This window comes from Sinocyclocheilus grahami, unplaced genomic scaffold, assembly GCF_001515645.1.
Source record: "Sinocyclocheilus grahami isolate Dianchi unplaced genomic scaffold, SAMN03320097.WGS_v1.1 scaffold523.1, whole genome shotgun sequence".
Taxonomy (NCBI): domain Eukaryota; kingdom Metazoa; phylum Chordata; class Actinopteri; order Cypriniformes; family Cyprinidae; genus Sinocyclocheilus; species Sinocyclocheilus grahami.
In genome coordinates, this window is record NW_015505702.1 from 608,305 (window position 1) to 680,393 (window position 72,089).

The window sequence follows — 72,089 nt, forward strand, 5'->3', positions numbered from 1 at the left end:
ACAACCTCACTGCAATGACATGAAGATATTCCACAAATAATATTTATATATTACATGGTCAAAGTATGTAATGTTCTCTGTATTTTATTTGCATTTTAAGGCATATTTATTTCATTGAGAACATATAGCCCAGTGTAAGCCAAAATAAAGAAAAGCTAATTAACCAAGCAGCCCAGAAGACATGGAGTCAAAGCTTGTCTGGATTTATGTTCTCCAGCTGGGGACCCCTCACGACCACCTCTGACCCTCTGGTCCCACAATGACCAGGGCTGAAGTCTCAGTGAGGCTGTCCGTGTGTGGGAATTGCTTCCTGAGAGGGAGATGTTGAAAAAGAGAAGAACAAAGAACTCTTTGTTGTAATTCCCAAAACCGCATCATTTAATCTAATGTAGCAAGATACTGTTTCTCCAATGTCTAATGTGTTTTTTTTTTTCAGGGATAATGGTGTAGATTTTAGTTTAGGATGAGTGTTTCCTGACTCTTCCAAGCTTAGTCATTATTACAAGCGCTCCCTAATATAATAGGGACAGCGATATTACATAACCCTTTAAGTCCTTAAGTTGCTTTGCATTGCATTGCATTGAGTTTGAGTTCCTGTGACATTACCTGGCAGAATCTCCAACCTTCTTGATCGCTTCCACCCCCACCACCTCCCAGCTTTCATTAGGGTGAAGTTGTTCTTATTACTGACTAATAGTGTCTCAGCCATGAATCAACCTTTGTACAAGGAGTCTCTCTCTCTGTCTACTTTTCGCTCTTGTTGTTTTTGTAGTTGTACAAAGGATGTCTAATGTGTTTTTTTTTCAGGGATAATGGTGTAGATTTTAGTTTAGGATGAGTGTTTCCTGACTCTTCCAAGCTTAGTCTTTATTACGAGCGCTCCCTAATATAATAGGGACAGCGATATTACATAACCCTTTAAGTCCTTAAGTTGCTTTGCATTGCATTGCATTGAGTTTGAGTTCCTGTGACATTACCTGGCAGAATCTCCAACCTTCTTGATCGCTTCCACCCCCACCACCTCCCAGCTTTCATTAGGGTGAAGTTGTTCTTATTACTGACTAATAGTGTCTCAGCCATGAATCAACCTTTGTACAAGGAGTCTCTCTCTCTGTCTACTTTTCGCTCTTGTTGTTTTTGTAGTTGTACAAAGAAAGGCCATTCTACCTTGTAAGAAATGTACAAAATATCTTCATGGAATATGATCTTTACTTAATATCCTAATGATTTTTGGCATAAAAGAAAAATCGATCATTTTGACCCATACTTTGTATTTTTTTGGCTATTGCTACAAATATACCCAAGTGACTTAAGACTGGTTTTGTGGTCCAGGGTCACATATGTCCAACCAAGTTGTTTACACTCTGAATGGAAATATTCCTACTTATTTTCCAGTAAATGTTAGCAAGTTATTTAATCAATTCATTCACCATAATATTCATCAACCAATATTAGGTTCATTGGAATTTTATATATTTTCTATCTGAATAGATACGCTGTTAACCAATTGTACATTTTGAATCAATTGCATCTAAATCTTTAAAGCAGACAGATTAGTCACAATACTTGCATCAGTAATGAACCACTGACTCATGCTATTGATTTAGGAATGCTAGCAGCCTAGAGCTCTCACTATTTTCCACAGAATATGCTAAATAAATTTCAGAGTCATCAAAAAGTGTGGATGAATGGTCAGCATTTGACTAATGGCATTTAAGATGCCAAATGAATCACATTCCCACACAAAATTCTGTCACGGCTAAAGATAACAAATGATGAATCATTTGTTTATCTTTAAATGATGAAAAAATATATCCATTGGGGGAGAAAAAATGGTTGGAAAAGCCTTTAGAAATCCCAGCCCAGATATTTTTGAGCCAAATAGATTTTTCATTAAAAAAAAATTTAGATTGTACTTTTTAATTGAAGAGGGAATTAAAAGAAAATGTTGTTACATGATCACTTACTTAATTTAAGAATATGTATACTTTTTCCATTAAAAAAAATAATTTAATGATGGTAATATGTTTGAATCTTAACACACTGTAAGCTATACACCCTCAGAAAAAAGGTATAAAAGCTGTCATTGGGCATACCCTTTCAAAAGGTATACCTTTGTACCTTATTTACACCTTAAGGATGCATATTGGTACCTTACATATTAGAATCTAAAGTATCCATATTGGTTCCTAAATAGTACATATTAAAACCTAAATAATACATACCTTTTAAAAGAGAAGCACCACAGAGACAGCTTTTGTACCTTTTTTCTGAGAGTGTACGGATAAGACAGTGTGTCTTTAATAGTCTGAAACATAATCTTTGATGCAGAACAATGACATTGTTTTTCTTTGTGTAAAGAAACAACTGCAATCTGTACAGCTTGGAGCAGAAGAAACAACTGTTGAATGTAACCAACAAAACAGGGAAAACCACATAAGAGTCAATAGATCCATGTGAAGATGTAATCTGTGCTCATGGAAGCAAGATGGCATGACAGATGTTGACCACAGAAGATCTTTCCTGACAGAACAGCCACTAGAAGAATGGCAGAAGACTATATAGCAACTTTTTGTGGTGAAGAAAAGTGGAAACAGAAGCATGCAGTGTCATATTATAAAGTTATGAAAATCATATTGAGGAATCAAATAGGAATTTAAGTTTGACAGCACACAAAGATGTCCAAAAAAGACTTTCAGTCAGTTGAAAAACAAAGGAAATGTTAATTTCCAAGTCTGTCCAACCACATGCATTTAGTTTATAATACACAGAAGATGCTTGTCTTGTCTAATTCTAGTTTGTTGTACATAGACTAAGTGTTATCTGTAGCTTCAGAGGAAGTACAGAGTTTCACATTCAAAGCGTTCTTGTGAATAGTTTCCCCCACTGAAACCCTATGATTCTCTGAAGACAGCTGGAGTGTGACCAGATGGACCGGTTGCCATGTCAACCTCTTGATTCCCTCTCACTCTTGTGAAAGTGGGCTGCTCATAAACAAAGCTGCATGTCATTACGAGATCCTTCTGCCTCTCTCTCACATTTCAAGCTGAGGGGAATCATGTTGGTCAATATGAATAAATGCCACTCATGGATCAATCACCTGCATGGGCCACTTATTTGAAAACAGATTTTTTAAGAAGTCACTTATATACACAACCATTCAAATTTTTTTGAAAAAAGTATTATTTGTATTCTGCAAGGGTGAATTAAAATGATCAAGTAACAGTCAAGACATTCATATTGTTACAAAAGATTTCTGTTTCAAATAAATTCAAATACATTCTTTTGAACTTTCTGTTCATTAAAGAATCTTGAAAAAATGTGTCACTGTTTTTACAAGAATATTAAGCAGCACAATTTTTTAAACATTGTTAATAATAAGAAGAGCATATTAGTAAATATCATGATATTAGAATTATTTCAGAAGGATATGTGTAATGCTGCTGATAAATCAGCTTTTCAAAAAAAATAATTAAATTTTTACATAGAAAACAGTCATTTTGAATAATTTTGTATTTTATATATATTTTTTATTTTTATTCATAATATTTTTAATTTTATATTATGGTCATTTTGTAATTTCCGAATATTACTGTTTTACTCTATTAATTGAATAAATGCAGCCTTGGTTAGCATATGAGACTCATTTTAAAATAAAATAAAAAAAATTAGGGTTCATTTTTTAGGGATTTTTTTACCTGTGACAAACTTATGAACAGTAGTATGTTGATGTACATGCAACGTTTCAGCATCTTAGTAAATTTTGTGCCGGTTACGAAAAAAACTTTTTTTTTTGTCCTGTAGATGCGGAAATGCAAGGAATAGTGAGCCAGAAGCAGCTTTTAAAGGTGTGAGGAGGGGAATCATGTTGGTCAATATGAATAAATGCCACTCATGGATCAATCACCTGCATGGGCCACTTATTTGAAAACAGATTTTTTAAGAAGTCACTTATATACACAACCATTCAAATTTTTTTGAAAAAAGTATTATTTGTATTCTGCAAGGGTGAATTAAAATGATCAAGTAACAGTCAAGACATTCATATTGTTACAAAAGATTTCTGTTTCAAATAAATTCAAATACATTCTTTTGAACTTTCTGTTCATTAAAGAATCTTGAAAAAATGTGTCACTGTTTTTACAAGAATATTAAGCAGCACAATTTTTTAAACATTGTTAATAATAAGAAGAGCATATTAGTAAATATCATGATATTAGAATTATTTCAGAAGGATATGTGTAATGCTGCTGATAAATCAGCTTTTCAAAAAAAATAATTAAATTTTTACATAGAAAACAGTCATTTTGAATAATTTTGTATTTTATATATATTTTTTATTTTTATTCATAATATTTTTAATTTTATATTATGGTCATTTTGTAATTTCCGAATATTACTGTTTTACTCTATTAATTGAATAAATGCAGCCTTGGTTAGCATATGAGACTCATTTTAAAATAAAATAAAAAAAATTAGGGTTCATTTTTTAGGGATTTTTTTACCTGTGACAAACTTATGAACAGTAGTATGTTGATGTACATGCAACGTTTTTTTTTGTCCTGTAGATGCGGAAATGCAAGGAATAGTGAGCCAGAAGCAGCTTTTAAAGGTGTGAGTGCTGACTTCACACCTTCAAAGACACATATTGAGAAACGTTAGCACATCCTGTATCTGAAATAAGCTGATCTTTTATTTTTGGGTGGTTTTATTAAAACAAAGAGTTGAGACTTCTGTGAAGGATCCAATCTCCACACATACTTTGTGTTCTAGTGTTCTTAGACTGAGTGATTTTAAATATTTTATGCTGTGGATGAAGAAATCCCAGATCATCTTTATTACTTACAACATCTCTCCTCCCCTTTAAAACAATCAAAGGCTTCTGTATCAAAGTGTCTTGTCTTGAGCATTTGCACTGCTTTTCACTCAATTTGCACCACGCTGTGAGGTCATGTGGAAGAGTTTAGATGGAGATAATGAGGCAGACTGATCCAGCACAGTCATTAATCATGCATTTATAACTGATTTTGAGGAGGCGTGACACTTTATGTCACCAAACATATAGTTTACAGAGTCATGTTTAAGTTTTATAAGCAGAAGTGGTTATAAATTAGGCAACTGATTAAAAAAAAAAAATCCACCGGTTATGGTATATTATGGACCATGGTTGTAAAACAAGTCAGCTAATGCAATAATTGAAAAACTATTAACATTTGATTGACCTCTAATGTCGTTTTTAGAAGAAAAAAAACATTGATCTATTTATTAGGTGTTTGTTAACAGATTTTGAAAAGGGTGACAGAGCTGTGGGATTCTCAGAAGAACACTGTGCTCAGCAGTTCAGACCACACACTGTTACTAGTAAGTGTAACATGGAGAACCAGCAATGGCTATAATATTTTCTTTTTCTCTCCAGGGATAAATTCTGTCTTATCGTTTTTTAATAAATAGTCACACTGGGATCCCATCTATGGTATGGTAAGGTCAAATAATTGTTAGAAATTAAACATGGAGCCTATACATAAAAACAGTTTTTGACCTGCATTTTGACCAAGAGAAGGTTTTATGTTTCCCAAAAATGGTAGTTATTGAATTGGACTAAAACTTACTGACTTTGCTCAAATGGGGTATAACAATGTCCCCATTGGATAATTTTTGTCATTTTTTGGGATTTTTTCCCCCCAACCTTGTTACACTTGATTCTTTTTTCTTTCCGTTGAAAAAACAACAACAACAACATATTGTTTTGTACATATGTCTTGTATTTCTTACTATCTTACTATCAGTAAGTTTAGCTAGTCAAAACAATCTTTCTTTTATGTTTCAGCCACAGATGGCAATAGAGAGCCCAGAATTTGTCCTTTACTTTTAATAAACAGCAATCTTAAGTGACGTACTGAATGTCATTATTGAACTCTGGAAATGTACATATATGACATTTCCATTACAAAAACAGACCAAGAAAAATATACTATCTTTTATTCTGTCTTAAAATAAAATTGAATTAATTTCAAACCTTTAAACCACGTATTACACAATAAATGTAAATGAAAATCCTGATCGGCTCTTTGATGTTTCAAATTTGTCTCTGTCATTCCTTTTTTTGTATTTCTTTAAAGCTGGGGCTTTTTGAGTTTAACAAATGATTATATTTTTCCAGGATGTTGTGTCATGGCTTTGTCTTTCTCTCATGAATTAGTGTGACTTATGTGCTCAAAGCCGGTTTGTTTACTCAACCGTGCGTAGACTCGTAGAACTTTAACCTTTGACCTGTGACACTTTTCACAAAAAGTCTTCACCGAGCAAATAGTGCTGCTTGGCCTTCAACCCCCAAGTAAGTGGCATATTTGTGCAGATCTCTGTTCATCCCCAAACTCAACTCAAATCCAGACTTTATAGTCCCAAAAAGCTGAAAATGGGCATTGAGCGCTAACATTAGGCATGTAACTCTGAATGAATGCGATGAGCTGAGGGCAAGACAACCAGAATAGCCCGTTAATGAGAGGAACTGAAGATGATCATTATATGCATTGTGTTACATAACACGTTATACTGGTATACTCAAAATATTAAGCTGTATATACAGCTACTAGAGAAGAAAGACAGGTTTTCTGTGTGTGCGTGTTTTTTTTTTTAAAATATCTGAAAGAATCTTGTACACATCATGGAGATTTAACAGACAGGCTTGCATCACCCACCTAGACAACGGTGGTTTTGTTGAGAAATCGAACACACTGGTGTTTGCGAAATGGCATGGACCTCACACTAGGGCTTTTGACTGTCTGTCATATTGGGCATGTGCCAGAATAACTTAGAAATTAAGTTTCTTTCTTGGCATCTATGGTTCCATGAAGAAATTTTAACATCCACATAATGTTTCCATTCCGCTAAAGGTTCTTTAAATGTGACCCTGGACCACAAAACCAGTCTTAAGTAGCACGGGTATATTTTGTAGCAATAGCCAAAAATATTGTATGAGTCAAAATGATCGATTTTTCTTTTATGCCAAAACTCATTAGGATCATTAGGATATTAAGTAAAGATCATGTTCCATGAAGATATTTTGTAAATTTCCTACCACAAATATATCAAAATGTAATTTTTGATTAGTAATATGCATTGCTAAGGACTTCATTTGGACAACTTTAAAGGCGATTTTCTCAGTATTTTGATTTTTTTGCACCCTCAGAGTCCAGATTTTCAAGTAGTTGTATCTCAGCCAAATATTGTCCTATCCTAACAAACAATACATCAATGGAAATTTTATTTATTCAGCTTTCAGATGCTGTATAAACCTCAATTTTGAAAAATTGACACTTAAGACTGGTTTTGTGGCCCAGGGTCACAAATGTTCTTCACACTAAGAAAAAAGTGGTTCTTTTAAGAACTGTTTACTGAAAGGTTCTTTGGGGACCCCAAAATGGTTCTTCTAAATTTCATCATGGAAATTTTGCAGTTTCCTTTGCACTAAAATGGTCAGGAAACATACTTTCTCAGACAGAATGAATGAATTAGCAACATTACATGAGATTATGAATAATTTGTGACTAATGTTTAGCACTTTTTAAGCAAGCAAATTAAATATACGCTACTTTTCAAAAGGTTGGGGTCAGTAAGATTGTATTTTTTAAAGAAGTTAATACTTTTATTCAGGATACATTTATCAAATGATCAAAAGTGCAGTAAATGCTTTTAAATTGTTAAAAAAAATCTATTTAAAATACATGCTGTTCTTTTCATTTTCCATTCATCTAAGAATTCTAAAATAATATGTATCATGCTTGCCCAAAAATATTAAGCAGCACAACTGTTTTCAACATTTATAATAATAAGAAATGTTCTTGAGCAGCAAATCAGCATATATGAATAATTTCTGAAGGATCATGTGACACTGAAGACTGGAGTAATGGCTGCTGAAAATTCAGCTTTGCATTCACAGGAGTAAATTACATTTGAAACAGAAGAATATTTTAAATGGAAAATGTAAATGGCCATTTAGTGACACTTTATTAATATACAAGGCATTTGATCACTAAAATAATGCAGTTTTAGACTATTATGCCAAGGTAATCATCTAATAACAAGCAGGACCAGCACAACCTCTAGCTGGATTCGATTGGTTTGGTGCTTTCCACGTTCATTGTGTAATGAGTTTCTCTTAATGAATCAAAGAGGTAAAAGGAAGTTATTGTTAAACAATGGAACAATCAATTCAGGAACTTTAAGGGCATATATATATATACATCTGTACAGCCTAGAGTTGAAATACAGTGTGGGAAATGCTATTTTAGTGTCCAGCAAATGTGCTACACTACAAAATATTTACAGTGCTCTGCAAAGCAAAACATTGTGTTGCTGAGTTTGATTCAATAGAACAGGGGCACATGAGGAACAAGAATAGAAGAGAGTCAGATAGGGTGGGACAGAGAAAGAGAGAGAGGGAACAATAGAGAGCAGGGCAACAGAAAGTCACTCCATTTCCATCTGAAAGGAATTCCCCAGCTTGGGCTGTTGAGAATTGAAGGCAGAAATCATTTTCACTTCAGCGGCCGTCTCACGTTCTCAAGGAAGGTGGAGGTGGCATTGAAATGTCTGCTTATGAAGGAAAGCAGCAGTACAAAACAAGACACAAATTCATAGAAATTATCTATTAACGATCAGTCCATGAGATAAGATTTAAGGTGATGCTCTGCAATATTATCTGCTGAAACTGATATAGGCCTACAGCTTCTCTTGAATGAATATTCAATACATATTCAATACGTTAAGTTCAATCGACCTCATTTGTGGCAAATTGCTGATTACAACAAACTATATATTTTGACTAGCAAAAAAAATCTACGTTACTGTGAGGCACTTACAATGGAAGTAATTGTGAAGCTTATAATTTTATAAAAGTACTTACAGTAATCCTTTTTCTAAAACTGTATTGTTTGAGCTGAAAAGATGGGCTCATCATTTTTTTAGGTGATTTTAAGCTTTTAGGCATTAAGCCATGGTGACAAAATAGCAAAACTGGATAAAACTGCATACAGAAAAGGTTAGTAAGTGTGCTTTTTTCTGCTTAAATCCTGTTAACACGCATTGTTTATATCTTGTGGCTAAAAAGACAGTATTTTAATGTTCACAGATTGGCCCCTAACAGTATGCCAGAAGTAATGTTGATTTAGCTTAGGGCTGAAATATCCACTTTTTTCCAATATTCCCCTCTTTTTTATATTCCATGTTAACATGTACATTCAGCTTAATCACCTGATTCTATAGTGTCCCAAAGTTATAGTTCAACCTCATCTCACTAAGCACAAACAATTAAATTACTGTATAATGACCTAAAAACATAAAACATTAGAAGAGGTGGGTGTGGGATGTGACCCAGATTTCTCCTCACAACAAAAAGTCTGTTGGGTGTAGCTGCTGTTTCACACTTATCAAACATCCATTTGTGGTTTCTGTTACACTGGTACAAAGTCAAGACATAAGAGAAGGAAGCTTTTCAAAAGCCTTTTATGCCTGAAGCATGCACTTAAGCTAATATTTCATATATGCAGCTTTCTGAATAAAGAATAAAGTCATATATAATGGATGGTTTCTTCATTGCTCTGTTTTCCTGAGGGCCGTGTGGATCTCCAGCGGTTCAGTACTGCTCATGGGTCGCAGTGGTCTGCTGATGTTTGTTTATTCTGAGTCTGACAGGTGCCCTTTGTCATTAGATTAAAGACCCTAATTAATTTGTATCTTCGTGACTGCTGGTGCAATGTGATTTAGATTGTTTACACACTTTGTTTCTCATAGATTAATTATGCTGTATTTTGTGGTGTGGGGGCGGGGAGGAGTGTTCCAAAAGCCTCTCTCTGTGCTGCCAACAGTGAGCAGGAGAGCAACATGTTAATCAAGCCAAGTCAATTGAGGCGTCCTTGCTAAGCAAAAGTATTCATTTGAATTATTCTTAAAAATATATATTACTGACCCCAAATGCTTGAAATGTAGTAATAGCTTAAATGTTACACAACATATGTAATTTAAAGGCATTGTGCAGAGTAAGTGCAGAGTTTACTCAAGTTTTTTCACTTCAGCTAATCTGATAAATGTCTCTCTTACGCTATTGGATGATAAAGAAGCACTGTACAACCTATACACAGAATCAGACACAACCACCACCAAACAAAGTCTGCATGTGCAGCCAAGCAACCAAGGGAAAAGAGGGAAAAGAGGGTGACCTGACCCTAAATCCCATGGGAGACTCCCACCCGCAGTGCTTGAGAAGGTAATGGACAAAATAACTGGTTTGAAATCTGTTGTTGTTTTAGCATTGTTAATGCTTGTTCAGACTTTTTGATACTGCTTTCTGCAGCTCTACTGACACTGTACTGACATTCGGTTAAAACCATGATAAAACATGTCATTTAGAGACTGTTTGAGTGCTTTTGCACATACTTGCTTTTATAATGCTAAATGCCAATAACGCTTCTTGATACTTGAATTATGGTGATACAGGCCTGATGGTTGTGGCTCTCTTTCTGTACTACTCTCTCCCATGAGAGGGAGGACACAGGCATTGATTTGCAGGCATTTACTGAAGGGTTCTTCTGTCTGGTGCGCTATTCCCTTAAGGATCCTGGAGATTTCCACCCACAAACCCCTGTCCCCGGCACAGACACTCACCCATTATGTGTCTCTGTCCCCATCCCCATCCCCCTCTCTAGGGAAATGTAAACAGCTTTCCCCTCCTCCGTAGATATCTCACTCACATCTCACACTTTTCTTTCTTTCAGGCATCTCCAGTCTGAGTACAATTTACACATATAGGGGCAGACGTTTGGTTTGATTGACAGCTAAGATGGGCTGCTTAATATGCATTTTTATACACATACTAACCTGTGTGTGTGTGTGTATGTAATCAACCTTCAAAACAATAAGATCCAACAGAAGCTGCAGCTGAGAAAACAGACCATCAGCATGTTCCACATGTGGAGGAATAGCAATGTGAGAGTGTGTGGCAGCTTGTAGTACTGCAATGTGGAAACATTAAAATGTTTGTTGCAATATTTTAAGCTTTTCCTTCTGACTCAGCAGTTGCTTATTTTTCTCACCGTTTCAGCCTTTGCTAGAGGAAAGTCCTATACAGTTTAATCATGTGTGACCAAGACAGAATCTATTGAAAATACATCTCGGCTGAAACAGCTTCTGACAGAAGGTTGCGAGAGATCTGTTAACATAGTTTTTGCTGACCTGTTTCAGTCTTTATGAAGGTGTGTTTAATCTTAACGGACTTGAATGTATACATTGTATTTAAAATATTACACATTTCTGAGTCAGTATTCCTCACGTCCACATTATAGATTCAGCTAAATATGTCATATACTGGATACTGTTAATTCACTATGAACATATAACATGGTACTGAACTTTTACTGAGAAAGTTAGATGTTAGGAATGTCAGGTTAGTCTTTATTAGACAAGACGAATGTAAAGAGTGCTTTGATGACCTCATTATGGCATCATCTTCTGCTGTCCATTTGGAGGTACTCAGGGAATTGGCTTCTGTCTCCACAAAAGCCCCATGTGAAACCTGATCTTCATCAAAGTTTCATGTATAGTGAGGCTCTTATCATCTCACCTATCAAATCAAGACAAATGACTCTTACCAACTACCCCCTCTAATCAGGGATAAATGATCTTAAAAGATATTTTTCACAGTTTGTAACAAAAAGGCATCATTAAACTTGTATGTTTATTTAATGTGACTTTGGTTTGATAAATAAAGACCACATTCAAAACAACAACAATAACAACAACAAAAACACACACACACATAACATTAACCTATATAATTATTTCCTGGAAATTTAAAATGTAGTCAAATTCCAAATGTCAGGTAAGACCACAGCCTATTGCTATAATTGGGGCTGAACGTGATCAGACAGGTTTTTTTAAATGGGGGTTTTGTATAGACTGACCATCTCTTTCCTCTTGGGATGAAACCCTAGCACAGACAGAGATCTCGGCAGGTCCTGTTTATTAGCTATTACTAACAGCGGCGATCCTTGGTTTTCAGCGAATTTGGTGACTTTGTGCAGCTCCGTCTTGGCCTCCTCCAGTCGATCCACGTCTACAGAGTCCACCACATAAATAATGCCATCCGTGCACCTACTGTAAGATTTCCACAAGGGCCGGAGTTTCTCCTGCCCACCAACGTCCCAGAAATGACAGCTTATTCCTTTGGCCGTGCCATTACTCAGCTTGATTTTTTCCGTGTTGAATCCTATTGTAGGCACAGTGTTGACAAACTCGTTGAATTTCAGTCTGTAAAGGACCGTGGTTTTCCCTGCGGAGTCCAAGCCAAGCATCACGATATGGAGGGACTGAAACGCAGATATGTTGGAGAAACTGTTCCCCATTTTGATCTCCTCGTTAGTAGGGGTAAAACCAATGCAGACCCCGTCGGCACCAGCGATTCGACCAAATTCAGACTGGACGTGATGAAGCGATCATTGCAGTGCGCGTGAGATCTGCTCTGTAAACACTCCTCTATGAGCGGAGAGTCTCCGCAGTAACAGCTCACATCACCATTCCCACCACAAACTGCTGAAAATTCCTTCTGACGGCTCGGCGTTCAGTCTCCCCCGGCGCTCGTCCACATCAGCGATGAATGAATGTGATCAGAGATCTCTTTTAGGCATGAGTGCGCTTACTCACGCGGTGATGGACACAAGCGAGTGTATGGTTATGAATGAAGCCAGCGGTGACCCTGCAGCAGCTGCTCTTCACACTGGAGAAACTCCGCCCGCATTTCATGTGAAAACTGAAAAACAAACCCCTCTTATGGCAAGCCATGTATTCCTTAAACTAGCTTGTATACATTTTTGTTATCAGTACTTATTTTTTGAAAAGTTGTAAGTAGTCCCGGCTAGCTTTTTATTTTTCAATAATAAGACCAATTATTACTTAATAATTAGATATTTGTTTTGTGTATCCACCTTAAAAACCTTCACCATATAGTGAAACAAATATATGATCATATACTAAAATACTTATTGTTACTACTGCAAAGCTATGATTATAATGATTATAATTTTAAAATGAAAAATTAATGACAGTGCTTATTAAACAAAGTAAATTATAGTATTTATCAAAATAACCAAAAATACAAACAATATTAAGTATTAAAGTACTACTTTAGCTAAAATATTTTTTTTATCAATACTGCCTTTAGCCCTATGCTGGTTAGCCTTTTACCCTGAATATGGAGAAAAAGGGCAACCTGGCCACCTCATTCATTTGTAAGATTTTTAAACAAACAAACAAACAAAAAACTTTTATGGTTTATTTTCCCACAAAAATGTGTTGTTCCATCAATGTTCAATCAAACATATATATTTTCTACAATCATACACTGTGGGAGTAGTGAAAAGAATGTGCTCATTAAATATGTGTTCCCATTGTACCCTTGCTGTCTAGTGTAGTTGATCAATCATTCAGCATTAAACATTGTATCAACGTTGTTTCAACATTGAAACAACAACTGACTTTTCAACCGTATTTCAACATTGAAGGTCGGTCATATGCCGGCTGGGGATAGTTTTGAAATAATTACTAGTGGGCTATGCCTATAGTGATATTGAAAATGATACTGAAGTAATAAAAATAAGTTCTAGTAACTTAGCTTTAATAAAATAAGTTCTAGTCAAATAGTATAGTTTAACGGATTAAATGTAAAACTGGCTTTCCACACAACTCCCCTCAGCAGTCTGTGCACAGGTTACAGTGTTCTCCAATTTTCGTGGAAGATGGGAGGCATTCGTTCAGAAACTAGGGTGCGTCAACGAGATTGTACCTATTTGTCCTGTAACACGTTAGGAAAAAAAGCCAATTTTAGACACGCATTTTCACACCTCCCTGAAATAATTAAAATAAGCTGCTAATATTTCCACACCCAATCTGAAATCCTTAAAAAAGCCTATTAACTGCGTAGGCCTAGGCAGTTTGGAAAATCGTCTGGCTAAAATCTTTTCTCAAACATTATATTTCTCATTTAATTTCAGTCGTCTTTGACTTACTTTATGGCTATTTTATATATATATATCGCCACCTGGCGTCCATAGTACTCAATTTCGTTCTATATCCAGTTTCTATAATAGGAAAAGTCATTTTAAGTACTTTAGGTGAGCTTTTTTTTTGAGAAATCAATACGTGTAAGTATTGAAAACCAATGATCAGAGCTGTTACTATTAAGAAAAGGAATACTGAGGTCAACTATCATAGACTGAAAAGTTACAAGAATTTACTCAGCTATATTAATCAAAAACTCACGGACGTCTTATCATGACAATCGTTAATGTGAGGTTTATAGATATTATGCAATCACCATTTGCTAAGTTTGACAAAAATATGTTATATTGGGATGTTTAGAGGGACTGTCTTTACACTGAGTAAAACTTAGTCCTTTATATTAACTCTTTGTCCACTAGGTGGTAGATGTGTGATGGAAATGTTAGAGGAGAAATTACTGGGAATGATTATTGGCCTTATTTAGTTTCCCATTTATCTTTTTAGGCAGTAAAAAGGACTCTGAATGTAACATTCAGTCATTGACCGCTCTAATTTATAGACTATTTCAGAACACTATTCTTTTTTAGCATTAGCATGGAGAGAAAGAGAAATGAAGCAATATACTGAGGCAAGCCATTTGTCTTTGTCTTTTTCAAAAGGTCACTCACTGACCCGAGAAAGAACACAGTATATTTATGGCGTATCACAGCAAACACAGGCACATTGATAAACACACACTTGCTTGACTGTATCTTTGGAACACCAGTTAAAACTGTATAAAATCTTCATAGTTGACTGCACATGTTCATTATATTGTACACACACACTTGCATCTTTCAGATTTTTGTCAGTAGTCGAGGGATCCCCCCAGAGAGTGAGAGAGGGCACTGATGAAAGGCTTGTGATGTGAAATATGCCGTCTGCATGCCTGTGTCTAGAATAGGGTAAGATGTAAGCATATTTTTGTTAGACCCACAGTGATGACTGTTTACATTGGTCATAATTTTTGTTGGGAGAGCCTGTCAAGCAGTGAGAAAAATTATGCTGGAGTGATAAGACTGGAATTCGCACATAGCAAGTAGATTTGTAAAACTCTCAGTGGGCACAGCAAGAAAACAAACTTAACTTACAATAATGTTCAGTGTTGCACTTTGACTGCGACCAGATTAATATATTATATTGGAGTCAGTTTTGTCACACAAATTCATCCTATCAACGTATCAATGACATCTACACGCAGTGTAACATTAAACTAATGTTAAATTAACACTTACAAATGCAAATTGGATACAGAGACATGTAGGCTAGAAACAACAAAATGACAAAATTTGTAGTTTCCACAACGTATAGTTTCCACATAATACTTAAATATATGATTTATTACATTTAAAATTCAAATTCAATTTTAAATTCAATAATTTATTTATTTTAACTTTGAATGAACAAAGTGTTCAACTGATTCATTTGCATTGGATTAACATGGGCCATCACTTGCAACAACAAATTAAAAGTTATGATTATAATGTGCATTTTTTGGGGGATAAAACAAAACAAAAAGAAGAACAAACTAACAAACAAATAATAATACATAATAAAACGACTTGTTATACACCACGTGTGTGCTGTTTGGAATTATCATCACAGTCAAATGGACTTAAATTTTTTTACTTTGATCTTTAGTTACTAAAGTTCTGGAATGAAATCTTCGTATATTTGGCTCAAATTAATGCCACTGGGACATCAATGGGCCCAATGGTGAGTAAATATTTTAATTTCTGTAAGCTGAAGATTAGATGCTTTAGTTATAAGCCTACTTGTGCTGATGGAAGTATTTGAGTTTTATTTTTTATGTACAGGTGAACTAAAGTGATATCATTATACATTCCTTAATAATAATTCTGGTGTGTCTCTTTATTAAGACAATAAGGTTTTATTTTTCAATTTTACTTTTCATTCTAACATTTACTTTCACTTATAAAAACATTAGGCTACTTAAATGTGAACAACATAAACAACAGACACTTAGAGCAAAGTAAAACTGGCAGTTTAGCATACAGTGTAATTGGCATCACAAAACAAAACTTAAAACAAAAGAGAAAGGTTGTTACATTATTAGTGAAAAAACGTGTATCTTTTGTACAAAATGTACAAGTATAAAATCATGATGCTATGCAATGAATAAAAACATCTGAACAATCATATCTTATTCTACATTAGAATTTTACATGAGATGGAGACCTCTGCTTGTATTAAAACATCAGCAATACACTTTTCAGTAATTTACTATGCAACAACACCACCGCTAACAAATCGCTGATGTAAGCGCTTTAAATCAGGTGAAATCAGGTGTATCTGGGTCTTGTAAAAGTCAGGTGATGTAGGCAGTCTTTATATGGCACAGTCATCTTGAGAGCAGGGGCTGAAAGCAGTGCTCCGTAGGAGATCCAGACAGTTGACAAGCATGAGGGAGCCTGTGATGTGCCTCCAGCGCTTGGTAATGGGGTTCTTCATTTTGTCCAATCCAGTGTGAAGTTCCTGAATCACATCCCTGTAACTGTCCCCGATCTGGGCTGCCCATGTGACGAGGAAGTCAAAGGCAGGTTTCCACATGGCCTTTACAAAATAAAAAAAGTAGAGATTCATTTGAGTTTGACATGTAAACCTGCATGAATATGACATTTAGGTGCCCTGAATTTTGTTCCCTAAGAAGACTTTATACACAATTTGTATGCTCTCCTTCAGAGTGAATGTGTACAAATATCATAACCCAGTAAGTGCAAGAGGAAGCTCATAATCTCATCAATTATTGGTAGAACATTTAGGTTCCTCTTCTAAGCTGGACACAAACACTATAGACATGCCTTGTGGGTTTCCTGTAATTGGAGCTCAAAACCCAGTTTTAAATTTTACAAGGGTCAGTTACTGTCTCTCGCACCCATCTCACTTGGATATTGCTCTTTATCCATTTTTATAATTTAGAGGATTTAACATTTTATATCTATATAATCTATATTTTGCTTAACTTAATGTTTACCTACTCTGTGTTTTGTTTGCACAGTTGTCTGTACTGTCACTGCTCTACAATCTAAGCCAGGTCATAAGCATTTCAGTGTGCACTAAACGCTGTGTAAACAGAATTGACACTTCTTTTTCATCCCGATCTCATGAGAAAACATTAGTATTTTACAAGGTGGCATAAGTATTTTCATGTGAATTTGAATATGTGATTTGTACAGAGACGTGAAAAAAAAAACCATGAAGGTCCACCCCTGATGAGGGTGAGTAAATGATGACAAAAAACTCTGTGAACTATTTCCTTAATAGTTTAATAATGCTTTCAGTGTTTGTTTTACCTCACTTTCCAGTTGTCCCCTGCTGTCTCTGTGTGGAGCTTCATATGCTTCCATCTGCTGCCGGGACACTTTAGCGAGTCTCTCAGCAAGCTCCCTCCAGCGACCCGCCACCTCCACCGCTGTAGTTAACAGCACAAAGTCCATGACCAGCCGTGCCACCAGGCCCTGACAGTCCATCTTCAGAAGAGCCTGAATGACAGCTATACAGTTACACCACGAGTTTATGATCACCAAACCACTATGCAAAGATTATAACTCTGCTTTATGTCACTGTGTTTATAGTCAAAAATTTAATAATGCTACATGTTTGAATCCCCACATGCCAGTTTTGCAATGTAAAAAAAATATAGATAATGATTACTAATAATTCCTACTTAGAAGTATGACTTCAGGGAGAGGTCTAACCATGTGTAATACTGGTTATAGTTTGGGATGCACAAAATATGGGATTTTTTTATTGCTATTGGTAGATATTGGCTTATTATGGATATTTAATTGTGCATTCCTTTTATTTTACCCAAAAATGAAAATTCTTTCATTTACTCACCCTGATGTTTTTTCCAAACCTGTACTTTCTTAAAAGAAGATATTTTGAAGATGGTTTCAGCTTTTTTATCGATGCAATGAAAATCACTGGGGTCCAAAACCACATCTGGATCTCTCTGGATCTTCTTTTGAGTTCCACATAAAAAGAAATTCATACAGATTTGGAATGACATGAGGGTAAGTAAATGTTAACATAATTTTTATTTTTGGGTGAAATATCCCTAAATGTCTAAAATCTTAATTTTACAAGGAATGTTAATTTTGGCGGTTTGACCAAAAATCTGTATCACGATTTTTGTTTTGGTTTCCCTGACTGTGCCTTTATATGAATCAGAATGCACGAAACAGATTTAGAACCACTGCATTGTAATCACTCTCCAAACAAAGATGCTACATGTAGCATTAGCAGATTTGATTTAAATTAGATTGTATAATTTCACAATTTAAAGCAAAAACAGACTCATCTGACCTTAGCTTTGTGAAATTATGCTATATAAAACATAACTACACAAAACAAAAACAGCAGACAGGCTGCACGAGAATGCAAATTCACTCTGACAGCAGGTGGTGCTTATGGAACAGCAGCGATTCAGCGTTTCCTTGATTGTTTCAACGCAGTGACGAGATCCTGAAGCGTAGAAGTTTTGAAACACTAGGCTTGTTTGAGATGCACCTCGCCTGAAATGAAGGCGAGAGTAGGCGGCTGCAGTGAGGGGAGGAGTGGAATAAGCGCAGTCAAGACAGACAGTTCTGACCTCTCGAAGTGAACAGATACCAACGAGATCAAAGGTGGATATTGCACTCATGTGCTGTGCTGCTGATTAACATGATATAATTTCAGTTCTGTTGCTTTATATGAAAATAAATATGATGAACAAGACACTCAAAGTGTTTGCTATTTAATTCCATACGAAAGGCGTATTTATCATCCATTTGTACTTTAATACAAACATGTATTTTCGATTTTTATAGAAATATGACAACAATCACATATCTCACACCGAGATCACACTGTTATAGTGTTCGGGAATATTCATGCATAATTTAAACACATAATCACATGAAATCAGATAAAAAATAAAACATTTTAGAAGAGAACGTAACATCATGGTTGTCTGAAACAATGAGCATTAAGCTGTGTCATCAGCCAGTCGTTTCCCATCATGCTTTTGATCAGCGCAGTCGCGCTCAACTGCACAATCCGACACAGCCGCCTTGCCCTCGCCAGAGTTTTTTGGCACACGTCAGCATGACATCAGAGCAAGTCGGACGTAACTCTGACACTTTTCTAACCGGCATGTATCTCGCAGTGATCACCAGTGATTGGTTATAGACAAATCGAAAATGTAATCTAAGTTAGTCTATTATTAAGCGAAAATCTCCAGTCATTGCAATCGTGGATTTATACGAGTGCGCGGCAGTTTGCGCCGGCACGCCTAGGAAAAGCACACAAGCGAGTAATTTTGAAACATTATGACTTGAAACACATTACTTTCTTTACTGAGGTGAATATCTCTGTTCTGAGACAGTCAGACAGTATTATACAGCCTAGAATGTGCAAAAATAGCGCTCCCTCATATAATTAATCACTAAAAGCTGTCAGTTCATTGCGATCTCACGACGTTCCGTTAATAAGCTCTCTGCACAATAAATCTCTTATTTACATCGTATCTACACTTTGTTATAATGAGAGGATTCCCGACCTTGCAGAACTCAGCACTTGACAAAAACGTGGCATTTTGAGCAGTGAGTGGATTCTAACTTAAACACTTCTGGTCATTGCGTTCAAGAAATTAAACGATATGTCTGTGACTGGCCAGTGGCTACACTGCTCAATGCTGCAAATATGTTTCGCCAATAGGACTATCAGATGGGGCCCCCTGATTCCCCCGGGGCCCTAAGCGGCCACTTACCTTGCTTATTGGTTAAGTCCGCCCCTGCTCAAAACGGTGTAAATGCAACAAAAACTCATGTTAAAACATGCATAAAAACAGCTTTTACAAACCCAATGCAATTGTTTTTTTTCAGTTTAATATATTAAATGCAATTAAAAGTGTGGTGTTCTGTTAATGTGAAACAACAATAATCTGAGGCCGCCGGCGATCTTTGCAAGTTAAGTTAACAGCTAACTCTCAATTCACAACGCTGTCTACGTTGCTTAGGCACTTGTACCGGTAGCCGGTTAAAAAAAAAATCATTCCGGAAGCGAAATTCAAACCGGTTTACCATTTGAACCGGTATATCTCTCAGCACTAATTTTTCATAATGTAAGTTATAATGTTATCATACCTAAATTATCTTGTAACATTTAAAACGATTGGTTTTTAGTTTAAAGTGCTTTAGCCTAATTGAGAGAATTTGGAAGAATTTAAATATTGACCATTTGTTGGCTAGTAATATCATTATCAGCGATAACATAAAAATAGTTTAGCAGCATATCAGCCTCAGCTATAATTTTAATACACGTGCATCCCTAGTTACAATGCATTTACACCAGACATGCTTCAAATGCCCAAAAAATATGACATTGAAACTGTATGCAAACAGCCTTCAAATAAAATAATTTTTTCCCCTCAGTGCTTGCTAAGTAAAGCCTGTTCTACTTAGTAAACTTCAACAAGAATACACAACAACACAAACTACAAAACTGAGATAGTGTCAGTGGTTTTCTAAGCACCGCCTCAGAAAATGTATACAAGAGCTCAAGTCATCAAGCCGGGCGCTTTGATAAATGTGGCGATATGCAGGAAGCGACGTGCATACTCCTGTGAGCACAATATAATGAGAGTGACTCCGGGCCCCTTGGACAAGGGAAATGTTAGGGAGGAATATTCGGCCATTCTGTTGGCAAGAGTTCTGTCTTATTAATGTGACCTTCTTTTCTCCCGAGAGTTTGGCGTGACATTTAAAAAACTGAATAAGGATTTACGTTCACTGCGCCTTGTGAATATAAGACGTTCACAGATCTACAAAATGTCTGAAACTGTTATGTGATGATGCTAACATGTGACATTTACACTTGCTTGCTCTATACAAGAAAGAAATGAATCAATCTTTCTACACATGCCATTTAATTCAGTTTTCAAATATAAAATAATCAAAAATGCAGGTGTTCTTCATATGCTCAAATATGTTCAAGTGCACAACATCAGCAAGTGTTTAAAAGTTACACACCCTGAACCCACTAATCTCTGATTCCAGTTCCATAGCTTGGAATGTTTGGAATGACAGGAAGTCTGCTTAGAGGGGGAGGAACACGGCGCTGATGCCCCAGAAGACCTGTTAAAGGTCTGGCTCCAAACAGTGCAATGGGATAGCGGGAGTCTTGGATGGCTTCCCTCTTATCAAAGATTCTAGATCTACAAACAAACAGGAAGGTATGTCTTTGACTTGTACATTAGGCAGTGCTAAAGGAATCATGATCAGTAAGATTTTCACTCTTCTTCTGACCTGTACAAGCAGTGACTGTGCCACTCACTGTCTGGATGCAAGTGAAAAAGAGTCATATTGTGTGTGAATGTATCACACTGTGTACACATTGATTGTGTGCATTAGCCAAAGAAAGATAAGGCCTTTCATGTGCACCTGTTCCTGGGGTGTCTCACCTCTGACCCCTATCACAGTCAGGAACTTATTAAGTAAACCCTTCAGAGACATAGAAGTAACAGAAAGCCAAACAAAACCTAAACCCTGTCTGCTCAGACTTTTGACTATCACAGAATCTTGAACCAACTGTTAATGCCTCAAATGAAGTCTAGTGTGGCAAGCAGAACTACTGTAGAAGCTTTAAGTTAATATTTTAATGAAATTAGCAATAGTTTCATGTGAATTTGAATATGTGATTTTTACAGAGACGTGAAAAAAAAAAAAACATGAAGGTCCACCCCTGATGAGGGTGAGTAAATGATGACAAAAAACTCTGTGAACTATTTCCTTAATAGTTTAATAATGCTTTCAGTGTTTGTTTTACCTCACTTTCCAGTTGTCCCCTGCTGTCTCTGTGTGGAGCTTCATATGCTTCCATCTGCTGCCGGGACACTTTAGCGAGTCTCTCAGCAAGCTCCCTCCAGCGACCCGCCACCTCCACCGCTGTAGTTAACAGCACAAAGTCCATGACCAGCCGTGCCACCAGGTAGTAACATCAGTGTGCAGTCCATGAGTGTGACAGGCAGTGGTGTAGCGGACGGGAATGCAGGGCACGTACTGCAGGGGGCCCCCGTGTTGGGTGGCCTCACGATAACCTCCCCGTGCTGGGTTGTGTCGTATGTGTCGACTATAGCCAGAGATATTGTCAAAAGCATCAAATATTGGCAATATTAAGAGGATTTGGCATTTCTAATTAATGTAGGCCTGTTACACCCAGTGATTGGTTATAGACAAATCGAAAATGTAATCTAAGTTAGTCTATTATTAAGCGAAAATCTCCAGTCATTGCAATCGTGGATTTATACGAGTGCGCGGCAGTTTGCGCCGGCACGCCTAGGAAAAGCACACAAGCGAGTAATTTTGAAACATTATGACTTGAAACACATTACTTTCTTTACTGAGGTGAATATCTCTGTTCTGAGACAGTCAGACAGTATTATACAGCCTAGAATGTGCAAAAATAGCGCTCCCTCATATAATTAATCACTAAAAGCTGTCAGTTCATTGCGATCTCACGACGTTCCGTTAATAAGCTCTCTGCACAACAAATCTCTTATTTACATCGTATCTACACTTTGTTATAATGAGAGGATTCCCGAGCTTGCAGAACTCAGCACTTGACAAAAACGTGGCATTTTGAGCAGTGAGTGGATTCTAACTTAAACACTTCTGGTCATTGCGTTCAAGAAATTAAACGATATGTCTGTGACTGGCCAGTGGCTACACTGCTCAATGCTGCAAATATGTTTCGCCAATAGGACTATCAGATGGGGCCCCCTGATTCCCCCGGGGCCCTAAGCGGCCACTTACCTTGCTTATTGGTTAAGTCCGCCCCTGCTCAAAACGGTGTAAATGCAACAAAAACTCATGTTAAAACATGCATAAAAACAGCTTCTACAAACCCAATGCAATTGTTTTTTTTCAGTTTAATATATTAAATGCAATTAAAAGTGTGGTGTTCTGTGAATGTGAAACAACAATAATCTGAGGCCGCCGGCGATCTTTGCAAGTTAAGTTAACAGCTAACTCTCAATTCACAACGCTGTCTACGTTGCTTAGGCACTTGTACCGGTAGCCGGTTAAAAAAAAAATCATTCCGGAAGCGAAATTCAAACCGGTTTACCATTTGAACCGGTATATCTCTCAGCACTAATTTTTCATAATGTAAGTTATAATGTTATCATACCTAAATTATCTTGTAACATTTAAAACGATTGGTTTTTAGTTTAAAGTGCTTTAGCCTAATTGAGAGAATTTGGAAGAATTTAAATATTGACCATTTGTTGGCTAGTAATATCATTATCAGCGATAACATAAAAATAGTTTAGCAGCATATCAGCCTCAGCTATAATTTTAATACACGTGCATCCCTAGTTACAATGCATTTACACCAGACATGCTTCAAATGCCCAAAAAATATGACATTGAAACTGTATGCAAACAGCCTTCAAATAAAATAATTTTTTCCCCTCAGTGCTTGCTAAGTAAAGCCTGTTCTACTTAGTAAACTTCAACAAGAATACACAACAACACAAACTACAAAACTGAGATAGTGTCAGTGGTTTTCTAAGCACCGCCTCAGAAAATGTATACAAGAGCTCAAGTCATCAAGCCGGGCGCTTTGATAAATGTGGCGATATGCAGGAAGCGACGTGCATACTCCTGTGAGCACAATATAATGAGAGTGACTCCGGGCCCCTTGGACAAGGGAAATGTTAGGGAGGAATATTCGGCCATTCTGTTGGCAAGAGTTCTGTCTTATTAATGTGACCTTCTTTTCTCCCGAGAGTTTGGCGTGACATTTAAAAAACTGAATAAGGATTTACGTTCACTGCGCCTTGTGAATATAAGACGTTCACAGATCTACAAAATGTCTGAAACTGTTATGTGATGATGCTAACATGTGACATTTACACTTGCTTGCTCTATACAAGAAAGAAAGGAATCAATCTTTCTACACATGCCATTTAATTCAGTTTTCAAATATAAAATAATCAAAAATGCAGGTGTTCTTCATATGCTCAAATATGTTCAAGTGCACAACATCAGCAAGTGTTTAAAAGTTACACACCCTGAACCCACTAATCTCTGATTCCAGTTCCATAGCTTGGAATGTTTGGAATGACAGGAAGTCTGCTTAGAGGGGGAGGAACACGGCGCTGATGCCCCAGAAGACCTGTTAAAGGTCTGGCTCCAAACAGTGCAATGGGATAGCGGGAGTCTTGGATGGCTTCCCTCTTATCAAAGATTCTAGATCTACAAACAAACAGGAAGGTATGTCTTTGACTTGTACATTAGGCAGTGCTAAAGGAATCATGATCAGTAAGATTTTCACTCTTCTTCTGACCTGTACAAGCAGTGACTGTGCCACTCACTGTCTGGATGCAAGTGAAAAAGAGTCATATTGTGTGTGAATGTATCACACTGTGTACACATTGATTGTGTGCATTAGCCAAAGAAAGATAAGGCCTTTCATGTGCACCTGTTCCTGGGGTGTCTCACCTCTGACCCCTATCACAGTCAGGAACTTATTAAGTAAACCCTTCAGAGACATAGAAGTAACAGAAAGCCAAACAAAACCTAAACCCTGTCTGCTCAGACTTTTGACTATCACAGAATCTTGAACCAACTGTTAATGCCTCAAATGAAGTCTAGTGTGGCAAGCAGAACTACTGTAGAAGCTTTAAGTTAATCTTTTAATTAATCTTTTAATGAAATTAGCAATAGTGTTTCTGTTATCATTTTAAAATCTAATGAGAAAGGCAAATTATTATTTTAATGATGTTTTGATCATTTTACTATTTTGCCAACAAATATACCAAAGCTGGTTTCATTGTTTTGTTCTCTTCATTGTTCCTTTAGACACCTCACTAAATTTCTATTAATATGCTGCATCAGTAACAAGACATCTGCAAATCAAATCTAAAAAATTGCAGTAAAACAAATAAATAATATCAGAGAAGAGGCTTTTTAATTGAGGTCCATTACCATTATTACAATTTTTTACTAAAATGTTTTTGACAAAATCAACAAGTGCACATGCAAAAAGGAAAATGTGCAGATGCACAAAAAAAGCAAATGTTTGAGGTCATTGAACTTTCCTCAGCGCTTTAAGGCTCTTGTCGCCATGATTTGTTTATTTTTTTGGTGTGCAGATTCTTTGTGACTAATGACTCATTTGTTTTGCATAATGTACCTAGTGAACCTGGCTAGTTTTGGTAGAGAAAAGTTTATTAGCAAATTTAAAGTTCTAAAGTTATTCATTAATTTGACCTATAAAAAGTCTGTGGAATACCTCAGTTATACTATTCTGTAACCACACATTAAAAGCCATTTAGTTAGCTTTATATTACAAATTTATATTTATGCACTTGGTAGACACCTTTATCCGAAGCAACTTGCAGTGAATTCAGGCTACAAATTTTTAATCAGTATAATGTACAATGGTGTGAAAAAGTGTTGGCCCCCTTCCTGATTTCTTATTTTTTTGCATGTTTGTCACACTTTAATGTTTCAGATCATCAAACAAATTTAAATATTAGAATCAGGAAGGGGGCCAACACTTTTTCACACCACTGTATGTTCCCTTGAACTCTAATTGGCCAGCATTGTTAGCGTCATGATCTACCATGTTCACCTTCTACATAATTTAAGCTGTAATTTATTAAACACAAAGCCTGTGTGAGCAAATCAGTTTATCTGAGATATTTTTAATAAATTGTTTTTGTTTTTGAATCTTTAAATTCATAAAATATAACTTGTGAATTAGTCACTTGTACACGTACATTTGCTTAGCTTTGATTTATCACTGTTGAGCTCACTAGACATAATCACAGCAAGATGCAGTTTACATTATTAGGACAGTTGAGCACAAAATTACTTATTCTTATGTTTTTCTCTTGAGTTCCTCTTCTTTAACATCCGATTTTATGATAGTACTTATACATCATTATCTTCCCTCTTGCCTGCCCCTTGTGATTTCCTTTTATATAAGCTGACCATTTTGTCTTCTGTTTATAAACTATTGCCAGTAATCACTGACAGTTTATACATGGCTGCTCTTCTGCTCTAACAATAGGCTAAGGGAAATGGGAGGATACTAAGGAATCAAAAACTCAAAAAGAAGAAGAAAAAAAGAAACCTTAACATAACAGCATTACAACTGGAACTTTTACTGATTAAAAAAGGAATTACAAAGTTTTCTAATGCTGTTCAGTCATCATGTCAATTTGTAGGCCAGCCCGAAAGACTAATTCACCATGGATTCTTTTGGGAATTTCTAATGGGTTTCAAAATTCACATTTGACTGTGTGTAATTTATTTTGTAGAACAAAACAGGAAGGTCTCTTCATGTAATGTTAACCACAGACCTCATTTTATTCATAAATCAAAAACTCCTTAGAAATTCCATAGGGAACCCATTGCTCTAAAATGCTAATTCTTCTCTAAGCAGAAAATGCAAGTGCTTTATTCAGATGTGCAGAGAATTGCAGATGCATGTCTGTTAGCAATCTCCTGGCAATGGATTTGTAGGTGTGGTAGGTTTGTGTAGTTTAGGGCGTCTCTTGTTCCATACTTGATGCTTCTGTTGATGCTAACAATTAAAAAGGAAACATCTGCACAACTTAGATTCTCCTTCAACATGATCACTTCTTCCGGCATTTTCACTCTCGGGTCTGTTGACACTTTTGAGATGGTCACAGATGACCCTTCCAAATTTTAGTTCATAAAGAACGTGTGTACCTGACATTCATTTAGCCTGCTTCACTTCAGTGATATAATGCTCTTAAACACATTATGTCAAAGGAGTAGTCTACATGATGTATGTCTGGTCAATATCATAATTTTAATCACACTCACACTCAAATATGGTGTTTCGAGCAGATGTTGTTTCAGCTCATTGTTATTTTAGTCCAGTGCCTGTATTACCTAAACTTTTGCATGTCTGCGCATGCTTCACGATCTGTTGCTACATGTTATGATTTTTTTAATCTATTGACAGCCCTGGTATAAATACATACGATTTAAATATGTGATTTTTATTTAGATAATCTTCAGTGTGAGCTCTCTCTTATATAGAGAGGTTCCTTTAGGTGATTGTTGCAGAATGACTGATGCATCATAGAGCAGATTTATATAAGTGTTTGTAAAATACTGTAAGTAGCTAAAATGCAACTTGATATTTCCTTGGGAAACATCTTGCTTCAGGTTCCTGCTGACAAAGTTTTAAAGGGGTCATATGATGCAATTTAAAATTTTCCTTTCTCTTTGGAGTGTTACAAGCTGTTCGTGCATAGATAAGTTCCCCAAAATTGCAAAGACTAAAGTTATTCTCGCTGTAGTATTGTTGTTGCCGCCACCGCCATGTCGTGGAGACGCTGTGTGTTTAGTTGTGAAAGCGAAACTACTTTGTTTGACCTTCCAAAGGGGACGATATCCGCTTCGTCATGCCTGGAGCTGATCCGTGCTGGTCGTTGAGGAAATACATCAACTTCGCGCTGTGGATCGCCGGATCGGCTTTCACCGTGGACGAAGCGGAGTCCAGCCCGGGGTCGTCACATGTGGTTGCCGCAAGCCCGCTGGACGCTCCTTCATCGAATCCACCGGCCATGCCGTTCGCCACTCAAGCTCGCCGGCCTCCGCTCACTCTAGCCCGCCGTGTGTGACGCTGTGTGTTTCATTGTGAAAGCGAAACTACTTTGTTTGGCCTTCCAAAAGAAATGCCAACTAGAAATCAGTGGCCAAGTTGTATTTACAACACTGTTCCAGAACTGTTCAACCCAAATATTCAGATGTGTGCAGTGCATTTTATGGAGGACTGTTTCCTGATCCTGGTAGAGTAGACTACAATGCATCTGTGCACAAAGGCTGTTTCTATAAAGTGGGGCACTTCCAACTGTCCAACTGGGACAGTCTGGCGCTTCTGACTCACAGCCTGTAAGTAAGTTTTTTATATTTAAAGAATTTGCCACTGACGATTCAAACGCGTATTTTGAGCACTGTTGTGTAGCGCTTGTTGTTTGTCGTTTCTCCGATCACAAATGCAGACATGGTTTTATGTTTACGAGATATGCAACACAACGCGTAAAAAGACAGTATAAGTCATTATAATCAGTAATTATGTCCCCACTGGATGCAATAAATGCCTAGTTTGTAATGGGTTTTATTGGTTTTGTTTTGTCTCGTCGTGCCGGGACACGGCATCACAGTATGGTAAGGGGCATAACATTTCCGTCACACGGTTGAGGTATTCAGCCAATCACAACGCACTGGATAGCTGGCCAATCAGAGCACACCTCACTTTTCAGACCGATGAGCTTTGTAAAAATCGACGCGTTTCAGAAAGGCAGGGCATAGAGGAGAAACAATAATGTACATTATGTGCAAAATAATATGTTTTTTTAACCTTAAACCGCATTACACCAAATACACAACATAATGTTCTTTTTAGCAACATCATATGACCCCTTTAACATCAGGCTTTATTGACACATTGGCACAGAGTGGTTGATGCAGGTGACAACCAGACAAACCTGCATCTTAGCACTTTATCCACCGTCGTAATATATCTCACCAAGTGAGAGAGATAAGGTTTTGTTTGAGAGATTGAATGTTTTTCAGTCAGTTTATTTAGGAATGGTCACTATATTGATCATTATATTGTTGTTTTGATTCAGGACAGCATAATTCAGTGGGTAGCTGGTGTTGTTCTGTAAATAAGGTGGCACTTTAAAATGTTTAGCACTTGGTCTTTGCTTTGAGTCTCAGGTGTGTGTGAGTAATGTTATGAAATATTTATTTGGCAAGCTCTGGTATGAACTAGAGAAATTATATATTATTCATAGTTTAATTCATACAAATTTGTTCATTTGCAAAACTGAAAAGTTCGAAGTAAATCCTCCAATCACACCAGCAAGGTCAAACTTCAGGCAAGGTCTTTCACACAAACACATTTTAATTAAACATTTTTGATACCTTTAATTTTTTAATTCATACAAATTTTCTATCAGGAAATTGCATGCAGCTTTATCAAGTTTATTTATTTATTTTTATAATTTTCAGTAATGACATTTTTTGTATTTTATAGGTATAGGATATGTTTCTGTAGTTGACTTTCAGACTTTTGACTAGTTAACTTTCAAAAACGCCATTCTTCTCTCATCTCTCTTTGCAGTTACAAGCCTTATAAATAATGAAGGAATGAATGCGTATGACCAAAGATAAAAAAAAGTTATTTTGAAAATTTTTATAAAATTTTAATATTGGCCATTTATCAGTTATCCGCCATTACATGACATCGGCTTGTCAGTTTTAAGAAAACCTCCAATAAATTAATCAGACATTTTTATACCTTTTCAAAGTTACACAATTTTCTAAAGTACACAACACAAAGTTTAGCTGAAAGATCAACTTCCATGTCAAAGCTTACCTTCATGAGTTCCTTCTGGAAAGACTTCCTCTCCTTGCCCTCAGCTGCATTGCAGTCTTCCTTAAGCTTCTCAAGAACAGAAGCCACCTTTTCAGGCTCACTTTCTGGCTCTGTCCGACAGAAATGTGTCAGAGGCAGATTGACGTAACCCAAAGTGTCAGCAAACACTCTCCAACTCGCCACGTTTTCCATCAGTATTGTCCTCACTGATGCGTAGATGTACGTCAGGCACAAGCAGGGCTTTAGGATCTGCTCTAAAAGGATTGTAGTTGTAAGATCAGGCCCTTTGAAATGAACAGGTTTCACTTTTCCCATGATTAGAATGTTTTTTGCATGCACCAACCCAATTCTTCCATGGTAGTATCCGATGTACCACTCTTTGGTCCATAGATGTCCTTTAAGTTTAATTTTTTCCTCGCTCAAAAGAGCCATTACGTCGCTTTTAAGATACTCTAGCAAATACAGGCTTTTGGGCTGTCTTACAACAGTTTTTAGAAGCTTAGCAAATTTTAGGTTTTTGACTAGTCTGTCCTGAAACACAGGGTACTTTGTGGTCGCTGCAAGAGGAGACAGTATGATTTTGTTTACTTCCTTTTTCTTGAGGAAGCGCCTTTGAACGGAGCTTCTTATGCTTGTTTTTGGTGGTGGGGTTGGGGTCTGAACGCAAAACTGGGCCAAGATACAGTCCTTATCATCCTTGACCTGAATACGCAAAGTAAAGTCTGAAATGTCAGTTGAATCGTGTGCTGCGATCATGTAGATGAGGCGGGCCCCTTTGCCAAGTTTGATCTGAAATCCCCTCACGGTTCTTGCCTGTTCATTGGCTCTCACATCAAAATTGGACATGTTTGAATACATGCCAACCTGAAGGTCTTGAGGTTTTGTTAGTACAAACTGGTGCTTTCTCCAGAGCTGGAGGACGACAGGTGGAGTTGACTGTAAGTGCTTTTTTACATCGCTCACTAGCAACGTCTTTGGGGCGCAGTCATGGCCAAAAATGGCCACTACTGTGTTGAAGGATGGGTGAATGTGTTTTGGCCCGTATACCCCAAGAGTGACCTTTTTTACGACATGTTCCCAGACTGTGTTGTATGGGGCCAACGTTTGTGCTTGGGCAACTACAGAGACATACATGCAAGGCTCTAAATTGTCCAGAGTTACTTGAACTGTGTCTCCATACATGTATACATGTGGAATCGGGACATACGGACCTTCCTTGAAGTCGCTTCTCACACACACCACCTCTGTGGTTTTGCGGCTCTCTATCTTTACTACAACAGACACCTTCATCTCTAAAGTGACCGGGGTTTTGGTTTCCATGTTACTGAGTTTTACTTCTACCACTGGACTTACGGTAGTACATCTATCGTTGTTAAGCTCCAATGGTGGATCCAGAAGGGCCTTCAGCGATATCTGCTGAGTCTCACCCGGTGCAACGTGACCCTCAGGAATATATATACTGATACTGGTATTTGGTAGCTGCACGGCACCACCAGAACTGTCCAGTTTGCACACAATATTAGTCTCTATTGGCTGGGTTTGCCCCCAACCTGGGTTTTGTCCAATGGAGTCCAGGTCATGGCAGGATCGTGTAAGTTTACGGTGATTTAGCCATGCCGTTTTGAAATCCTCTCTACTTTGAAAATGCTCAGGTTTAGGTGACTTCAAGCCACCAAAAAAACTCAAGGAACCTTGATTCCCATCAGACAGGGACTGTAGGACAGACAGTTCTGACATGCTGTAGCAACGCTTACTCCTAAAAAACGGATTGTCCCTGCGAAGATTTAGGCCAATCCCTGAGCCAGGGCTAATACTGTGTGTGTCAAGTAGCCCACTTTCAAAGCCATTAATATTAATTGTGCTGCTGGTGTTTGAGATGGGAGGTGAGAGATTATCTAAACACAAAGCACTTGCTGAATTCTGGTTGCTGTTTTGGTCAGGGGCGCCTTGCAGCGTGCCATTTAGGAAAGGGTTAGTTGACATCCGTTTATTAACAAAAGGATGGTCATTATTAGATTCTGTGATTTTGGTGGACCCTGTCCACTCCCCCGAGATATCCATTTCTCTCACCCCCTCAGAAATGTCACTTAGGCTGTCAATCATGCCGCTATCACTGAATGTGGAATCTCGATAATTGATCGGCTGGACATAAGCAGCTGGGATATATCCCATCTCTTTACTGTTGTGTGCATACCACCACTCTTCACCCGATGTGTCTATAACATAAAGACAGTCTCCCTTTGAGAATTTGAGTGTGGTAAAGCTGGATGGACAGTAATCCTTAATGGCAATCACTTCCCTGACAGCTCCAAATGAGGCAGTAGCATCCAGTCGTAAGGCACTAGATGAAGGCACTGTAAAAAAAAAAAAATGAAATCAGGTGTATCTGGGTCTTGTAAAAGTCAGGTGATGTAGGCAGTCTTTATATGGCACAGTCATCTTGAGAGCAGGGGCTGAAAGCAGTGCTCCGTAGGAGATCCAGACAGTTGACAAGCATGAGGGAGCCTGTGATGTGCCTCCAGCGCTTGGTAATGGGGTTCTTCATTTTGTCCAATCCAGTGTGAAGTTCCTGAATCACATCCCTGTAACTGTCCCCGATCTGGGCTGCCCATGTGACGAGGAAGTCAAAGGCAGGTTTCCACATGGCCTTTACAAAATAAAAAAAGTAGAGATTCATTTGAGTTTGACATGTAAACCTGCATGAATATGACATTTAGGTGCCCTGAATTTTGTTCCCTAAGAAGACTTTATACACAATTTGTATGCTCTCCTTCAGAGTGAATGTGTACAAATATCATAACCCAGTAAGTGCAAGAGGAAGCTCATAATCTCATCAATTATTGGTAGAACATTTAGGTTCCTCTTCTAAGCTGGACACAAACACTATAGACATGCCTTGTGGGTTTCCTGTAATTGGAGCTCAAAACCCAGTTTTAAATTTTACAAGGGTCAGTTACTGTCTCTCGCACCCATCTCACTTGGATATTGCTCTTTATCCATTTTTATAATTTAGAGGATTTAACATTTTATATCTATATAATCTATATTTTGCTTAACTTAATGTTTACCTACTCTGTGTTTTGTTTGCACAGTTGTCTGTACTGTCACTGCTCTACAATCTAAGCCAGGTCATAAGCATTTCAGTGTGCACTAAACGCTGTGTAAACAGAATTGACACTTCTTTTTCATCCCGATCTCATGAGAAAACATTAGTATTTTACAAGGTGGCATAAGTATTTTCATGTGAATTTGAATATGTGATTTGTACAGAGACGTGAAAAAAAAAACCATGAAGGTCGTGAATGAGGGTAATACTAGAAGTTAACACTATGCTGATTGTGAGGTAAAAATAAGAAAGGAAACCTTTAAAATCTGTAAGGGTGGCCTCTGGCACTCCTTCACTGAGATCAATAAGTGCACCCTCAGATCTGCACCGAGGGAGCACAGTGTTGTTGTTCGCGGATCGAATGCGATGGGCAGCCATGGTGTGTATTTCTACCAAACTCCACTTCTTGTCTCAAGTTTTTCTTCCCATGTTTGTTCAATGGCCATGTTTATGGAATCAATGGCCTTCCATAATATCTGTCACAAAGTAAAGGTGAAAGGACATTATAAGTTTGCTTTTTTATTTCTGCTGAATATATTCTTTAAGGAAATTTGATATTGTTTGCACAATAAAACACCAGAGATGAACCAGGAGTTCAAGAAAATGAAAGAATAAACTGTAAAAAATTCATAAGAATATTTATGTGTAATTCTTAAAAAAATTATTAGTTCTCAAATATTTTCTAAAAAACATTATTTTTTTTTCTAATGTTAATTTTGTATCAGTCTTTTCCGATTAAGAAATGATCAGAACAAGCATTCATCAACAAGGATTATATGCTGTTGACTGTGATGACTATATATTTTTTCCATTTAGTGTTAATCAGTAATTTAATCACAGTAAGATTGTAAAGTAACTCGTACAACTCTTTCCATATTGGTCTATATCAGGCATATAAGGCAAATTTCAGTTTTATGGCCTCATTCCACTTATCCTAAACCAAAGAGAGCCTACACTTTGCCACTACTTGTCTTGAAGTAAGGCTAATAAGGGCAGAAATATTTGCTCTTGTCCAGACACGTCTATTTTATTTGTGACATCCTCTTGAACATAAAAAGAGAATAAAATGCCCTGGTCTCTATGAAGGGTTGCACAATAAATATAGCCTGAAATCAAAGTTGCTACATTTGTTCCTCTTTTTTATGTTAATTATTATATTTCTATTTATTTTTTTGTATTTTTGTGCAATGACTTGTGTTATCCAATGATTGCTTCAAAAATTGTGCAAAGTGTTTGAATTATTCATTTATAAATAGAAGTTCCATCTGAGCTACTTTGCAGTATGCAAGCTTAAGGCTAAAACATTGCTTGCTTTTAGTAATCAAAAGTAGGATAGTGTTTGAGTGGAACTCTGCATCCTCTTAAGTCTGATCATGAACTATGAAGGCTCTCCAGCAATACACATCAGTGGTTTCCATGGCTACCACCTTGGGGAACAAAGCACACACAGTGAATTGCCTTTAGAGAAAATGCCCAGCTGTAGCATACTGGGAATGTCTCACGCACAACAGTCTGAAATATTATGAAACTACTAACTAAAAAAGCAAAGCCACTTAGGCTGCCTTACTGGTAAGGGTTACAGTTTTATATGCAATGTTAAGACTGTTCATACAGAAATACATCATATAAGGTACAAATATTGGCTTAAATCAGCAAATGGGTAGCAGTCATGTTCTGCTCTGTAAATAATTATATGAGAGATATTACTAGAAATGTATATGCAGTAAACATTTAGAGATTTCTTTTCAGAACTGGACAAAATGTTTCTGAAAATTGCATGGTAAAATTGCTGTTGTGGGTAGAGCCTGACTTTAAAAATATTTCACTTTTATTTATTTGTGTGTGTGTGTGTGTGTGTTTATAAGGGCTGCAGGATCTGCTCTGTGAAAGACCAATTGTACAACCTTTTGTTTCAGAAATACAGAGGAAATGCCTGTGAAATAAGGATGTGCTGCATTTACCAAAACTTACATTGCACAATCATATTTTAGCAAACACCTTCAGGGTATGATAGAACATACCGGTCTATGACATCAAGAGAATTTCAGTGTATATTGTTAAATTAATTGCTAATGTCATAGACCTTTATGCATCAGTGGACATTTTCAGGACTGAACTAGTCTTATAAGCATACAGAGTTTTGAAGCATGACAGCTGCTTTTTGGTGACATGGCGTTCTACAATATTTAAACAATATGAATTGCTAAAATACCACAGTACTGTTTAAGCATGTGCCAAATAAATGAATAAAAAAAAAACTAACACATAAAAAACTTTTTTTTAAATTTGAAGTATACATTCCAGACAGAGTTCAAAACATCTGTACCATGTTTAATAGTAAAGTATTTCCCCACATATCTAAAAAAATGTAGGCCTATGTAGATGACTTATGAGGAGAAATGGGGAAGAAAATCATGTTCAGACTGTTTAATTAAACATTAATTATGCGGAGCTAGTATATATTATTTAAGATGAACTTCTTAGTTCAAGGTTTGAGTCCTGATACTAATAAAATTAGCATCGGTTACAGTTACATTGATCAGTCTAAAATAGGGCGCTAAGGACATTTTTTTCTGGCATTTCTCTAGTTATGCAGTTTTTTAGGGCTAAATGCAAGTTTTAAACTCTGAAACAGTGAGTTCAGATTCTTTATAAGATAAAAGACTGTCTCCGGTGGCTGGATGAACAAGTTGAAACGGATTGTGAAATCCTAGGAAACAGATGAAGACATTCGGAAGACCTACAGACTCACACAGTCTCTGATTTCTTGCGAGTTTCAAGTGTCAAACACGGCGAAAATAGCCCATGAACTCGATCTAAAGTGTCAGAAACAGCAGTTGTGAGTTCAGCTGTAAATTCAGCAGAGAAAGTAGCAACTCAGCGGCAGACAGCGACGCGAACAGCTACACACCACTAATCGATGAAAAGCTTAAGCCGGATGAAGAAATAAAAGCCAAACCATATAAAGGATACTTACTTTTGTGAAGATGCGGTCAGTGTCTTGAGTATGGACCGTTATGTGCGTTATGTTCAGTCTCTCGCGCGCTTCACTGTACAGTAGGAGAAGCTGCGTGACTTCATCATCCAGGAGGAGTCCCGGATTGAAAACACGGACAATCCCTGTGACTCTTTACAGCTTTTCAGCTGCCATAATCATTTACACGCCAAGATTGATTGTGTTAAGGTATATACCTCATTATCCCATAAATGTACTTGGATGTTTGTAGTTCTATGCATTTTATTTCACTTTTTTTTGAAGATGCATGTTGCATTTATTAGATTAAACTGCTATATTTAATAAGTCTGATTTCGTTTTAAGTAGGCCTCATGTAGTGGGAGCTTTCGGAATTTCGACCGCATTCTTAATACACTGGCGGTCACTACAGAAGTTGCGATATTACAATTAGACGTAGGCCTAATCAACTAATCAAGTTCAACCGTTTTGAGGACTATGTCTAAATATAAATATATAAATATTCCTGGTGGGGATTTAACATATAACAAAGCGGTTTGTGCCTTAGTCTTACCGTAAACGAGGCCTGCAGCTTTGCAGCTTACTCAGCTAACTGGCATGTCGTTAAACATCATTCCCTCCCTCACAGCCTCGTTTTCATTCATGTCAAAAATGAAATATGGCGCTACCCTTACTAAGGTCTATGGTTTCAAACTTCCTCTATACAAGTATACAAGTAGACTTCTAACGCTTTCAAAGTGAATGCTTCATGTCAACAGCCATCCTATCCATTTTTGTCTTTATTTCTTGTAGCTTGTCACTCCTCAGCGGAATGCTAGTTGAAGTATTTTTAAATAGGTTTTTATTGAACTAAGATTCATTGCATTCATATCAATATTTTATATAATATCATGTCTTCTATGTAAATGGTTAATTTCTTAACAAAAGTTTCCAATTAAGTAAATTCATTTGATCCATATCATTCATAATTGGCAACATGCTTTTATGGTTTGGTGATATTTCTCCTATATTGTAAGTATAAAAAAATCCGCAATGATTGTTTCTTATGCCAAATTTACACTGTAAAGGTGGCACAGAAGTGCTTCTGAAGTGGCATTTACGTAGGTATCTTTATGCAGACTGTTTAATGCTGCTCAGAGGTGGCATAAATGCATTTACACAGCAATTACAACTGTATATTTTGATACTTGAGGTTGAGGTGGGCTTGAACATGCGCAAGTTACACTAAATGTTGAGCAGGCACAGACCTAACTCGGCTGTGAAAAGACACCTTCAGACAAGGTTTTCGTTTATGGGCATGTTTATCTCTGTATGGTGTCTCCAAACCCAGAGCAGTTTAGCTCTGCTTCTGGAGATCTACCTAGATACTACACTCCATGCTCAAATGCTCAGTTGATTTTGTTGTGTTTGAGTTCACGTGGAACTGAAAACTGCAGGATTATTATGCAGGATCTGCAGCCCTGCTTAATAATCAGCTATCAAGTTGCACAGATAGGTAATACGACCACAAGATGTCATCCAAAACCAGCTAATAGGAATATTTTGCCTTTGTTGTTGAACTTTTTTTTTTAATCATTGTGTGCAAAAATATATTCTTGTTATATTGTTGAACAGTCTTTTATGTTATTGTAATTACTAGACTACTGTAATCGATGATATTAGATATGTGTATCTTGGACACTGGAATATGTTGGAATATTAGAAATATGATCTTAACATAATGTAATAGAACACATCAAATTGATCACGTTTAGTTGCCACACTGGGCAGCTCACGTTTCCTGTAATGAATTTCTCGTAAGCCAATTGAAGTGAAATCTTGTGGTAAATGTTAATCATGTATGGGAAAGTTCAAAAAACATAAAAAACCCCACACCTTGAATATATCTGTTCTGTTCAGTATTTGATTTGAATGGTCATTTAAAAAAAAAAAATGTGTGTGTGTGTGTGTTTATAAGGGCTGCAGGATCTGCTCTGTGAAAGACCAATTGTACAACCTTTTGTTTCAGAAATACAGAGGAAATGCCTGTGAAATAAGGATGTGCTGCATTTACCAAAACTTACATTGCACAATCATATTTTAGCAAACACCTTCAGGGTATGATAGAACATACCGGTCTATGACATCAAGAGAATTTCAGTGTATATTGTTAAATTAATTGCTAATGTCATAGACCTTTATGCATCAGTGGACATTTTCAGGACTGAACTAGTCTTATAAGCATACAGAGTTTTGAAGCATGACAGCTGCTTTTTGGTGACATGGCGTTCTACAATATTTAAACAATATGAATTGCTAAAATACCACAGTACTGTTTAAGCATGTGCCAAATAAATGAATAAAAAAAAAACTAACACATAAAAAACTTTTTTTTAAATTTGAAGTATACATTCCAGACAGAGTTCAAAACATCTGTACCATGTTTAATAGTAAAGTATTTCCCCACATATCTAAAAAAATGTAGGCCTATGTAGATGACTTATGAGGAGAAATGGGGAAGAAAATCATGTTCAGACTGTTTAATTAAACATTAATTATGCGGAGCTAGTATATATTATTTAAGATGAACTTCTTAGTTCAAGGTTTGAGTCCTGATACTAATAAAATTAGCATCGGTTACAGTTACATTGATCAGTCTAAAATAGGGCGCTAAGGACATTTTTCTGGCATTTCTCTAGTTATGCAGTTTTTTAGGGCTAAATGCAAGTTTTAAACTCTGAAACAGTGAGTTCAGATTCTTTATAAGATAAAAGACTGTCTCCGGTGGCTGGATGAACAAGTTGAAACGGATTGTGAAATCCTAGGAAACAGATGAAGACATTCGGAAGACCTACAGTGAGGTTGAGGTGGGCTTGAACATGCGCAAGTTACACTAAATGTTGAGCAGGCACAGACCTAACTCGGCTGTGAAAAGACACCTTCAGACAAGGTTTTCGTTTATGGGCATGTTTATCTCTGTATGGTGTCTCCAAACCCAGAGCAGTTTAGCTCTGCTTCTGGAGATCTACCTAGATACTACACTCCATGCTCAAATGCTCAGTTGATTTTGTTGTGTTTGAGTTCACGTGGAACTGAAAACTGCAGGATTATTATGCAGGATCTGCAGCCCTGCTTAATAATCAGCTATCAAGTTGCACAGATAGGTAATACGACCACAAGATGTCATCCAAAACCAGCTAATAGGAATATTTTGCCTTTGTTGTTGAACTTTTTTTTTTAATCGTTGTGTGCAAAAATATATTCTTGTTATATTGTTGAACAGTCTTTTATGTTATTGTAATTACTAGACTACTGTAATCGATGATATTAGATATGTGTATCTTGGACACTGGAATATGTTGGAATATTAGAAATATGATCTTAACATAATGTAATAGAACACATCAAATTGATCACGTTTAGTTGCCACACTGGGCAGCTCACGTTTCCTGTAATGAATTTCTCGTAAGCCAATTGAAGTGAAATCTTGTGGTAAATGTTAATCATGTATGGGAAAGTTCAAAAAACATAAAAAACCCCACACCTTGAATATATCTGTTCTGTTCAGTATTTGATTTGAATGGTCATTTAAAAAAAAAAAAATGTCTCATTTGTCAGACTAAAGTTGACCCATCTTCTTGATCTAAACTAATCTAATGTTTTTTTCTGATCTCATTATTATAAAACATAATTTATTATTATTATTATTATTATTTAAATCCTTGTTACTGAATTTGATTAGTTTGAACAAGCTTTAAATGAGTAGTAAATCAAAATGGAATACATTTTTTAAATTGATATCAATTTATTTAATTATTTAATCAGATAATGCATATTTAGCCAGTAAAACCTGAAAAGTTTGGGACCTGAAGGTATCCTGACCACTGACATCTCTCTTGAAACAGACACACTCTATCTTTTTTTCTTTTTAAGAGCTCAGTTAATGAGCTCATTCATAATTAAAGAGCATTGATTTTGTGCAGCGGCTCTTATAATTTGAAACACACTTTGTGAAGCCTTTATTTCACATGCTTACCTTGTCAAGCACCTGGTGTTGCCCTGCAAGACCGACTAGAAGAAAACAGATCAATGCTCACTGAATATAAATTATGAAATTTGAAGTCATTGCTGTCTTAATCCTTCAAAAAGGTTTGAATGGAAAATAATAAAAAAAGCTTCACAGATGTGATAAACCACTGGGTCTAGCATGATAACGACCCATATTTGTTTCTCTCTCTAAAGTGGAAATATATTGATCTCAATGAGTGATCGCTGAAGCCATCAAAAGTCAAATGCAGGGTTGGTTCTTATACCCCCAACGAGTGTCGTTAGAAGTGCTCTATGAGAGAAAGCCTTTTGATGAACAACAATGATTGTGTGATTATTTTGAACTCTGAACCAGAACATCTTGAAAAGCATATCAACAGTGACAAAAGAATTAAAAAAAACAGTTTGACATTCAGAGGAACAGAAAGATATTCATAACTTCAGAAAAATGTGCTCCCTTTCTGATAACATCTGTTGAAAGGAGAATTGTGTCTAAGTAATGAAAGAAAGATTTTAAATATGTACTTTATGTATTTTAAAAGCATTTGTGGAATGCACTGCTATTGTGTGGGTAGTCAAATTGCCAGTGGGATTTGATTCACAAGACCAGAGACCATACCTGAACATTTATCAGCCATTTACAGAGATAGTAGTGAAACGGCATAGTGAGGTGGACTCTATTAATATTACTCTATTAATATTCATATTATTTACTGTTATCATTGGTTAGGTTTTAGTATTACTGTATGTCAGAGCATCCAGTGTGCTTGTAATCGAACTGCGCCGGTTTCTTCTGCCCATGGTTTAATAATCATAGAGCTTATTAACTTGATGCACTAATGTATATCTGTTGGCAGTAATTCTCACAGGATTAGATTTCATATGCCTCTCCTTTCCTCTCCTGTGGGCTTAGAAAGGAAGTGATTTTCCTCACCAGCTGTTAGAAATGATTCTAATCCCACTTGCTCCAATGTTGTGCATCTCTGGGGCTCTATTGTCCTCAGATGTTTGCTGCAACCATAAACGGCACCATCTGATTCATTCTTCTAGGACCAGTTAATTAGATAAATCAAGAGTCCTGCTCAGTTGGAACAAACACCTGTGGACAAACGGCACTAGTGAAACTGCTCAGACAGGAACACATAGAGATTGATTATTACATGCTGCCTTTGTGCGCAGCTGGTTGTATAAAAGCAACTTCCAAAGCGGAACAGGCTTAGTGGCTGCCCTGTTTTACACACAAGGGAAAATGAAAGAACACGCAAAAAAAAAAAGCTTTACAAGTGCACTTCCTCCTTCTTTCACTTGGTGTCAGCAATGCTTTGGCCAGATTATTGGCAACATGAATGCACAGTAAAAACTATGGTTTCATACTTTGCATAAACCTAAATGTCTCTCAGAACTTAGTTATGTATGATTATATAAGAACTCTTTGTTATATATGATTTTTGTGAATATTTACTACAGTGTGAGAAATAATGTAGCAACCGAGCAGCTGGTTGTATAAAAGCAACTTCCAAAGCGGAACAGGCTTAGTGGCTGCCCTGTTTTACACACAAGGGAAAATGAAAGAACATGCAAAAAAAAAAAAAGCTTTACAAGTGCACTTCCTCCTTCTTTCACTTGGTGTCAGCAATGCTTTGGCCAGATTATTGGCAACATGAACGCACAGTAAAAACTATGGTTTCATACTTTGCATAAACCTAAATGTCTCTCAGAACTTAGTTATGTATGATTATATAAGAACTCTTTGTTATATATGATTTTTGTGAATATTTACTACAGTGTGAGAAATAATGTAGCAACCGTAAAGAATTGTAATGATCAGTTCTGATTATAAATAATAAAAAAAAAGACATAAATACAATTTTTTTGTAGCACATTTAAAACAATTGCCATTGACCAGAGTGCTTTCCAGCATAATAAATACAATGAATACAATATAAGCAATTACATGCATCCACACAAACTCAATTAAATCCTGTTCAGTCTAATCAGATCTTCATGGGGAAGATTTAATGTGCACTGGAAGAGGGTTCCATTAATGAGGAGCAACCACAGAAAAGGCCCTGTCACCCTTTGATTTTAATCTAGTTTTAGGAATATGAAGAATTGTCTGGTTAGATCTCATGATCTCATATGCCTTGTGTGTTGATAAGATATCAAAAGGTCAACACAAAATGCCTTGCAAAATTTTAAATACTAACAACAGAACATTATAATTTTGAAAAACAATCAGTTTAAAAAATTGAATAACATTACTGAACTAACCAACAATGTAGTAACACAAGCTATAATTTATTTATTTATTCATAATGCAAAACTCATATTCTATAACTAGGCCAACACATTGTCATACGAAGGACCCACTCTTAAAAATAGAGGTTCAAAATGTTTTTTTGCTGTGATGCATTAGAAGAACAAATTTAGTTCCCCATAGAACCTTTCAGTGAACAGTTCCCAAAAGAACCATTTTTGGGTAGTGTGAAGAACATTTTAATAATCTACTGAAACTTTTGTGGAATGGAAAGGTTCCATGAATGTTAAAGGTTTTTTTGTGGAAACATCAACACCAATAAAGAACCTTTATCTTTTACTGATTTGAGTCTCACAAGCCTTAAATAACAAAACGCAATGGTTGCATGTGTTTGATTCACTTTCATAAGAGTCATTTGTTCGGGAATCGGACTACATTTTAATGAATCAAAAACATACAGCTTGACCAAAGAACTGTCTCAGAGCAGTCATTCATTGGGAATCAGACTAAACTTTTGGGTAATTAGTTATGCGCTGGTGATTCAGTATAGCGATGCCACTGATTATTAGTTCAGGAAACTTTGACAGAGTATTTTAGCATGTTATTTGTCAGCATCCACTGAATAATGTAGGCTAGGCTACTTGCGCAAACGGAGGAACATCAGCAAGTTCTGGATTTTTTCATTTATAAAACCTGTTCTCTTTACCTCTGTTTCTCAGAACACTAAAAGGCCTACATGCATCCTTTACCTAGCGAACCTTCAGTGGCGTTGCTGCTACTGAACTACACACAAACATTTCTGTCTTGCTACTGTTGTAATTGCTTGCTTGTTTGCTTATTACTGTTGTACAGCCTTTAGATTTACATACTGATGCATGTTGAGTGATGTTAAAGCGGCTGCTTATATCACCTGCTTCTAATGAAACCTTCAAATGTTTAATGGTATTCAGAGCTGACAGTGCATCATTTATTGTTCACTTCACAGTTGCTTAAAGCCCTATAATTTTTCCCCATATCCCAGTAATTTCTCCTCGGAACTGAACTCAACTGTAACTCAAGCCTGGCTTATTTTTAAACATTGACCTCCACTGTGTGAGGAGTCTGTGGGAAACAGGATGATTTCTGTCCCTGGGGGGGTCTGGGTAAATGTTGCTTCCTCTGAGCTGGAGATACCAGCTTGATATTTAGCTCTCACCTGCAGCCTTCAGTAGCGGAGTAATAAAGCTCACCGCCAGACCTGTTTTACACCATAACTCAGGTGCCGGAAGAATGAGGGGGCTAGAATCTTCATGAATTTTACACAAGGCACTGTAAAACCACTTTCTTTAGCAGAAAATACATGCAGGAAGCATTAGTAAGATTTGCGCATATAATGATATAAAGATATCCCTGTGGCTTCATAAGTGAGTTTTATGGCTAAACAGCTGAATGTAATATGACAGTTATGATTCCTGTTTCAGCCCGGCAATATATCCTCCCACACAAGCACTGCAATCCACCCCTAAAATCTTTTGATGAAAATTAAAATCTCTTTTTTGCACACTCTTTTTGCAGTGTATTTAGATGGTGACGCTGTTTTTGTTGGTTCTCCAGCAGAGTGGATTTGAAATAAATCAATGCTGCATTAACGGTAAAGTACAGCCTGTCAAATTCACAAGGTATTTACTGCTACAAACTGTGAACGTGGAAGACTTGCAGTCAGAGGCCATGTCCTCAGATGCAGACAGACTGCGTATGAAGTAGCACTGAGGTGAGCCAGGAGCAGTGCTAAAGGTGTGAAACTGTTCTGTCAGGAGAGTACAGGCCCAGTGAGATAAGTGGTGAAATATCACTTTTTCAAACAGGCTCCTGTGTTATTTATTTATTTATTTATTTATTTTTTATCCAGCGTTTTATAAGTAAGCGATTTATGAGACTGATGGGGCTTCATATTCATTTGTCTTAAACATTTTAGGGTGCTCATCCTGGACATAATAAGGTATAGAGATATAAATGTCAGACTCTGTTCCGTGTTTTGTTCCCCATGTGTTTCCATGCCCTAATTTGGTCTTCCTGTTTCCTGTTCCCATGTGATGTACTCCACGTCTCCTCATTCCTCGCTCTGCGCTCCAACACAGTAGCAAACGTGACAATAAACCTAAATACAGTGTATTTTGGTGCATTTAAGGATGTGAAGTATGTGCAAAGTGGACACACATTAATTATTCCAATCAACAATGGAGATTTATTCATGAAATGTGACTGAAGCAACGTCATTGTACACTGTTCATTTATTGTTTATGTACTGGTCCTTCAAATTTGTGAACATTTCCTTATTTTGATTAACCTCTGATGGGTTTCATCTAAAGGTTGAAGTTTGCATATGCTGCATTTATTGCTATTTCTTGGTCTTTGAGATCAGCCTATTATTAAAGCAGAAATACAAAAATATAAGCTCCTTTATCAATTTAACAACAAATGGGTTATACTTTACAATAAGGTTTAATTCAATAATATTAAAGGATTAGCCATTATGAACTAACAATGAACAATTTTATTAATTTATTAATCTCTTAAAGGGGTCATATGATGCTGCTAAAAATAACATTATTTTGTATATTTGGTGTAATGAAATTTGTTTATGCGGTTTAAGGTAAAAAAAACACATTATTTTCCACATACTGTACATTATTGTTTCTCTTCTATGCCCCGCCTTTCTGAAACTCGTCGATTTTTACAAAGCTCATCAGTCTGAAAAAGCGAGGTGTGAATATCTCAATCATGAGATGGAAATGTTACGCCCCTCACCATATTGTGATGATGCCCTGTCCCGGCCGGAGCGATGATTCAAAAACATTAAAACCCATTATAAACGAGGCATTCGTTGCATCCAGTGGGGACATAATTATGGATTATAATGACTTATACTGTCTTTTTACGCGTTGCGTTGCATCGTGCTGCGTAAACCTTCTTTCTTTGCATGAACATTTGGGTGGCGTTATGCAAATCTTCCCACATAGTGATGTAGGTATGTGGGGGCGTGTTAGAACGAGCCTGTCACGAATCCGGTCCATGAACTTTCCAATTCATTGACTCTCGCACTACACACTGTTGCACATCACCCCGGACTACATTTCCCATCATGCATTGCACTGATTGCACTCAGCACGAATTGCATAGCCCTAGCCTAGCTGTTTTCCCGGTTTCTGATCTTCGCCTGGTTTCCTGGATTTCTCCCTTAGTCTTGCCCCTTCTGACTCTGTCTGCCCATCGTCGACCCACGCTAGCCCTAGGACTGTTCTTGTGTCTTGCCCACCATATACCTGGCTGCCTCTGTTTGACCCTGCCTGCTTCATGACCACGTCTCTGTCTTCTCCACAATAAAGCCTTGCAGATGGATCCGCACGTCTCACGTCTCGTCAGCCCCGTAACAGAGCCGTTTTAGGTAGGATTTGGTATCTCTTTGGATTTGAAACTTTAGTCTTTGCAACTTTACAGATGTTCTTTATGCACCAAGAGCTTGTAACACTCCAAAGAGAAAGGAAAAATTTAAATCGCATCATATGACCCCTTTTAATGCTACTGTTAATATTTTCTCATTTGATCATTGTACATTTTGTGACATTACGGACATTAACCTACATTGATAAATGCTGTAAAAATAGTAATCATTTTTATTTCATGTTATTATGAAAAAATGCTGTAAAAGTAGTATTTGTTTTTCATGTTTATACAACTTTTCAGTGAATAACTTTAATGTACATAACCTTATTGTAAACTAATAGAAATAACCTCAAAACAGTAATTGATATGCTTATCTGTCAATCTATCCACCCATTGTCAAAACGGCTTGTCCTGTGGGCTTGCAAGAATGCTGGAGCCTATAGTTGAAAAACTAGCTAAAATAAAATAATAGTCAACATAAATCTTTTTTTATAGCCACCAAGCACTCATCACATGATTTGGTCCTTTGTAGCATCTGAGTCAAGGATGTTAATAAGAATGGATGTGAATGGGCCTTTGTACTGGAGGATGTCCAGTCAGTAATGCTGCCCTGATCATGATTCAGGGTGTATTTGTACAGCCAGATGGGAAATGTTCTTTTGCAACCTGTTCTGTTAAATATTATATTGACAAAATGAAACCTATTTGTAGCACCGGCTTTGTTTGCTTCATGAAGGGATGTTTTATTTCTTAATGGTCTTCTCATTTCATCTGGTGGTAATTCTCAAATCCAGGAAGACAGCAAATTAGTAACAGGCTGAATTCTTTGTACAATGCTCTCACCCCTGAGATTGTGCCTATTTTTCAGTCACACATTTCCTAACAATTAGTTAAAGCATTCTGACTCTCTAAGGAAGGGAGAATTCATTTAAAGCTCTGGCATGATCTCCTTGATTAATTGTTATGAGAGGCAGCAGATGCATGAAAACCCCATATTCATTCTACTGGGCAAATGGGGGTTATTTTTAGAACAGACAGCTGCTGGGACAAAATCCAACCCACCAAAGTGTCAGTATTCAGTGACACTGAGCAACATCTCCATCAAAATGATAGTTTACACCAAAAGCACGACAACTGTCACCATGTAGATCCATGCTTATTAACTGATAGGATCTGCCCCCCATCAGATCCATGACTGAGTAAGATCTAATTGTCTTCTCTGTTTCAGTCATATGTAGATGGCTGAATAAAACAGGAAGTATTCAGATGAATATGAATAGCCAATTTGACAGACCTGTTATAGTAGCAGCAACATGATTCTGTATTCTACCTGAGATGACACTAATTTGATTCCTACAACATTTTTTGTTGTTGTAGACAAATAATTAGATTTTACAAAAATTGATTGTCTCAATGCGCTAATTGGAGATTATTAATGTATATCTTATAGCTGAATGTGTTTTAATTTGTGAGTAGTAGTATACATATGTTTTAATATGCATAAAACTATATAATATAAATATTTTGTAACATTTTAAATGTCTTTACTTTCATAATATATAATGGTATTAGCTACTACTTATTTTTGTATACTTAAACCAGACATTTGGATGGTTTTGAAAAATTGTAAACATTGATAATAATAAGGAATGTAATGTATTTTTATTTTATTTATAATTCATTTTTTCCCTTTTCTTGTATAAATCATTTAAATAAAATGTTTATATAACTTATATTGTATTTAAATCCTTTTTTATTTGCAAGTTGTTCAGTCTGTTCAGTCTATATGAGACTTTCAGTTGTTAAAAAGCATTGTAAATCATAAATTGCTCTCAGATTTGGCTTCAAGTTTTTTTCTTGAAAGTTTATGATGGCAATCTTGTTACTTTATTATAAACATAATTAGATAATGTAAAATCATTATTGTCTGAAAGAAAATCATTATTTGAGGCTTAAGTTTGTCCTCCTTTTCCAGAAATCCTGTGTGAATGTGTGTCTCACAGGGAGATATACAACAGAAAATGCATGAATAAGCAGAGACATGATAAAATGTGTCTGCAGGAGTTAAGTCAGCTAAGATGGAGCCAGGAGGCAGCCATGTTTGACATGTTGTCAGAGGTATGGAGAGGACAGCCTAGTCATTCAGTCTATTCACAGGGAAGCCATGACAGATTCAGATACCATTTTTAATTCATCTATTTTATCTCCATTGCTTTGGCCCATGGGGTCAGGCAGTCCGCTTTAGTTCTACATCAGTACTACACACACACACACACACACACACACACACACACACGCATACACACACACACACACACACAAAAACACCTTTTTATGGCATCTATTACCCAAACATTTCCAAGAAGGAGGTAAAGAAGAACAGATAAATTGGGGGGTGGGGCTTTTTAATAATGATGTTTACTAATCATTATTACCTTTATGAACAGTCATCTTAACAGCAAAAAGTGTCCCGAATGACCCGAATTCACCCTATTTTCACTTTTTCACAAATCATTTATTAATAATTTGTTCATGTTTTTGCTGGTTGAGACTATTCATCATTTGTAAATGTTTATAAACATTTACTAATTATTTAGTACCTTTATGGGCATTGGACTTTAAGCTACTGTAATAACATTTGTGTAAAGGGTGGTTAGTTAAGTTTAGCTAAATGCTTGCTAAACACACATTGTAATTTGGGTGTAAACCATGTTTTTTTTATTGCCACAACACTTATATTAGTATACTGTTTATCATTGCACAGGACATTCCTTGAATCATACATTGACAGGAGAAAGAAAGTACTTGTTCCTTTACCAAAATAATGTAGTATATGTATGTAGTATAAACAGACTGATCCGTGTTTCCTTAGTAATCGAATTGACCCCTGCACACTGTTAACCCCTTTACCAACCTTTAAACCTACCCACACCACCAAACCTGTCCCTGTCCGTACCCCTATCACGCCTCAATAGCTGCAAAAGTGTTGTACATTAACAAAAGCTTTTAATCATTGTATAACATTTGTTATACTCATTTGCAGATTTTCAAAGTTTGATGACATTTGTAAGCATTTTAATTTACATGAAATAATGATCTGTTAATCATAAGGTAATGTTTAATAAGTATATAAGTAAACATTAATAAGCACATTATGTCACATCTCTAGCTATTTGAAAATGCATTAACTAATGATCCATTAAGCATTATGTAATGTTCGTTAATGATTTATTAAATGAAAGTTATTATAAAGTGTTACCTTTGCTTTTAAAATGTAGTGCAGTACAGTTTAATATATTCTTGTTCACAACATTCACATTTTCACCATTTTGCTGATATTCTGTCTGTAGCAGTTGTTAAAAATTTTTCAAGAAGGAAAGCCAGTGCTTTAAGGAAAAGAGATGGAAATTTCACACTTAACGCTCCAGCACCTCTCACATATGGCTAGTCACATTTAGCTCTGATTATTGTCTTTGCCAGACATATGATTTAATTTCTTGTGCATAAGACAGCATTTGAATTTGTTATTAGTGATTAACGGGGGTATTAACAACTTGGAATGCAAACTTATGTCACATCTGTTCTTGCACTAGAGTCATATTCCCCATAGTTATCAAGCATATTGCATAAAAACAAATAATAAAATAATAATAAATATTATATAATTATTACATTGGAAGCTTACTGGGTTTATTAATTAACCAAAGCTGTTTATCTCTCAGTCAGTGAATGTGTTATATTTAAGGTCAGTGAAAAATGAATCAGCAGAAATAAGTCTGTCCAGAGAACAACACCACCTGGCAGATCTGTCATCCAAAGAAGTGCTGAGATGGAGGATACGGCTAATAACCAAGGGACATTGAGCAGCATACATAATCACAGTGTCTACAGACAGGTTATCTCTAATTTATTCAGACCACTGAGAATGTTTGCTTTACAGCTGTGTTAGTGGATTAGCCGTGATATTACAGAGCTGGAGCAGATGACCTTTAATAGATAATTCAGCTGATATACTTTTCAAGAGGGGGAAGCAAAATGTCCTTGGCTATCAAATGTTAATAAGTATATATATGGATGAATACTTTTTTTCAGCAAGAATGCATTGAAATTGATCAAAAGTTACAGTAAAACATTTATAATGTATTGACCACAAACTTTGAAAGGTATGATGAACTTTTTTTTGTTTTAAAATGATACTTTTTAGATAAAGAACATGTAATTTCTTTGCTTTTCATCATACAAAGTGTTGTTTATCATCTTGGACAGCTGTGTATGAACATTAGATGAGACCAACACAACTCAATGAAGCAGATCTACACCATAAACTCTTTTTTTCATAGTAACTTGTGACAAAAATAATAAAGGATTTCCAATTTGAGTAGGAGGACATTTAAAGCCATTTGCAGTGGGATTTAAAATAAAGCCATTATGACCTGGATTTGTTTAATTCAAACTGATAATCATTGGGTCTGTTCACATGGTCCACTGAGCAAATTCTATCATCCTGACACCATTTATTTGGGCGTCTTTTGTGGTCTTTGTCCATTCCAGGATAACAGTCTGAAAGAGATGTGAGATTAAATGCTCTGGAAATAGTGTGTGGGGCTGAACTAAGGATATTTATGAGCCTTCACGTCAGTTCATAGAGGAACCTCTGTTACATCATGCCTACAATGGACAATGTAAAGACATCCATCACAACATCTCTACACTGTTAGACTTTGCTGTAATTTTACACTAACTTACCGCAAAAAAGCCCAGTAAACTACCATATATGTGTTTTACTGTTAACTACTAATATACACTGCATTGTGGGTATTTTATGCCATTTACAGTAATTTACTGTATATGGGAATCTGTGGTACTTTACGGTTTGCTCAAAAGGTGTAGTGCTACTGTAAATTGTTCTGCTGATGAAAAACATGAATCTGCATTCTCAATTTAATGTCTGGGTAAGCACAAGTGTGGTGAAATAAATGTATTTTTAAAATGATTAAAAAATTAAATATATTAACTTTGCTTACACCCCACAAAATTAAAATTTTATTAGCGCGCAAAGCCCGCGCAACAACCTGGCAGAGGTTATATAAACTGAGACTTGTGTCGGGTGCTGGCAGTTAATCGCCGGACGTCAGCTGCGAGTTTTCCAGTGGTAAGTAGCCTACTTTTCACTTACTTTTAAAACGTAAACCATTGCCAATATCAATGAAATGAAAAAATATGAAGAAAGTAAATATAAAATCTAATTATAGGCTATTACTAGGACAGTCTGAGGGAAATGTTCGTTTTCCTCAAAAACTGCCGCTTTCATGAAACTCATTCAATTGTCCTGCAACTGACTGACTTTTCCAGTACAGATGTCTAGTATTTACATGAACAATGATTTTTCTACTTTTTTTACTGCTGGTTATGGTATATTTTACTCGTCAGTTAAATGAATACCGTTAAATGTGTGACGTAATTTGAAATAGCACGAGCGCTCTCTCTCTCTCTCTCTCTCTCTCCATGATAAAATGTGTCTGCAGGAGTTAAGTCAGCTAAGATGGAGCCAGGAGGCAGCCATGTTTGACATGTTGTCAGAGGTATGGAGAGGACAGCCTAGTCATTCAGTCTATTCACAGGGAAGCCATGACAGATTCAGATACCATTTTTAATTCATCTATTTTATCTCCATTGCTTTGGCCCATGGGGTCAGGCAGTCCGCTTTAGTTCTACATCAGTACTACACACACACACACACACACACACACACACACACACGCATACACACACACACACACACACAAAAACACCTTTTTATGGCATCTATTACCCAAACATTTCCAAGAAGGAGGTAAAGAAGAACAGATAAATTGGGGGGTGGGGCTTTTTAATAATGATGTTTACTAATCATTATTACCTTTATGAACAGTCATCTTAACAGCAAAAAGTGTCCCGAATGACCCGAATTCACCCTATTTTCACTTTTTCACAAATCATTTATTAATAATTTGTTCATGTTTTTGCTGGTTGAGACTATTCATCATTTGTAAATGTTTATAAACATTTACTAATTATTTAGTACCTTTATGGGCATTGGACTTTAAGCTACTGTAATAACATTTGTGTAAAGGGTGGTTAGTTAAGTTTAGCTAAATGCTTGCTAAACACACATTGTAATTTGGGTGTAAACCATGTTTTTTTTATTGCCACAACACTTATATTAGTATACTGTTTATCATTGCACAGGACATTCCTTGAATCATACATTGACAGGAGAAAGAAAGTACTTGTTCCTTTACCAAAATAATGTAGTATATGTATGTAGTATAAACAGACTGATCCGTGTTTCCTTAGTAATCGAATTGACCCCTGCACACTGTTAACCCCTTTAGCAACCTTTAAACCTACCCACACCACCAAACCTGTCCCTGTCCGTACCCCTATCACGCCTCAATAGCTGCAAAAGTGTTGTACATTAACAAAAGCTTTTAATCATTGTATAACATTTGTTATACTCATTTGCAGATTTTCAAAGTTTGATGACATTTGTAAGCATTTTAATTTACATGAAATAATGATCTGTTAATCATAAGGTAATGTTTAATAAGTATATAAGTAAACATTAATAAGCACATTATGTCACATCTCTAGCTATTTGAAAATGCATTAACTAATGATCCATTAAGCATTATGTAATGTTCGTTAATGATTTATTAAATGAAAGTTATTATAAAGTGTTACCTTTGCTTTTAAAATGTAGTGCAGTACAGTTTAATATATTCTTGTTCACAACATTCACATTTTCACCATTTTGCTGATATTCTGTCTGTAGCAGTTGTTAAAAATTCTTCAAGAAGGAAAGCCAGTGCTTTAAGGAAAAGAGATGGAAATTTCACACTTAACGCTCCAGCACCTCTCACATATGGCTAGTCACATTTAGCTCTGATTATTGTCTTTGCCAGACATATGATTTAATTTCTTGTGCATAAGACAGCATTTGAATTTGTTATTAGTGATTAACGGGGGTATTAACAACTTGGAATGCAAACTTATGTCACATCTGTTCTTGCACTAGAGTCATATTCCCCATAGTTATCAAGCATATTGCATAAAAACAAATAATAAAATAATAATAAATATTATATAATTATTACATTGGAAGCTTACTGGGTTTATTAATTAACCAAAGCTGTTTATCTCTCAGTCAGTGAATGTGTTATATTTAAGGTCAGTGAAAAATGAATCAGCAGAAATAAGTCTGTCCAGAGAACAACACCACCTGGCAGATCTGTCATCCAAAGAAGTGCTGAGATGGAGGATACGGCTAATAACCAAGGGACATTGAGCAGCATACATAATCACAGTGTCTACAGACAGGTTATCTCTAATTTATTCAGACCACTGAGAATGTTTGCTTTACAGCTGTGTTAGTGGATTAGCCGTGATATTACAGAGCTGGAGCAGATGACCTTTAATAGATAATTCAGCTGATATACTTTTCAAGAGGGGGAAGCAAAATGTCCTTGGCTATCAAATGTTAATAAGTATATATATGGATGAATACTTTTTTTCAGCAAGAATGCATTGAAATTGATCAAAAGTTACAGTAAAACATTTATAATGTATTGACCACAAACTTTGAAAGGTATGATGAACTTTTTTTTGTTTTAAAATGATACTTTTTAGATAAAGAACATGTAATTTCTTTGCTTTTCATCATACAAAGTGTTGTTTATCATCTTGGACAGCTGTGTATGAACATTAGATGAGACCAACACAACTCAATGAAGCAGATCTACACCATAAACTCTTTTTTTCATAGTAACTTGTGACAAAAATAATAAAGGATTTCCAATTTGAGTAGGAGGACATTTAAAGCCATTTGCAGTGGGATTTAAAATAAAGCCATTATGACCTGGATTTGTTTAATTCAAACTGATAATCATTGGGTCTGTTCACATGGTCCACTGAGCAAATTCTATCATCCTGACACCATTTATTTGGGCGTCTTTTGTGGTCTTTGTCCATTCCAGGATAACAGTCTGAAAGAGATGTGAGATTAAATGCTCTGGAAATAGTGTGTGGGGCTGAACTAAGGATATTTATGAGCCTTCACGTCAGTTCATAGAGGAACCTCTGTTACATCATGCCTACAATGGACAATGTAAAGACATCCATCACAACATCTCTACACTGTTAGACTTTGCTGTAATTTTACACTAACTTACCGCAAAAAAGCCCAGTAAACTACCATATATGTGTTTTACTGTTAACTACTAATATACACTGCATTGTGGGTATTTTATGCCATTTACAGTAATTTACTGTATATGGGAATCTGTGGTACTTTACGGTTTGCTCAAAAGGTGTAGTGCTACTGTAAATTGTTCTGCTGATGAAAAACATGAATCTGCATTCTCAATTTAATGTCTGGGTAAGCACAAGTGTGGTGAAATAAATGTATTTTTAAAATGATTAAAAAATTAAATATATTAACTTTGCTTACACCCCACAAAATTAAAATTTTATTAGCGCGCAAAGCCCGCGCAACAACCTGGCAGAGGTTATATAAACTGAGACTTGTGTCGGGTGCTGGCAGTTAATCGCCGGACGTCAGCTGCGAGTTTTCCAGTGGTAAGTAGCCTACTTTTCACTTACTTTTAAAACGTAAACCATTGCCAATATCAATGAAATGAAAAAATATGAAGAAAGTAAATATAAAATCTAATTATAGGCTATTACTAGGACAGTCTGAGGGAAATGTTCGTTTTCCTCAAAAACTGCCGCTTTCATGAAACTCATTCAATTGTCCTGCAACTGACTGACTTTTCCAGTACAGATGTCTAGTATTTACATGAACAATGATTTTTCTACTTTTTTTACTGCTGGTTATGGTATATTTTACTCGTCAGTTAAATGAATACCGTTAAATGTGTGACGTCATTTGAAATAGCACGAGCAATCTCTCTCTCTCTCTCTCTCTCTTGCGTGCGCGTTCTCTCTCGTAATAATATATAAAAAGTATTAAACATGTAGTGTAAAATTGATTACTAATGTATAAGTATATAAACAAGAAATTAAAATAAAATTAAAGCAAAATGTACATCTAAGTAATATAATACAGTAATTTGGCCTAATATAATGTAGATGTGCTGGAAACATCAGATCAGGGCAGGGTGAGTGTTTTCTCTTCTGTGGTGACAGGCAAACACATATTGAGCAGCAAACACACAGCAGTTCTTCTGTTCTCCTAACAGATACGCCACTTTCTCCTGGTTTGAAAGAGTTTTAAATGTCTGATGAATCTGCTGTACTTTATCATAGAACACTGTCCGTATATCTGTGTATTTATTTCAGTTCTGTTTCCATCTGATTCAGATCACAGTGTGAACACAGTCTCTGCTCCGGTGGCAGCCATGTTTTTCTGTGTCTGCCCGTCTCTATCATCCCACTTTCAATAAGTTTGTAGAATAGTCCTTGGTGCCAAATTGAATCAAAAGCTTTTTTAAAGTCAATAAAGTATGCATATACTTTACCTTTATCTTGGTTAACATGTTTTTCAATTAGAGTATGTAATGTATAGATGTGATCAGATGTACGGTAATTTGGTAAAAATCCGATTTGGCTTCTGCTCAGTACATTGTGTGTGGTGATGAAGTCTAATAGTCGAGCATTTATTATGCTACAGAATAACTTTCCCAGGTTGCTGCTCACACAGATGCCTCTGTAGTTGTTAGGATCAAATTGATCTCCGTTTTTAAAGATTGGTGTTATCAAGCCTTGATTCCAGATGTCAGGGAAGTAACCTACACTCAGAAGCACATTGAATAGTTTTAGAATGGCCAATTGGAATTTACTGCTGGTGTGTTTTATCATTTCGTTTAATATCCCATCAGGTCCAGATGCTTTTTTGAGTTGGAGGTTTTTGATTTTTTCTTTAAGTTCTTTATCAGTTATTGGGAAATCTAATGGGTTTTGGTTATCTTTGATGGCTAATTCTAGTTTTTCCTGTTGGTCTCATCAAAGTCAGTATTCTCTTAAGTTTCATATTAATTATTTTTTACAATTTATTGTATATATTCTCATCTCTATTTTTTTCAGTGTTGATTGTAATCTGATTGTGTAAGTGATCAATCTAGCAGTCATTCTAGATCTATGATTTATCATGTTCATAACATATAGTGATTAGTCAATAATCACTGACGAAAACTAATGTTTCTTCTTTTTCTCTCTTTTGCTTGACTCAACAGGAGCTAACTACACCCCAAAGGCTATTTTAGGAGCCACAGCACTGAGCATCTTTGGCTTTGTAAGTATGTTTTAACTATCAGCTGCAGTATGTGACATTAGATTAATTGCAGTGTAGCGTCTGGACCACCCAAACACACAATATATATTTTGTTAGCTAGATTTAACAAATACTCTGTAACACCCCAGGAACAGGCCCCTGATTCCATGGTAACCCTGACACCCGATCCATTTACGACCTCCTGGAATTTAGGTGAAGAAAATCCCCTTCCTTGCCCATAAGGAAAATCCACAAGGAATGGACTTTTCTACTAATTAATTCATAGGAAAACCTTTCTTTGAATGAACAGTGTATCCTTCAGGTCATTGGGTATATTATTGTCATCGTGTATTTTGTCTTTGATATTTTTAGACTATTTTAGTATGCTTGTGAGGGAACCCATTCCTGTCCATTTGATTCACAAGCTCTTAATTCAGTTCTGATCTCGATTCAATTCAGTTTGAGTCACAATTATTCTTATTCTCTTATTCTGATTCCGATTCCTGATTCCTGATACGATTTAATTAGATTAAAATATTTCTGAGAATTTGATGACAGTCATTTATGTACCTTGATTTAGTATTCATTTTGGTCATTATCCTGTATTCTTCAAGAGTACTTCTAGATTGACTCAAAAGCCTGTTTTGCTCTAATATTAACAGACAATACAAATGTTACAGTAGCTGATACACACTGATATTCCTTGGATCAAGAGCTGTCACAACTAAAAAGATACTTTAAAACACTGCCAAAAAAAAGTTTACGTTTGAAGGACCATACAATTACTCAGTGTACCTCTTTAATGTTCCCTGACAAGGATGTGCAAAAAAGCAATAGTGTTTAAACAGCACTATACTGGGAATAACTGCTGTTGCACAAGTTGTTACCATGTCTGTCCATGAACACATTTAGAAGAGATAAACTCATGACCATTTCTCACACATTTCCCCTCTGTTTTGTTTCAGATCAGCTGTCGGTGGTCATGGAGGCCATGCAGCCAAGACCAACTGGGATGCTTGTTGCCATATTTCTTTTTGTTGCAATATTGTCATGATCTCTGCTTTGATTTGTTGTTATGAATTCAGTTCTCTATTTTTTTTTGTAATGTTCCAGAATAAATCACAACAAATAAGTAAGTAATGGATGTATTTTATAGTGACAGTGAATAAAAAATATACAGTTGTACATGGACTCAGGTCACTTATTTGGAATTTATTAAATTCAATGGCATTCATGTAAAATATTCAAAGGTTTTATAAAATAAATAGTGGAAAATACATTACAGTAAAATTACTGTAATATTATACTGTAAAACTAAGTTACAGTAAGGATATAAGGATATAGTACTGTCAAATTAAGTTGCAGTAAGGGTATTTCACTGTAAATTTAAATTGCGGTAAGGCCATCATACTGTAAAATGATATTGCGGTAAGGGCATTATACTGTAAAATGAACTTGCGATAAGCTACTGTAAAGGGGTAGTTGCAATAACTTACTGGCAATAGTGCTGCCAGTAAATTACAGCAAAAATACGATAAAAAGTCTTAACAGTGTAATTTAGAAATATGCACCTTCAACTTACTGGTAACACTTTACAATAACAGTACATGATGATTTCATACGTGAAAACTTACACCAAAGTGTCCAACTTGGGTTATGTTAAATATTCACAATAGTGCATGAAATGCATGATACAAAAGTATTGGAAAATTATGCATTTGATTAATGTGATTGCAAAGTCTTTACTGCTGTGAAATGTCAAAAACGGTTACACTGGTGTATAGAGGGTTGGCTAAAAACAGCTTGAACCTTACAAATAGATTAAATTTGTATTTGTATGAAGTTTGTATTCTTAAACACCCATCACTGTCTTTGTGATTCTGCCAAAATTGAACATGTTACATGTAACGATAATCTGAACACACATCAATTTCATATTAGGTTTTGCTTCTGTTTTACATTTCAGAGTTTTGCAGAGATGCTGTGTATATTTAAAAAATAGCAAGTAGATGGATGTGAAATGTTTAGAAATGTAAATCTTGAGGCTGCAATCTTTGAGATCCTTCCTGCTGTGAACTTTAGTTTCATTTTTCATGTAAAATCTTTAAGATACAAAGAGACAGACAAGATTATTAGCAACATTTTTAACACATTATCTCGTCTTTAAAAAGATCGTCAAAGTGATGCACACTTCTTACTTTAACACGTTTGTGTGATCCGAGTGCTATTTATTCACCTTTTTATAAATATATGCGATAAAATAAAACTTGATATTATATGATTTGATATGGAGAGAGAGAGAGAGAGAGGGGTAGATAAAGGTACTTTTCATTAACATTAACACTGACTACATTATATAGTGATTCTTGCAGAAACAAAAATAGCATGAAACATTGCAGTTTATCACTTGATGACAATGGGAAGACAGGTTTTGACTTGCTATCTGCATATTTTGTGTTGACTGAAGGTGAACATCAGAGCTATGAAATGCATTGAGAATGGAGACACTCAAAGTCTAGATATTACCTGGTGTCTTTAAGCAAGCAAATAGACCAAATTAATGAATCAATAGAAATGGTCTGGGCAATTTCTGTCTCAATGCATCATTGTTCCTGCTGCTGAATACAGTTGTCATAACGCGTTGGCCTCGTAATGTATTGGGCCACTTGTCTGACAACACTTCATCCAAAATAAACTAAGCCCAAGAGGCACAATCCATCTCACTGAAATGGTGCAATGAACTGTCGGTGTAATTTCACTCCAAACTAGCAGGGTTTCTTCATGCTGCAATGACAGAGAGATGAAGTCATACATCATTTCCATCTGATCAGAATGTGTGTGTGTGTGTGTGTGTGCTGTGCTGTGCAGTGGTGTCATGTAACGAAGTAATACAGTACTTAAGTATGTTTTGGGAGAATTTACTTGAGTTTTTATGTTTCTTTCAACTTTCACTTTTACTCACTACATTTTCTAATTAAAATGTATACTTTTACCATTCATTACATACTAAATAAAGTCCTTCCGACTTTACACAGACTGCAAGAAAGCAGGTTTGACGAATCAGTGGTCTGGCGCTTGCAAGTGAAGACTCCTAAAAACCCCTTTACTCTTGTGCAAACAAGTGCTCGCACAACCGCGGCTGATTTCATTTTCCACTCAATTCGAGGCTTGGCTGTGCGATATACAATATATGGTCTGCGATAATATGGTAAGTGTTATTTTTACAATGTGCGATCTGACATTATCGAGTATATCACAAAAACACACAGAGAGTGCACGCATACATTACGTGATTTAGTCTATTAAAAAGGCATTTAGAATCATCAAAATTCAAGGCATTCTAAATTGTAGGCGGCAAAATGCCTCTGTATGTCTTTTATATTTATATAATTTAATAGAGTTAATCTACAGTATATCACACGAAGAGTGACATTTTTTCTCCAGATATCAGCATGTTAACAAATGATTTTATACAAGTTTAATAAAGTTAGCATTAAGTGACTTGGCTTTTAGACACAATATTGCCTGTTTTTGCTCAATTTTGCTAATGAAAATAGTTCCAAACAAATATCACAACACTGTTTTGCGTGTTGAACTAATCTGTTGAATGAATGATTCAGTGACTCACTCATTAACACAATCAAATGCTTCATTCCTGAATGAATCAGCCGTTTGAATGAATCGCTTGTCTGCCACCTGGCGGTTTTAAGTTCACATTTCAACAATTTTTTTCAATTTAAATAATTTCAAATATCAGTATTCAACATTTTATGTTTAAAACAAAGCATTATTTATGCATTTATAACTGCAGGTTATATGCGTCCATGTCCCTTCTGAGCTGCATTAAACAGTGTGTAAATACATCTAAATGCCACTTCAGATGCAGATTCCAGAAATACTTCCTTATGTTGGAATGAAAGAGATGAAGTGGCTCTTATGCTAACCCAAAGATACAAAATGGAAGAAAGGGTTAAAACGGAACACATCTTGCTGCTCACACTGTGTATAAACATTATTTTAATATTTATTTGCTCCTTTTCCTTTTACTTATTATTTTACTTTCAATACTTAAGTACGTTTAATGTAAAAAAAAACTAAAAAACTTTTCATACTTAAGTACAATAAATATCACATAGGCCTACTTTAAAAATTTTACTCAAGTAATATTATAAATGGTGAAAGTTATTTTACCAAAGTAAAATCTACAAAAGTCATTTTCTGGTTAGATATCTGTACTTTTACTTAAGTGTGTGTGGCTTTAAGGTACTTCATCCACCACTGTGTGTTTGTGTAAAGACCTGTAGGAAATGTTTAAGTAAGTGATGAGACATGTATTTATAAGAAAAGTATGAAATTAAATGCTGAAATTTATGTGTAGAAATTCATGTTAAACAAAGTTAATAGATAACGTAAAAGTTGGCCATTGTTCACTATTAGTTCACTATCACATTAAAGGGATATTTCACTCAAAGATGACAGTTCAGTCATCATTTACTCACCCTCATGTCATTCCAAATCTGTGAAACACATAACAAGGTGTTTCAAAAACTGTCTCAGTGTTTTTGTTCATACAATGAAAGTAAAATAAAAGGTGAGAAAATTATGACAGAATGTTCATTCTTAGGGGAACTATTCCTTAATTGTATAATAGAACCTTGTCGTAAAGTGTGATTTTTTCATTGACTAAATTCTTAAATTATTCCTTTTCCTGTGTGTCAGTTTAAATGAGTTTCTGCTCTCTACTGACCACTTGAGATGCCTTCGTTGTAGCCGTGATTTGTAATTAAAGAACAAATAATGGATGGTTGTCACTTTCTATTTTTGTGTGAGGAATGTAATTGAACAAGGCAGCCAGAAAACAAACCATTATGGCCAGAGCTCAAATGAATGGATATTCGTCACATACTTTGATGCAGTTGTGCCAAGTGACCTTTCTGTTTAATTTTACCCCTTCCTGTTTTTCTGGCACTGATTGGTTTGTGGATTTGTGTATTGTTCATCATCACACTAGTTTCAGTAATACATTTGGAAGATTACTGCTGTTTGACAATGGCAGTTGCACAATTTTAGCACAATTTAGCTGTTTTTGAACACCATTTATTGTTGCTTTTTCTCCGTGCCACACACAGATCATTGCTACATAGGACTAAACATGTTGATATGGCAATCGGAAAGGACAGCGCATGCTCTGCAAGTGGGTTTTCATGTCTTCCGGGTGACCTGATTCAACGTTTCACACCTCTGCCTCCTATAACTGGCAAGGTCAGCTAGTAGACATGCCCTAAATTCACTGTGTTCAATAGTCCATTGGGAAATATCGATGACACCACTAATGTAGATGAAGCTTGCAGCAAACATGCCTTCATTAGTGACGTTTGGCGTTTTTCCCTCCTTATGGACTCAGGGTCTGCCAAGCTCATGATTGGGTGTTTCTTGGCCACCTCTCTCACTGACATTTCCACACTTTGAGCATGACACTCGCCTTTACATTTTACTGTTTTGTTTTGCTGAAAGTCATTGTGAATGATACTAAGTGGTTTTTAACATTTACCTTGAATATTGCTTCTATTTTCATCTATTAGCTGCAGACTCTCTCAGTCTGCCAAGACCACAGAAGCCATGACCTGCTGAAGAGGTGCAGTGCATATTTAAAGAGCTTCAAAATGCTGTCAGTTATTCATCGCTTTCCAAGGCTCTGGAATACCATTTACAACTGATTCTGCTTACAGTAACCTATTTGTGTGCTACAGAAGTGCAGCATAACAGAAGAGCAAATGAGAAACTAACATGGGTACAAATTGGTAAGCTAAGAAATTGACAGGAAAGTTAATGGTCTGTCTACACATTTTACAGTATATGCATGAAGTTGCTCAATGTATCAGTGGATGGCCAGGAAAACCAAAATGTAATTAAGTTACACTGGTGGCCAAAAGTCTGGAATAATACTTTTTTTTCCTTATGTTTTTGAAAGATGCTTTTATGCTCACCATGGCTGCATTTGATCAAAAATACAGTAAAAACAGTAATGCAGTGACATATTTATTTAGAATAACTGTTTTCTATGTCAGTATATTTTAAATTGTAATTATTCCTGCAATGGCAAAGCATAATTTTCTACAGCCATTACTCCAGTCTTCAATGTCAAATGATCCTTCAGAATTCATTCTAATATGCTGATTTGGTGCTCAAGAAATATTTTCTAATTTTATCTATTTTTTATTTATAGTTTTGCTGCTAATAATAATAGAAAATTGTATTATTCCAGTTAAATAGATTAACAAAGATAATTGTGTTTTTCAATATATATAGATATAGATATAGATATAGATATTGAAAAACACAATTATCTTTGTTAATCTATTTATATATTATATATATAAATATATATATATATATATATATATACACCTTTGTTTTAAATTCAAACAACAAATTCACTGTTTAAAAACAAAACCCCCGATGACTAATTTTCCCTCCTCAGTTCTCAAAGTTTGTCCTTGTTCTCTGTGCACATGTGGTTGTTGTTGCTTTTAATCATGTGGGAACTAGTCATCCAGATGCTGTGTGGTGCTCAGTGGTGACACGGAGATGTTCTTGGCACAGCTGGAACTGTTCACGCTCTCCTCTCTATGGACTCAACCAATGAACTGATTTAAAGAAAATCACTCAAGATGAGAAAAGCAGAAGAGCACAAACCAGAGAGACTGTTCAGAACCAGCATTAGCTGTTTGTTTGGTACAACCGAAAACACTGTCCTGGGCCTTGTAGTGAGGGAACCCACTTTGCACAGCCTATATACCTGTGACAGGAGGCAACTATAAATACTTTGTCGCAGACTGTGTAAATTCAAGTGAAGAACATTCTTCTGTATTAAGTGCTGATTTGTGTTTTATTATAGTATTATGGTATTTGTATTATAGGGATCATACACAGACTGTTTTTGACAGCGTTGATGATGTTTCTGACAGATAATATCAAGTTCTATTATTTATTTTATTTTTTTTTGCGTTTCCCTTACCGAATATTGTATCTATGGGCCTTTTTGATACAGTCAGTTTAAGTACCGTCGATGCAGTGTTGCCAGATATTGCTATTAACAAACAAAAACAGAAAAATAGCTAAATAAAAAATAAACCGAAATTATTTCAAATCTTTTGCAAATAAGATAACGATAAAGATATCTTTCCCTAAACGGAAACTTCCCACTCTGTTGACTTTCTAAAGTGCCAAATTAAGTGGAAAAGACAAGTCCAAAAACGTATAATACTTATAATAGCTGGATCTGGCAACACGGAGGCTGCACCCGCGCCCTCACTCACAGCTCTCTCAAGAAGACTCGTTCACTCCGCCAGCGAACTTTTTATACCACGGACGCTAAACATTCTTGCAAATTGTCTAAACTTAATTATACATGTCATGCAGACATTCATATGAGGAGTTTAACAACAAATGAGTCATTCAGAGGACAAATTTTATTCTTGAACATGAAAAACATGAAAAGTCCGGATCTCGGTGACCTCATAGCTGGCTAGGGGCCTGCTGAAAGTGATGCACGGGCTTCGTTTTCACATTTTTTTCTTCTCTTGGCGCCGGATTGCTGATGTCTCTATTATGATCATTTGCATTCAGTCGCAAACATGAGGTACGAGCGCGTATGCGGGAATGGCGCTTGGCGAGTCACGTTTTTTTATTTTTTTTTGAGCAACTGGGATGGCGCCCCCCTGGGAGTTGGTGCCCTACACAAACTGCATACTCTGCATATAGGGAGCGGTGGTACCGCCCAGCAGCCTGTATACAGTATACCACTGCAAAGGTATTTCTCCTTTTAACTCCTTTTTACCCCTAAGCAAAAAATGATAAAGAACTTTGCCAAGTATAGGGACTAATATCAGTGTAGTAGAAATAACACACTCATAGGCAGAATGACCCCCCTAAAAATATGATTAAAAACCACGCTGTGCATGGTAAATAACAATGTTTTATATGTTTTAAATGCGTTTCAAAAAAAGTTTAGAAAAATGTTGTGTCTCCCCCTCCCTTGCCTCAGTGCTTTGGTACAAATGCCTGCTTTCCTCTTTTACATCACCTACACACACACACACACACACACACAATTCCGGTGAGAGAGAACAAAGTCAATTGTTGTGGAACTCCAGTAAGAAAGGCTGTCAAGGCTATTTTATTCACTTAAACATCGAATGAAGTGATTATTTTCTCTTTAATACAGATGATGCCAATGTATTTTTCGATGAATCCGCTATGTTAGCAACAATAACGTTACCTGCGTTTCGAGGATGTCCCCTGGTAAAAATCGCATTCCGGGGGCTAAAATACACGCTATTGGGGTCGCTTCAACCTGCGGACATGAAAAACAACCCGCGGGAACAGTGATAAAGTAGCCCAATTTCATCAGTGGTTCAACTGTAAACTTACGAAGCCAGGAGAATACTTTTTTGCATGAAGAAAACAAAAATACGCTGGGTCAAAAGCCACACGCTTGCGTCATGATACTGTCATGAACGCGCGTCCAAAGTGACACAGTAGAGACGAAAATGCGGAATGAAGTCGTTATTTTTGTTTTCTTTGCACAAAAAAGTATTCTTGTAGCTTCGTAACTTTACAGTTGAACCACTGATGTCACATGGACTACTTTGTCGATCATCTTGGCACTTTTCTGGACCTTGAATGTGGCAGCTAGTTACCTTGCTGTCTATGGGAGGGTCAGAGAGCCCTCACATTTCATCAAAAATATCTTAAATTGTGTTCCGAAGATGAACGAAGGTCTTATGGGTTTGGAACAACACGAAGGTGAGTAATTAATGACAGAATTTTCATTTTTGGGTGAACTAACCCTTTAAGTTGTCTACTTTGGCACGGTCTCCCTGCTGCACTAATAGTAGTAAGCCATTTCTCTGTGTATACATATCATTACAAGTACAATTTTAGCTATATTATTTGTGTCCCCTTCAAAAATTGCTCTTCAAAAATGTTTATTGTCCCCCCCTACTGTTAGACGAAATTTACACCCCTGAACACACTTCTCCTTTATGGGATAATTTGAAAATATAAGCCAAGGTATATCAATAAATAAAGTGTGTTATTTCTATAAGGACAGTACTTTTACATTAAAATAAAATACAATTTAGGCGATGTGCCCATGAGTGGGCCAGTATGTTGAAAGCTTGGTTAATTAAAATTTTTAACACAACATTTTGGGTAACACAGTAAAAAGAAGTAATAATAAATGTTTATCAAGTTCTTTGACAAACTAGTGATCAGATCTACATTTTCGTCCACAGTATGACTATTGTTGTCAGTAGCATTCATCACTTCATGCATTTTGATCTTAATATTTTCTGTGTATTGAATTGCTTCAGATGAAACTTTTGAACTTTTAAACTATCTACATGTTTACAGAGAAAAAGATTTTATATAAAATGTTTTCTTCTTTTTCTGCATTTAGACTGTAAACATGTAGCTAACAAAAGTTTAGCTTTATATATATGCTTCACTATATAGTCAGTAGGCCTTGTAGAATATAAATGATGATAAACATGTTAGCCTAATGGAAAGAATTTTTGCAGGAAAAAAAAAACATTTGTAACAAACAAAACCATTTCAGTCTGCTAATATCAAACTTAAATGAGACATCCGAATGCAACACCCCACTGACCTCTCTATGTGGTCTGCATTATGATGAATTAATTACTCTATATTATGTTATTTTGGGTAAACGTTACTCAGACATCACAAATGCTCCTGCATTTCTCTGTGGATATGAGGCAACAGCTACACAAATTGATTGACTCATCTCCTAAAGGTCATTTTCCTCCATTTCCTTTTACGCAGAACTAAATATGGTAATTAACCATAACATTAGCGCTGTCTTTCTGATGGCACACTTTCAAATGCTACATCTCATTATCCTGTGGATCTGAACAGACATTTGAGGTATTACTGTGCTGAGCAAATGAGCAGTAATAGCACTGGAGACCCTCTCATCTGCTAATGGACTAGTATCCTAATGCTGCTATTATCCGAGTGTTGTCTGTGTACCGATGCTCATACTGTTGGCTGAATTAGTCTGATCTGTATGATGGCTTCCTTTGAAGTGTGATGATGTTCAAAGATGGCTTATTGCTGGAGGAGATCTTTACTGCTACTGAAGAACTGAAAGTTTTTCATGCGTGAACTTGATAAATTGAGTTAATGATTGGTGCCTTGGCATGTTCTCCTGTTTGCGGCAAATTATAGCAACATACTGTTTTCCGCTGTCACAGATGTTTGGTGACCAAAACATCTGTACTTTACACCAGCATGTGAAAATAGCAAGGAAAAAAGGAAAGCGAATCCACTGAACATGCTGTGAACTCACAAGAGACAGCTCTGCCTTTGTTTTGCCCAAACTTCTCCCTGTGTTCCCCATCATCAAGGCAGCAGGCAGATGTGTGCTGCAGCTGGGAGATGGTCCAGGGAGGACCACCACATTCAGTGTTACCATGGGCCGTCCTTAATCACAGCTGTTGCCATCCATTCGAAGCAGAGAACACAGCAGCACTCTCACCTCCCAGTGCTTAAATGGACACAAGAGAACAACCTGCAGTTTCTCCATTAGCAGTCTGCTGTATACAACTACACACACTTGGTGTGGCCTGGCAGTAATCTAAGAACAGACAACTGTACTATATTTTATTTAAATTTTGCTTAAGATAAATGAAATTCTAAAGATATCCTTCAGAAATGTATTTCTAGATTCTTCAAAAATCAACAAATCAATAACATTACAATTTCAAAGAAATAACTTGGGGCTAGATGACACAGAATGAATTTTCTGAGTTTAACTGCAGTGCTTTTAAATTATTTTTCTATGTAAACAAGAACTACAAGTATATCTTCGACTGGTGCTTTTTCAGTGCCTCACATCGCTTTTTTAGGCTGCTGGCTAATTTTTGCTAAATGCAAAGAACGGATTTGCGTTCTCTTTAATACCTATTCTTACCTAATTACCCAATTCATAAGGATTGGAGGTTGTATAATGCATCTCTGTGTTTTGAGATGTCCAGTGATTTTTTTTTCTTGCTGTGCAATTGATCCTCCATATACCACAATTGAACTTCAGAGGTGGGTGTGTTGAATGAGTCCACACGCATTTGCTGTGTAAAAAAAAAAAACCTTTAAAAACGCATCTTAACACACTGAGTTCTTACCCATTCTGCTACCCATTCCCTAAAATAAGGAGTTCTCTCTTATAAGAGTTTAAACCTAGTTGCAATAATTGTACACTATGGTATACAAAACATGGGTGAACTGTATTATTTATCTGTTCATTTATTTATTTATTTATTTATATAAACTTAAACATATATATATATATTGTTCCAGCATAGTATATTAACTAAGATTCCAAGTACAAATTTAGTAAATAGTACATTTAGATCATAAGCATTACTGGTAATTCTGGTTTATTTTTTAAAATTAGTTCATAAATAAATAAACAAGAAAAAAAATATGAAAACAAGAATATGTCGGTGACAGAGAGACATCTGGCGATTTTACCCCCTCTTGGCTAACCTTCGCTTACATAAATTTCTTCCAGGGTGACTTGAAGCCTCAGGGCAGAAAAAAGGCATTTATATTCCATTCACAAGCACAGAGCAGCTTAACGGGCTGTTGTTTTGCCCAGGGGGGTGCATATGCCAAGACAAGACACTTCGAGCCCTTACAATATGTGTTGAGCACATATTGCTAAATTAATGGTGAAACTCGTGCACTGCATTGTACAATCACTCTGAGCAGGGTGACCTCACAAAGCAAGACAAAGTTAATTACAGGAGCTCAGAGTTCAACCACCTCTACATTGATGCAGGGGCACCTTTTGAGTTTTAGTCCTTTCGTTGCTTTTCTGAAGTGCTCAAGGTCAAGTAATGCTCTTTAAAATCTTTTCATCAAACTTGTAAATGTGGTTTAAAAACACTTTTTCTTTTCAACAGATAAATGACAATAAATGCATGAGTAAAAAGGTTTACTCACAGGTTTTATTTGTCATTATTTAGTAAATTGAAAGTAAAAATCATCATGAATGTATAGTCATTTTTATATAATAGGAATAGACACGTCTGGTGAGTGACTGCATGTTTGAGGTGCTCTAGTAATGGTTGACATGTCCAGCATCAGCAGCTTTAGTGATAATAGACCTGCCAGGCAGCACTTTGCCTTTCCAGTTACAGCCGTTTATACTCCCTTTACAGCAGGATCAAATGCACTCAATCTCTACCACACTTGCCCTCGGGAATATATAACACAGAACAGTATTCAGTGCAAACTTTCCTATTAAAACAAAAGATGTTTTGCCTTCTTTCAAAAGCCAAGAAAGAAGCTACCTGTCAAACCTTCACAAAGTGTGTGGGAAGTTAATTAGGGTCAATTAATCTTATACATGAACAGATGGGCTCAGACTGAATACCACAATAATTCAGTTTCCCATTTAATCTATCTTTGGATTCTGTTGACAAAATGTCCATCATATCATGCTCTGAGCCACGGTAGGTCTGGAGCAAAGATTGCAGTCTCTGGCTTTATTAATGAGGCTCACTGAGGTAGGCTTTGAGACCAACCTGAGCTCTCTGGAGACAGGAAGAACAGGCACAGAGTGAAAATACAGAGAATGGTGTGCAGTGAGTAGCCGATTATACTTAAAACAGTTTGCCTAAAAATTCTTTCATCATTTATTCATCACTCATGTTGTTCCAAACCTGTATGACTTTCTTCTTTGGATAAAACAAGATATTTTGTATATAATGAAAGTGGGGTCCAGAAAAAAAAATTGCACCCCACTGTCATTGTATGTACAAAAACAAAACACTGAGACATTTTGTGTTCCACAGAAGAAAGAAAGTTGTACAGGTTTGAAAACAAATAGAAAATCAGTAAATAATGACAGTATTTAAATTTTTTGGGGTGCACCATCTGTTTAAAATCAGCTTTTAGACTAACGGCAGAATTTATTTTGAACATAATATAATAATCTGATATTTACACACTTAAAAATAATAAGAGTTTGAATCTGAGTGCGTTTATTTAAAGCAATACATCATTACAACATTACATCTCTGTCAGAATAACACTTATTCCAGTAAAAAAGTCCATCCCTTGTTGTCCTCTCACATCAAAATCCACCGGCATATTCGTTTAGAACTGTTTTGGACTATATTCGCTTGTAACCAGTGCTTGATCTGTTATCTCTCAATTCAGATGAGATGACTTTTTCGCCGAAGAAAGCAATACTATGAATATTTAGCTGGTCTAATTTTTGGCTGAAACCAATGGTTTGAAGTTAATGTCTTGATGATGAATTTGTTTCTTACAAACATGCAGCTTTTCGCTTTACAAAATGTTAATTGATGGACTGGAGTCATGTGGATCACTTGTAGATTATTGTGATATTTTGATCAGCTGTCTAAACTCTCTTTCTGACAGCACACTGCAGAGGATCCATTGGTGAGCAGGCGATGCTGAATTTCTCTTAATCTGTTCCAGGGGAAAAAACAACTAATCTATAACTTGGATGACCTGAGGGGGAGTACATTTTCATTTTTGGATGAACTATTATTTTAACACTTTAGCTCTCAATGAACCGCAAACACATGTGCAACTGATTTAGAATATTGTCTAAATTTGAAGAGTTCTGTGTTGGATGTGCACTCATTTTCTTTCAGCTAATAAGCTCAAGCTAAATCACTCCACATGCTGTTGTTGCTTTAAAAGCATCTAGTGGGGCTGACAGCTCTATTGAGAAAGGTGTCTGTGACTTATTGATCCTTCTGTGGCCTCTCAAAGTCATTCAGAATCACTCTACTCCAGGCCTGACAAGCCAAGCGAAGGATCGTGAAATTCTCTGTTAATTGCACTCTGTGGTCGGAAACAGAAGAGGGAAAGTGCTGTGGGAAGGTGGTCTGGGCTTTTATATAGGAGATGACACTTACGGAAGAAAAGGCCTTGGTGTCCTTGGCAGCGACAATTATTGGAGCTCTTGAAGATACTGGGTAGTGAACAGTTACTGAATTATGTTGTACTTTAATTATGTCTGTAGTTTAGTTTTTTGTTAATCCACCCCCCTCCCGTGGGTCTTCTTTTTCCCAAGGACATCTTTTCTGTCTTGCATTTGTTTTAGTGCTGTCAAACTATTAATTGCATCCAAACTAAAAGTTTTTGTTTACATAATATATGTGTGTGTACTGTATATATTTATTATGTAAATATAAATACACAAACATTCTTGTATGTATTTTAAAAAATATTTACATGTATATATATATATATATATATATATATATATATTCATGTATACTTTATATTATATATATATATAAATATAAATATTTTATATATAAACAAAACTTATATTTTGTTAAATATATTCATGTATGTGTGTGTATTTATATATACATAATAAATATAGCACAGTACACACATATATATTATGTAAACAAAAACGTTTATTTTGGATGTGATTAATCGCGATTAATCGTTTGACAGCACTAATTTGTTTATTATGACATTTGTATCGTATCAGACTGAACTGCTGGTGTTGGTTATTTTCTTTAATCAGTCTTACTTTTCTGTGCTGTTTTCACATGATTTCACTTGGCATAACATTATGGCAGACATCTCAAATATTGCTACAAGGTCACATTTTTAATGCAAATGAGCTTTGTGGTGAAATATATACTTCTAGGTAATAATAGGGTCAAAACAGAATTGTAATTCTATTGTAAACTGCAGGTAATTCAAGGTTTGCCGCAGACATTTTGTCAGTACTGTTTTGCTCTAGGTATCATCTCATTCATTTGTAGCACAATGTTTTGCCTGCCAAAAATGATTTTTTTTTAGGTTTTTAAAGTTCATATTAAGCATTCTTAATATGAGAACATTCAAGATTGTACAACAACAAGTGGGAATCTAATTAGAATTATGTGTTAGGTTATTGCTGTGCGCTTTTTTTGTCCAGTGAATACTCACAACCCTGAACACATCACAACCAATGGTTTACTTGATGATTTACAACTAAAACTCAGCTCTTTTTCATGGCAGTTCAACACAGAAAGGGCTATTTTCTCTAATGAATAAGAATCATTTTAATGGCAGTTGGTTGAGGTATTGATCAGAAACGGTGGTGATTTCTAGAAAATGCTCTGGAACATTATTTAATTTAATAAACCACTGATGCATTGCTCTAGTGAATAATTAATCCCCCTGCTTGGCAATGACTCACTGTGTATTCAGTCTTCTTCCAAGGTACTTCTATGCTTCTGACACTCTGCGCAGAATCTCTATCATTTTCATCAGTGTCATTTAGTCTGAAGTTTGCTGTGGTACTGCTGTGTTGCCAGTGTAGACAAAGACTATATTACAATTAGTCAAAGTATAATGATTATTATTCAAATTTATTATTTAGTATAATATATTTTGTCTACAAAATTAATGATAATCATCCATCTGTGCTGCTGTGTAACTAAATATGATTTAAAAATGCTGCATTGTATGCCATTAACAATTTGTACAATTCTTATGCCATAATTCCACCATTTGAAAAATATTCTAAAGTGCCTTTGAAGTATTTTTGGTATTGTGTTATCTTTGAGAATGTCATGCTGTTATATACCTGACATTTAGCAACTAGGTCAGTGCAAACTTCTTTTAGACTATATGCAAGAAAATGCATTTAAATTCACATTGCTGTAAATACATGCTCTAAGCAGTGTATTTTTTATCAAAGTGCCTTTGCATCCTGAAGCATTACAAAGGGCAACAGAGTTCAGCTTGGATGAAAATAGATAATAAAGGTTTTAATAAAATTCTTCAGCCAGTTAAGAAGAGAGATTATTTGTAAAGAAATGTCCTTTCGTAACAGTTTTCAAACAAAACATGATCTTTCTCCTTTGAAACACAAAAAGCTGAACCCCATGACAACAGTGGCAGTGACAACATGGCAGATATAATACATCTGAATTTTAACCCATATGCATACTATATAACGGTCACAAGTAAGTTTCAAAACAAATAGACAGTATGCAATTTTGAACACAGCTAGTGTCTCGGTCTCTAAATATATACATTGGATATCAAGATTATTTCTTTTTTTTATTCTGAAATTATAAAAATGCTTTAGGCACAGTCAGTCACATTTAATTCTTAAGATGTATTTATTCAAGTTTACGTGTAATGAACAAAAACTCAGAGCTGTGTAAAATCTGCCCATTAAACAGCTCTTATCTTAATGATTCTGCTCTTCTGGGATGGTAGTGTCAGATTCTTCACTTGGCTAGTAAAGACCCAAACCTGCTTACATCTGCACATTGTGCTCTAGACTGCCGAGACATTAGCCGCTGCCTCTGATATGGGAGCAGCCAGTGGATATTTAGGGTCCTTTGGCAGGCCCTTACATGTTTATGAGCTGTCCTGGGCTCTCAGCATTTTTTATGCCACCATGCAATAATGTCACATCTTATTA

At 36.1% G+C, this 72,089-nt stretch overlaps 1 protein-coding gene across 4 annotated transcripts; it reads right to left on the minus strand.

Annotated features, from left to right (window-relative positions):
* Nucleotides 1-14,596: 14,596 nt before the first annotated feature.
* On the minus strand, nt 14,597-35,758 carry sh3bp4 (SH3-domain binding protein 4). 4 transcript variants are annotated; one of them, XR_001605129.1, is made up of 6 exons: nt 35,607-35,751; nt 32,887-33,105; nt 29,524-31,877; nt 17,403-17,591; nt 16,357-16,662; nt 14,597-14,609 (listed from the first exon to the last, which is right to left on the minus strand). XR_001605129.1 is itself a non-coding variant. In XM_016237755.1 (6 exons), the coding sequence occupies exons 3-6, from the start codon at nt 33,005-33,007 to the stop codon at nt 16,438-16,440; spliced, it is 2,889 nt and encodes a 962-aa protein (XP_016093241.1). In that variant the 5' UTR covers nt 33,008-33,105; nt 35,382-35,445; nt 35,607-35,751; the 3' UTR covers nt 16,394-16,437. The 4 variants fall into 4 exon arrangements, 3 of the variants coding, with proteins under 3 accessions (XP_016093241.1, XP_016093242.1, XP_016093243.1); XM_016237755.1 differs by lacking the exon at nt 14,597-14,609 and adding an exon at nt 35,382-35,445 and having other exon boundaries at nt 16,394-16,662; XM_016237757.1 differs by lacking the exons at nt 14,597-14,609; nt 16,357-16,662 and adding an exon at nt 17,950-18,073 and having other exon boundaries at nt 17,409-17,591; nt 35,607-35,758.
* Between the last annotated feature and the right edge of the window lie 36,331 nt (nt 35,759-72,089).

Coding starts and splice junctions, on each gene's coding strand:
- sh3bp4 (XM_016237755.1), bottom strand. CDS start 33,007: ATGGCTGCCCATCGCATTCGATCCGCGAACAACAACACTGTGCTCCCT. Junction 17,592..29,523: donor TCCAGAAGGAACTCATGAAG/GTAAGCTTTGAC, acceptor GCTGTCATTCAG/GCTCTTCTGAAGATGGACTG. Junction 16,663..17,402: donor GGGGACAACTGGAAAGTGAG/GTAAAACAAACA, acceptor TATTTTGTAAAG/GCCATGTGGAAACCTGCCTT.